This window comes from Thermobia domestica, chromosome 14 (genome assembly GCF_964235325.1).
Source record: "Thermobia domestica chromosome 14, izTheDome1.hap1.1, whole genome shotgun sequence".
Classification (NCBI taxonomy): domain Eukaryota; kingdom Metazoa; phylum Arthropoda; class Insecta; order Zygentoma; family Lepismatidae; genus Thermobia; species Thermobia domestica.
The window spans coordinates 63,384,523-63,456,611 of NC_137467.1; the positions used below are offsets into that span (position 1 = coordinate 63,384,523).

Consider the following 72,089-nt stretch of genomic DNA (forward strand, 5'->3'; position numbering starts at 1 on the left):
CACGAAAAAACGGATTTTCTGTTAAGAAATATCCCCTTTTTTTTTTTTTTTTTTACTTTTTACCCCTCTGTACCGCCTGTGTTTAAAGGCAACAATCTGAAACAAATCTGAAAAATACTAAGGGGTGAAGTGAATGAGTGTCCAAAATTTCAAACTTCTAGATACAAAAGTAAGAACGCGAAAAATAATATCCCCGAATACCCCAAATTTCCGTATAAAACATGATCTCAGGTAACAGTTTACTGAAACATCCCTATTTATCCTAAGATCATGGTTCGTACATCATTCTCTTCGGAACAGAACAGCCTTTCAGATGGTACCATTCATATATCTCCATCTTAGGCGGGTAAATCGCGAAGAAAGCTATTTTTTGTTAAAAATATCCTTTTTATTTATTTATTTATTTTTTTTTACATTTTCGCCCCTCTGGACCCCCCTGTTTTCACGCAGAGATCTGAAATCATCTGAAAAATACTAAGGGTGCACTGAACGAGTGTGCAGAATTTCAGTATTCTGAATGCAAAATGTAGGCCCGCCAAAAAATAATAAAAATAGACACAAAAAAATCTTTTTTTTTTAATTTATGACGTCCTCACATCCTATGTCTCGTCGCAGAGATAAGTGAAAGCATATGTAACGTGCTCTACAATTCCTTCAATCTTGAAAAAACAAAGTAAAAAGCTTTATTGGTACTTTTTTAATCGAATAATAAAGATTTTATCCTATCACCTAAAAATAGGTGATATAATTTAAAAGTTTAAGCGTTAAGGAAAAAGTACAGCAACGCTTATTAAAGTGACACTTTTTTCCTCAAAAGTCACTGATATTTGGCAGGGGCATATTTCAAAGGAAATTGTAACTAGCTTGCGGCACGAAATACATAATTTTTGCTTAAAGTTATAAAGTCTAAACAAAACAAAACAAAAAAAAAAAAAAATCGGAGAGGGATAGGACACTTCTAAATACGCCGTATTATCTGGGAACAAATATATAGACGCACACACAAAAGAATCTTCGTCTTAAATGTCGATGGTGATTTCCCCGTTGGAATAGCTAACGATTTACAATATAAACCCTATGTTACGAAGAGAACAGGATTGCCCTGTTACCCGTTCAAAACGGGATTTTCCCTAATCATCCTCTGCAAGACACTTGTTTTCAAAGCTGTACATACTGTACATTTGAGTCTCATTGTATTATGATTATCATCTTCCATAAAATCGGAATAACAGAACAGAAACGGGACTTTACTTATTTCCACTTTAAATTATTTCGGAATTTGATTTAAATCAACGATTTTTATTTAAAAAATCAAGTGATTTAAATCTTGATTTAAATCAGACTGATTTAAATCAATCCACCCTGATTCAAAGTATACGCTTGTATTTACATACTGCACAAAGAAGCCACCATGAACTCAAGTTATGAAGGCAATGTTTCAGTAAAAGACAACTTCTTAATTGCTTCTTATATGCGAGAATAAACCATTAAAATGTACAGGAGAAATATGTAAATTGTTCTATTTTTCAATATCACTCTTTACTCGCAGTCGCACCTACACTTTGCTGCCTCCTCTACCTTTACCGTTCTGATTCAGACAGCACTAGTGCTTGCTAGTTCCCACATAGCACGGGTCATTTTGAACTGTAGCATGGTGTATATCCGAACTCTACGACACTCGCACAAAGCTAAAGCCTTCCTAGACTGAATCTGCTTCGAGAAATGTAGCTCTTCACTTTGAAAATACTCTCTAAGATAGTAAACAGTGAATTTTCCGATTAAAGAAGTTAACATAAATATTGGCAGTATCTGACCTAAAATAGAATAGCGCAGTATACGTTAATACATTACTGCTGCTGTATTCTGACAACTCATCTCTACTTTGGGTTAGTTTATCCCCCCCCCCAAAAAAAAAAGAAATTTACCAGATCTTTCAGTGTTAAGCAGATTTAGGTAATAGTATACAACAGCTCCTCATCGTGTTCCGTACTCGAGGATAGTTCTTACTCTTGCACCACGTACAGAAATGGTGGTATGTCATGTACAAGTGGTAATAGAACACATAAGAAACCCAGATCATGTTGTGCTCACACTGGAATATGCAGTATGAGTACACCGTGATCGGCGTTTCTTATGTGTGCTATTACAACTTCTACATGAAATACCATCACGTTTGTACGTAATGCCACAGTAAGAACTATCCACGAGCACAAGACATGCAATATACGTTCAAGTCCCTTCTCCCCCCCCCCACACACACAGTGAAATATAAAGTACAAGGGCACTACAGAGGCGCACATAAAGTGCACCGTACTCGAGGATAGTTCAAACTCTTGCACCACGTATAGAAATGGTGGTATGTCATGTACAAGTTTCAGTCGATAAGTAAATGAAAATCGCTTTGTTACCCCATTTTCAAGTTGCTAGGTCCTCAATGAATAATCCGTAAAATACTGAACTTCCTGAGTCCTCGGGAAATGATGAGGACCTGTTGTATACTATATCCCAGATTTATTCTGTACATTACGATTAATTTTATTCTCGCCTTATGTAACTGACCCCGCATTTTATTACCCAAGCCTGGCCCTTACAATCAGGAACCTTAAATTAGAACAGAAAAGACGGTGCAGTTTTACTATACGGATCCACACATTGTAAAATGTACAGAAAAATTTTGGAAAGTGTTTAATTTGCCCATTTTATGTTGAGAACAGAACCCAACGAATCCCTGGGTGGGGGAGCTTCTAACCTTTCTACTGCTACTCCTACTACTGCATACACTATGGATCCGGATAGTAAAACTGCACGGAATAGACTAATCTATAGTTTGCTTTCTCAGACTCATTGCACACTCATTTCAGTTTACAATAACTTTACACTTTATGCTCACAAGATACTTTATCGAAAATATCTCCAACGTCGATATCTACCTTCCTCTGCTGATGGTTCTTCCTTTTTCTTTTTCTGTAATTGTCTTTGGCCATCACTTCCCCTTTCCTTGTATTTAAGAGGTCGAATGTGTCGTCAAAATTTAGCTTTGTGGCTATAGGTCCATTCGGAAAAGTATTTTCAGTATCTACATAGCTTCTGAATCGATCCATTAACTTCCCTATAGATCTCGTATCAGAAGTCAGAGAATACATGATTCCTTCTTTTAGATAACTCTTCGCTTCACACAACTTAACGTGATAGTATTTAAGCTTCATACATTATTTTCCTGTACTTTACTTCGCCGGATAATAATTGGTACAGTATAAATCCTGCATAAAACTCAGAATAAAATTTTTAAAATTTGAAAAAATACACACGCACGAGAAACATACGAAAATTCCAATGATGCCAGGCCGGCAAGGAACATTCCTTTATATTGTATCTCAATCTCCACTAATAATTAAATTCGTATTTCAGGATCAGCCCATGTTTCAACTGAAAATATCACAGCATACATTTTATGTCGTGAACAGAACTATACCAACCTCTGCGTGACTTCTAAGCCGGCCAAATGAAACACTACTTTTGCGTTGCCTTAACGCAAATCGGTATGAAAAGTGGCTCCAAGACTAAACGTCCTATGGAGAGTCAATTTGGAACCTATTTTGTTTTCTATATCATGTATGTAAAACATTTTTAGTATTGCTTCCAAAATATTTTCTCTCTCAACATTAAAAACATATTACATTACATTCAACACAATATTTCTAGTACAATTTGTGAAAATTTTCGCTACATTATTTTCCTGCTATCGTTCTAAAAATGTATTTCCTGTACTTCATAAAATGTTTTCCAAACATTTTTTGAAAATGTTTCTGGTAAATATTTGGAATACTTCTCAGGTATAACAAGGAATATATTTTCTCCAGTAACGAAAGAGTATATTCTGAAAACAATGTAAAAATGTTTCTATAATATATCAGAAAATGTGGTTCACTAAAAACACAATATATTTTCCAAAACATAACGGAAAACATTTTCTATTCATTTTTAATATATTTTCCTTTCCTTGTTTTAAAGTTTATATTCAAAATTCGATAAAATATTCTGGAAATAATACTAAAATATTGGTCGGAAATGTTTCATTTAAGTTATATGAGAAGATTACCAAAATACTTTGTAAAGAATTAAGTAAACCTTTTTAAAACATTTCTTAAAAATATTTCTTATATTACGAAAAAAATAATTAAAATATTCTAAACGTTTTTAAAAATATATATTCAATATGTTTTCTCGTAAAAATAGAAAATATTGCTAATAACGTATTAGAAAATATTTTTTAAATATATGGAATATATTACATTTCATTGTTTTCCGTATCATATATGGAAAACATTTTTAGTATCATTTCGAAAATATTTCCCCTCTCAACAGTGAAAACATATTACATTACATCCAACACAATATTTCTAGTACAATTTGTGTATTTTTTCTTACATTATTTTGCTGCTAATGTTCTAAAAATATACTTTCTGTACTTCATAAAATGTTTTCCAAACATTTTTTAAAAAATATTTCCGGTAAATATTTGGAATACTTCTCAGATATAACAAGGAATATATTTTCTCCAGTAACGAAAGAGTATATTCTGAAAACAATGTAAAAATGTTTCTATAATGTATAGGAAAATGTGGTTCACTAAAAACACAATATATTTTCCAAAACATAACGGAAAACATTTTCTATTCATTTTTAATATGTTTTCCTTTCCCTGTCTTAACGTTTTATATTCAAAATTCGATAAAATATTCTGGAAATAATACTAAAATATTGGTCGGAAATGCTTCATTTAAGTTATATGAGAAGATTACCAAAATACTTTTGTAAAAAATTAAGTAAACCTTTTTAAAATATTTTTAAAAAATATTTCTTATATTACGAAAGAATTTATTTTTAAAATATTCTAAACGTTTTTAAAAATATATATTCAATATGTTTTCTCGTAAAAATAGAAAATATTGTTAATAACGTATTAGAAAACATTTTTTAAATATATGGAATATATTTCATTTCATGGTTTTCCGTATCATATATGGAAAATATTTTTAGTATCATTTCGAAAATATTTCCCCTCTGAACAGTGAAAACATATTACAATACATCCAAAACAATATTTTTAATATATTTTGTGAATATTTTCCTGGATTTACTTTCTGGCAAGCATTCTCAAAATGTACTCTCCGTAATTTCTAAAATGTTTTACAAACATTTGTGAGAAAATATTTTCGGGAAATATTCGGAATACATTAGGGAAACCAGAATGGAAATCTCCAGAGAAGGAAAACCTTTTGCAAATCAAGGAAAATATTTTCTTTTGGTTGAGGAAATATTCCTTGCTGTGTGGGCTTGGGGTTCACCCGTTTACTCCCACTTTCTTCATTCCACCATTTCATTCATTTCTCATCATCGCCGTTTCCTTTAGCCTAGCCGGCATAACCGCAGGACATAAAACTCAAGGATTTGATTTCATTATTACAACTTTCAAGTGCACCACTAAACAGGACGCTAGTTTTAATATAAGTTCTTTTTTCCTACCGAAACAATCAATCCTATTCTTCTTTATTATGAGCAATGTAAATATTTTCTGATTAACGTCTACAAACTTTATAATGTTGTCACTTCAAAGTGTTGTACAAAAAGGAAATGAATTACTTTTTTAACGACATTGCAGAATGAGTTTATGATACGACTCAGAAAATAAACAAGAAAATAAAAGTGGCTTGTTAGAGTTTATAGTTTCTTTGCATATTTGAGACGTGAGCCAACAACTTAACGTCAATGCAAACTTTTAAGCTACAACTGAGCCTCAGACCCTGGTGCCTCGCGCTCGAGACGATAATAATAACATATTGAATGTATAAAACTTTTTTTCTTAACTACGGCATTTTACATTTACAATTGATATGATATTGTTCCCTACTTGACTTTAAAAATAAAAGAAACTAAATTGTTAATATTCTTAATATTCTTAATGTTTGCGTATGTTAGTAACAAAAAAGTAACTTCAGAATTTAAACAGACGAAACAAAGACTAACAATCTATTTACCTAAACAGCTCGATTATATAATACGTTACTTCAAATTCGTATATTACTGTATCATGTGTTTTTTTTTTCACTCAAGGATTTGTTTACAGTCAGTTACGACTGTGTTCAGAGTGAATAATTGGAAATTACATGCCTTGCCATATCTAAACGCATTTCAAACTCAAGTCACAGTTTCCTTTGGGCCGCCATAATACTTGTGATGTAAAACAGGCTGAATCACTACATTGATTGTCACTACTAATAAAGAAACAATATAATTAATATATTAACTATTTACGCAATACAATTTGATGAAGAAAATTAATTAACTCAAATAATGATTTCTCGTCGCAGGGCCTTAGAGACTAATCTAGACTTACATGAAAGAATTTTTCACTTATTACAACTCCTTGCATAAACTCTAGGAACTCTTTAGTGTAGGTGAGTGGTTAATGCATTGGGTTTTCAAACGGGTTTTCGGATTCCAGTAGGTTTAAACTTTTTAACGTGTATCAATTTCAATTCCAATCCATACTCATTGTGGTAAGAAAGTTGATGTTCTCTGGGACAAAAGAGACGTTGAGATGACAAAAATGATGGACATTTGGAATAGGGCAATAAACTTAGACAAAGATTTACAAAGGTATCTCCTTCAATTGATCCAGATATGATAGGTTCAGTTCATTTCAACAATCTCCTAATGTATAATTGATAAGTGTTTCTTTCTTCTTCTAATATACAGTACGTAGTGAAGTAATATATTATACGAAAGACGAATTAATGCCTTTCACGTATATCAGTTATTAGACAACGCACTCTAAACAATAGAGTATAACTCTAAAGTGAGGATTTGTCTTCCTATATCAATTGCACAGCAAAGCCTTGTTTCAGTGATTCACAAGATTATTAACTGTTTGAAAAGTTGTGAGAAAGTTGGAATGCATATCTAGATATTTGTGATACCAGCAAAAGTGCTGGGCTTGACCCAATGGAATTTTAGCAGTCTGAGATCCATATATTTTTGTCGCTGCCTGCACATAATGTTTCTGCGGACAAAAATTGAGTTCCTTATGTAAAACCATATGCATTACATGCATCGATCTGCCACTTTCAAGGGATCCGTTGCGATCTGACTTTTCCACACTGCTGGTAAATCATTCATTGACCTCTTGTCACACATTCCTCTATCGTGATTCGTATAGGTTACCAGTTTTCCTTATATCTTCTACAGACTTTGTGGTCATTAATTTACTTTAACAATACTAAGTTGTTTCTTAAGGATTTGTAGTATTCATCCAATTCACTAGACTTACTAACTACTAGTAATTTGAATTAACTAATAAATTTACAAGTAATTAACTATGATTGTTTACATTGCGTGTGCAGATTTCGACTGTCAACGATTGTAGTAAGTGATGCATACAATAAGAAATCTTAATAATTAATTTACACTATGGTATAGTTTTTAACATGCTATCATTTATAATTTTTGGAGTAATAAAAATACTTAACAGTAGTTAGTTTTCTGTCATTGAATTTTATATATATATATACAGAGAGAGAGAGAAAGTGTAGATGGATAGATAGCTTAGGAAACAAAGAAACAATAGAAAATAGACAAAACGAAATTTTTTACTGGGTACCACAAAGTAGGTAGCACTACGAATATCTTGGAAATGAATTATCCAGGATAGATAGTTAACAAAAGGATTAGAAAGGCAGTAATTCAGCAATGGATCGACAATTGTTGATAATGATATATACTCCTTTCAAATATAAATAATCCTCCCCATAATACTATTTAGATCCCTCTCCTTATTCTTGACATCTGAACATTTGAGATTAAACAATAATTGCTTATATCTTGTTCTGAGAGATCATTTACTTTTAACACTATATCTGTAGGAATGTGCAGAGTAAAAGCAAAGATAAATTAAAATTTAATGTTCCTGGCTATAACTATAAAATACGCTGTAATATCAGAGTATAAGAAACGATTCTGCGAACTCGAAATATTTTAACAACCGGTTCTGGCGAACCGGTGAGAACTGGCTGAATAGCACCACTGTATATACTTCATAGTATACACACGTATAGCTTTACACGTGTATTGCTTCATAGTTAACCACGAATTTTCAATGGATCGCGAAGATGAGTGGTATAGCCTTTACTTCTGGGGCGTGCGGTTTCGGTTCGATCGCAGCTCGAGCCAAGTAGGTTTTGTAGTGTGCAAACACCACAAACGTTGTTTTTTTCGGAGCTCTCCTTTTGTTCATACTTTCTACATTTCATTCATTTGGTATCATCATTGTCGTCTTTATTCCACGCTGCATAACCGTGAGACGTAAAACTAAAAGACTTCATGGAATTTCATTTTCAATATTTTTTAGTATTAAATAACCTTTCTTATAAAGATAACGAAGAAAGTTCTGTCGCTTTTCTGCCCATCACCTTCGAACATCGATATGTGACTTAAAATGCACCTGTAAATAGATAAAAAGGTACTCCTCATCAGTATCGACGATCTTCTGCCAAAGTTTTGGAAGGCCGATGATTACATTGCAGAAGAACTTGGTGGGCCGTGAAGCGAAGAGGGTATCAAGTTCATTTTGCCCCTCTGCTGGGGTTTGAACCGGTGTCCTCTAAGTTGATTGTCGGCGGAATGGAACATGTGATCATCGGACGGTACAATGTTCGGGGAGTGTGGCGCATGCAGTAGTGTTTCCCATCCAAGGCGTAGAATGGTGTTCCAGGTCATCCTAGCCACGTGGAGTTTAGCGTTGTTCTATAAAAGGAGAACCCCTTTCGGATTCAGAAATGCTGGCTCCAGAGTTTCGAGTTTTTCTTAAACACTGCTCAACTGCTCAGAGTACACAGTTGCATTGATGCTTTGACCAGCTGGTAGGAGTTCCAAATGCACGATATCGCGAGCACTCCAGCAACCCTCGAGCAGTTCATCATAGGAGGACCTACTTATCGTGTAGTGCTGGTATCAGCTGTTTTGAAACCGGTTCATGGATGCTGACCAACGATGCGGCACCGCGGAGCTTCGTACAGAATCCACTTCTCATCACATTTCAACACTCTGTCTATAAATGGCTCCATCCTCAGACGAGACAAGAAAGAAACATAGGTGTCTGCTACTGTTTCCATCTAGCCCGGTGTCAAAGCATGTAGGACCCATCGACCCAACTTGTCGTACTTCCCAAGTTGATGGAGGTGCTGCCGAATGGTTTCTCTACTCACACTGTATTGTAGCCCCAGTTCTTCACATGTCTAGCCACTGTTCGCATCAATTACTGCCTGAAGATCTTCATTTTATTTTACATGTGTTGAACTTCCGGCACGTGGTGCATCTTCGAGTGTTTCGCTACCTTCCTTGAACTTGTTAAATTACTGCAGCATTGTTCGCGTAGATACAACACCTTCTCCAACAGACCTGGCATATCTTCTGTCCACTGCAGGGGCGTTTGACCCCAGTTTGAACTCGTACAGATTACACGCCCTTACCATGCTCTGTGGAGGTCCCATTATCACACTGTCCTTAATCAAGGTCACGGTGTAACTGAACTGACACAACCAGATATTAGGTTGATATACCCGCACCAACTGACCTTCGTCTTCATTCGCATTCAACTCGCGGGTTGAGGGCTAATTGAACACAGAACTCTATAAAAAGTGACAGAACTTTCTTGGTTAACTTTATATTTTAACCCGTAACAACACACGCCCGTAACAACACAGGCTCCATGATCACACTGTCCTTAAACAAGGTCACGATGTAACTGAACTCTCACAACCAGGTATAAAGTTGGATATACCCGCACCAACAACTGACCTTCATCTTATCTTCATTCGCATTCAACTCGCGGGTTGAGGGCTTATTGAACACAGACCTCTATAAAAAGTGACAGAATTTTCTTGGTTAACTTTATATTTTAACCCGTAACAACACACGCCCGTCTCCGAGACTGATCAAAGTACCACTAACTTGCTTTTTTCTTTTCTTCTGTTGTAAAATTACATGGCGCTATCACCTAATCGTTCCTTGTGCTGATGCCGTTGCACCCTAACTGTAGTGTGTTTGTAACTCTTATAAGGGTCACATGACTAATTGTTCGTTTTGGCTTGCCGTCTGAGAGACGGGCCTGTGTTGTAACGTAATGGATGTTATTCCTGGTCCTTCGCTTGCTTGGTGAGTTTAAATGGTTCATCGTTTCGGACTGTTGCTACCCAGTGGTTGGATAAAGAAGAAGGAAGTGATGAAAATTTGACAGTTGATGAAAACTTTGCTTTCGAATTGGACCATGATGCAAATACCATGATCGGACCGTGATCGGACCATGAGTGTTCTGTTAAGATTTGCCGCCATTTTACAAAGTAAAAAGTAAAAAGAAACAAAACACCTTGGTATTTTTGTTTTAAGAACATTAATTAATCTTGATCACAATGGAAATGGAAAAGATATTGGTCACTGGTACAGTTTCTAGTGACTCAAATATTGAAATTTATAGCACAGTTTAATTTTCCATTTAAAAACATGACTTTCTAGAAACAATGTATTTTTCTTAAATTTTTTTTATAACTTTGTGTATTTTTCATAAAAAGGATCCTTTATTTCATTGCATGTGGATGATGTAGTTTCTGTGGACTATAGTTAAAGTGCTTTTTTCAATAGTAATATATTACTATCAAAATAGGAAAAAGTTTTCGTTATTGTATTTGGTATTTGTAATAGTTATCATGTAACGAATATTGTAACGGTTATTTGCATTTATTTTGGTAAGTAAGCTTTTACAGAGGATAAAAATAGACAATTTTTATTGTTCAGTACAAACATCGGTTAATAACGAGTGTAAATTCCAGAGGAAGTCTCACAGAAGGGCCTGTATTGTTATGTAAAAATTCTGGCGTGCGCTTTACGGGTTAATCTCTAATTTCGTTCAAGCAAAGGATCCTGCACAATTCTTATCGAATTTGGATTTCCTTTGAATTAATCGAAATCATGATATGTTGTAGATATTGTGATCTTGAGATAAAGTCTCAATGGGCACCAGCATCAATCACTGACCGTTTGCTCACTTCAGTGCCATTTCTTTAAAATATATCCGAGTATAAAGATGTTCTCTATTTCGATGAAAATGAATGAAACTGTGATATGTTGTAGATCTTGTCAGTGTTAGAAAATGTCTTAATGAACATAATCATCATTCATTTACCGTTTGGCCACTACAGGTTGACATTTTTAAAAACAGCCGGGCATAACGATATTTTACATTCCTCTGAAAACGAATGAAAGCTTGATACGTTGTAGATGTCGTAATGCTGAAAAATGTGTTAGTTTGTGGCTACCGAGCAACCTTAGGTCAGTTGATACAGTATTTGTTCACATTCGGGAGGCTCGGCTTAAGCCGGTCATTTTCTGTAGGACTTCGGGGTCTTTCCTTTGTCCGCATGATGAATATCAGGATGTTACCTATGCTTAAATGGTGTTAGCTGCTACTCACCACCTTCCTTTACTAAGTTGTGGTATACGATGACAAAAGCTAAGTATTTTTACTGTTTTATACATAATCACCAGAAACCCAAATTGTCATCAGGTTCTGGTGTGTTTTTTTTAAATGACCTCGTAGTGGCCAAACGGTCAGATATTGGTGGTTATGTCCATTGAGTTTTTCTTTTCTCAGGATCACAATATCTACAACATATCATGGTTTCAAGCGATTCCACCGAAATCCAATTTCCATAAGGATTTTGCGGAGTCCTATAATGCATACAGTAGTCTATTAACAAATCTTAATATGTCTTATATAAGTAAAAAGTTAATTGTCAGAAATCAGATATTTAATTTTGGATTGAATTTAAAAAAATCAGAGATTCTCAAACTCTAACTTCTGTCATAAATTGTTGAAGATAAGCAACTGTATCTTATATCAATTACCTTGGAATAGAAATATCAATGTACAGTTTTAGATAAAAGTTAATAGGTTGAAATCAAACATAAATATGAATATTGATTTCAAAAGTTCATTGTATTTCTCCTTTCTAAATATAAATATATATGAAACTGTGGTATTTTCGTAAATTTTAAGATAACATGAGAGACATATGCGATTGATTCGTAGGTTGAAACTTTAGAACGGAAAGCAGTATCAAGTAAATTCTATTCCCAGAAGGCATTCCTTCCGAGTTTCTACTTATGCAATCAAACTTTATTATGAGATTTATTAGGTTATTGTAACCAATTCAGAATTGTTCTTTTCGATATAATTTAGACTTTTCATCATTTTGAACAATTTAATAGTACAAACTAGATTAGGTGAATGACATAATTGATCAATTGATGCATGACAGCAAATGTACAATAATTTCTATTATATACTAATGAACTCTAAATAATATATTTACTTACCTTCGTCTGTTTCATTATATTACAACTCCTTGTCTCTCCAGTATGGATGTGTAAGTTAGTATTACCCCAACTACCACAATGAGCAATTGAAATACTCGTTATTTGTTGTTTGCATTTTTCGTTCATAAGGCCAAGTCGAATAAAATACATACTATCTTTAATGACGTGTGTACCCTGTGATAACCATAAAAATGGATATATTACAATTTACTTAAGCATTTTCGTTTTAAGGTACAAAGAACCTTTAAATTTTCCGAAAAGTGTCATGTAGTTTTCTAATACGATCCCTGTTCCAGGTACTCCTATAAAAGGAAAACATAAAATGAGTTACATTTTACACACAAGCACACGCACACGTTAATTTCTGCTTAAACTTTAGGCGGATAAACGGAACATTAGTTACATGCATAATACATGCATCCAGTACAGTCTTTGGTTCGATAATTGAATTAGTTCCGGAAAGAATTAATAGATGCACCACTCCGGTAGTGTTCTGTTTAGAGGTTTATAAGTTATAACATGATTCAAGAACGTATACAAAAAATAGCAAATAATTCGACTGTGATGGAAACAATTAGCATTATTATCATACGGAAACACCTCTACACCTTTACATGCATGTACAGTGAACGGCTTCACCGCGGTGACGAGTGGTTAACAGTAATTTGTGGGACTAGTATGTGTGGTTAACAGTATGAGACTAGTAAACTTTTATTGGAATAACATTTGTAATGAAATTATCAAATAGGGAATACACTGTACAAACATGTTCTAGTACAATGAAGTTCAATATAGTCGCCATTTTGATTTTGAACAATATTTAAACGAACATTGTTGTTATTGATTACCCAAGGGTGCATGCTTTCTGTGATTTCACTGCACACTTCAACAGTAAGTTTTCTGAACTCCACCGAAAATTGAAGATGTTCTGGTAAAATAGTATTATTGGGGTCCTTCCACATAAAGTACAGGATGGCACATACCACATGGATGGATTTGAATAATGTATATTTTTCTTCTGTGTGGAAATTCAAGTAATTATTCCTTCTCCATATATCAAGTTGGGAAATGTGAAAACACTAGATGTGGATAAATTATCCACATGCAACCTCACAGTCAGTGATCATTTCCAGTACGTTATCCAACATTTTGCGGAGAATTTCTGGCTGTAATTCACGGCCCTCAATCTGATTATTGATGTTGCATGCTCTATGCTGGCTATATGTTTGATGTATACATGTTCATTGAGATATTCCTTGAGGGAAAAAATTGTGGATTTTACGTCAGTTGCAGGTGATGGCCAGTTGAAATTTGAGTACTGTACTTGGAAATAACGTTCGCCCCAAAGATTGTGTTAGCAATGCCCAGAATTTATGCTGCGTGAGCAGTTGCGTTATATTGCTGAAACCAGCGAGCAGGATTATTAGCTACAGACAACCTTTAAAAAGTCCCTGATTCTTGTGCAATATTGCTCTCCTGCAACTGTAACATTTTTCCTAAGAAATAAATACCGATGATCCGTTCTGAGATCCCGCCACTTCACAGTGTACACATTTGTGAATGCAAATCACGCTGACATCTTAACTTAGGGTTTCCCTGAGCCGAAATTCTGAAACTTTGTTTCTTGACTATTCATTAAGTGAAAATGGACCTCCTCGCTCATTACCAGATTCTGAAGAAAGTCCTGTTGTTCCGTTACCAACTCTCGGAAGCGAAAATCATACTTGAGACGGGTGGTGTGTCTCCGAGAGTTATCTTCTGCATCAGTTGCAATATTTACGGGAACAATTTCAACTTTGTCTTTACAATTCTTTGCAATGACATTCGCGTGGTCCCCAGCTGAGTGCCACGAAGTGGTTTATATTGTCAGATCACTAATGTTTGGGTTGTCATTAATGCTATTCCTCTGTCGTTCAATGTTTCCGAGTGTCTGAGCCGAACGTAATCTAGGTTAACTTTGTTAGTTTGAAGACTAAATGATATTGCCTAAACCGTTCTACCAGACGGATAATTGTAGTGTGGTGAGGGCAGCTGCTCACTTTGAAGTAGTGATTGCAAGCCATCTGATTGTGGATAATGGATCTTTGGTCTACAAAATACAGTTCTACTACATTCGTGGGCTCTATCAATTTTTAGGTGCTAAGCTTAAACAAAAAATTAATTCCGCCACTTTTGTTGAACGATATCTTTTTATTCATACCATCGAAAATACAACCTTTCTTTAAGGAAGGATGAGCACTGCTACTAAGATTTCAAAGATGTTTGATACTTTCCCCATCTAAGACTATGTGATTGTATATCATCAGTAAAACTTTTCAAGCAGAAATAAGCAGTATAGCTGACAGTTCCGTAACACTATCAGTACCAGTAAATAAATTATATGACTTACTGGAGGGATCACTTTGACTCTTCCGTTAACACAGCCCACATTTCGAAACTAAAATGAAATATTGTGTTTATTTGGCGGTAGGTGTATTTGTAATATATTTTTTAAAAAAGTGTTTATTGTCCTATACACATAACGAAAGCAATTGATAGCAATTTTGAGAATATATTTAAGATATGAATAAAGTCAACATCAAAAGTTAACCGTTACACCTCTAACAGTAGTGTTTTCATAAGTTGTTGATCAACTTCTTAAGAAAGAGATGTTTATTGTCCTCTATTGATTTTTCCTCGTATGGAATACTATCTATACTATTTGTTTGGGATTATTTGTGTGTTTAACAGTGTGTGTGCCTTTAGCTGGCAACAGTGTTCAAGTTGCTTAACGCGTTTCTATTGTTTTGGGAACAGTGTGTGAGTGTGGCAGCAAGAACATTCAGTTTGGTGGACCATATATCATGGTCGAAGATCATACAATACAGCACAATCAATAAGCCATCGTATCAAAATCATTTACAACTAAGGACCTTGTGAATATGTTTATTCTTGTGTATTATTTTTGTGTGCAAACTGAAGTTGTACTCATTAAATACAGTGAATTTATATTTGGTTGCATTCATGTGGCATACGAACCAAGCCTTACAGTCCACTAGTATGAACATCGTTTTTAGCATTGTTATTGTACTTCAGTGAAAAAACAAATATATACATTCATATTGTACATTTGGTCCTATCCGGGCCACATGAGTGCGAAGATTTCTGAGAATTGTTCTGTGCTGTTGTGAAGAGAAATGTGTTTGTGTCGACCTATATGTGGTGCTATCACGTACGTTGGACAATAATCACGTTTTTTGTGTAGGCGGACAGCTGTTGTACCAGGGCCAGGCTTCTGGAGTATATTTCATAGGTAAAAAAAAAAGAAAAAAAGAAAAACATCATCATCACGTCAGTAGTTTTTTATTCTTCATATTTCTGCGTAGTATGTAATCATGAGTGAATCACACCAGCGTTTTAAGGCAAAAATCTGCATACAGAGGCCAGTTAACTAGAATAAACACTTTTGTTCAGGCCTTTGATCCAAATGAAGGCAATATAGAAGAAATACGTGCACGCTTAAAACATCTAAATAACGTCTGGTCAAAGTTGCAGGAGGTGCAAGATACTATTGAAATTGATCAAATCGAACCCGAAGCGGAAGCAGTAAACGCTCGTGCAGAAATTGAAAATGTGTATTTTTCTTTAGAGGCTCAAATGCAAGCATTTGTTTTAAAGCATGGAAATAAAGAATCAGCTGTTAATAATAGCACTAGCAGTAGCGCACAAGTTAAATTACCGGTCATACAGTTGCCTGCATTTGACGGGAACTGTAAACATTGGTTATCATATAAGGACACTTTTATATCTCTTATTCACGAGAATAAAGGCATTTCCACAGTACAGAAGTTTCAGTACCCCCGAACTTCTCTTAAGGTTACTGTGCCCACCCCCTTGTCCTAGCACTTCGCCTTTTCGCCACCAGATGCTCACTTTTTCATTTAGCAATCACTGCTGGTACCTCTACTGGGAAGAACTGAAAGATCGTACCGCTCAGTTTAAATGTGTCCAGGATATCCACAATTGAAGTGGGCGGGGAGAGGAATCCAACAGTTTTTTTTCTTCGTGCACCTGCAGTCAGTCAGAGTCTATTTTTACAAGCCGTGTTGTCCAGCCGCAGGGCAAAATCTCAACCATTGACGGGTAACAGAAATCTTTTCTTTTTGCAGGTAGGAATAGAGTTTTTGTACGAAAAACGTGAATTAGGTTGTAGAGAACTTCATTCGCATTGCGTTGACAAATTTTCTTTCGTCCGTTTATCACATGAAGCTCTTTTCTTTTTTTTTTTCGATTATTACCAGAATATGAGATAAAAAACCTAAATGGTTCTTTGTATACAGAAAACAAACAATACCAATATTTTCTTACATATCAGTATTATGATTTTTTTTCCTGAAGTGTATGATGCTTGAAAAATGGACAGAATGAATTTTGACTTTTCTATTTGTCCCTATCCTTCTGAGTAGAGAGAATGCTGCGGCGCAATTAAAGGGCCTGCGGCGCAACATTAAGAGGCCCAGAACAGAAAGAGGCCCATTTCAGTTTCGAAGTTAAACTTTATAATGTTAGGATGTTAAAAATTATGTGATGTTCCAACTATATCTCATTTTTAGCTGTGAAGACGGTAACACCTGAGCGATTATTTAGTAAATGCCAACAAAACTTATGCTGACCAGCGAAAACATTATGACCACTCGCTACTTTTTGAACGAAATCATTGTGCAGAGATAAGAGCTACAAGGCATAACACAACCGCGCGCCAAACGTGACAAGAATCTCACTCGATTAGTCAGTGTGGTGCTTGTGCCTTGAATGGGGAAGGACGACGATATATCAGGGTGAGTAAATGGCTAGGAGCTTCATTTCGGAAACAGCGCGACTTGTCGAGTTTTCGCGATCTGCCGTGCTTATGTATTTCAAAGGTGGGAAAAGGACAGTGAAACCAGCATCGAACCAAACAACAAAAAGTGGGGCGACTACACCTCATTAAAAATGTCGGATGTCGGAGACTCTCGAAGTTGGTACAGCAGAATAGACGAAAACTATAGCACAATATAATAATAATAATAATAATAATAATAATAATAATAATAATAATAATGTGCATTTTTTTTGCATATGAGCAAGTTGCGACTCACTAGATAGAACATAGAAAGTCAAAACTGTTCTCTGTAAATTTTACGTGACTCATGGATGTGGATAGAGGGGGTCCGTTTAACATTTTTGCGGGGAGGCCCATTCGTCCTTACGCTACTAAGAGGTAAGGTAAAATAATAACACCAATATATATATATATATATATATATATATATATATATATATAAACTCCTGGCGCAACAGTCCCTTGTGATCTGAGTCTGCAGCGGGCTTATGTTAGTGGTCAGCACAACTACACCCAACGTATCCGGCTGTCTAGATTGAACTCCGCTATCTTTTAGTTTCCCAACTTTTTTCTCGATGTTTGGTCAACACAGCAATGTTTGAGTGCCACACCGGGAATTAAACCCTGGACGACGCACACCGTATCACTTTCGCTAATCTTTTGGTAAAATTCAGGTTAGGGTGGTACTGAATTATTTTTGGAATATGCCATTTCTCATAAGGTAAAGTTCAAAAGTATTGTGACATAATTAAAAAGCTCATTATCAACCACGTATTCTTGCCTCTAATATCACTAAAAGTTTTCGAGATATGTGTCAAAAATGGTTGAAACACTTGAAGTTAGTTTAGTAACTTGAAGAAGATAGTGGCCTTATACATACATAATTGCTTCAATTTTTATTTTTATTCTTCTTTCTCGTAAAGAAATACAAAATCATAATTTCAACCATCTTGGTACAATTTTCATAATTTGAAGCGCGAACAGCCGGTTTCTTTCCTTACGTTTTGAACTTGGGATTTATATTCTTCTTGTCACTTATCGTGAAAGTCATATAATGGCATGGGTCCCAAAGCTAGAATATATTATGCGACAGAGGTAATGACAATTTCATCTCTCAAGATCTATTAAATTTGACATTTATTGAACGATAGCGGTTTTATAATACGAATAAATTTTTCGCAATAAGGTGCATATAGTGGTCGTAAGAAATGACAAAAGCTACCACTGACCTTTATAGTTTGACTGATGCTTTTTCGATCATGATATTCCCCTTAAATTTTGTAAAGGACAGTATAATTTTAATTATCTTGGCCTAATTTCCTAAAGCCTCTCATTCGTACGCTAAAAGAAAGATTTCTATTTTTTATCTATAAGAATTCAGGGAATGAAAATTTATTCAAAATTCGTTTACAATTAAAGTTGGCTAAACAGATATTCCTTCGAGATTTCTGTATTTTGAAAACAAATTCACGATTTCAGTTCTTTGTCTTTACTTGTTTCCATGTTTTTTTTATATCAATATTGTATGATCAATTCCAAGAATTATTTTAGTTCCCCGGTAAATCCATTTATAACAAGCTCCAAATACTGCTATAATTTTAATGTGGTTTCAGGAGAATCTGCATATCTCATCCTTTTGTTACTCTCTATATATTCATCTACTATGTAAACAAACATCAGTGAAAGAAAGAGGCTGAGAGCTAACACGTGAGGAACGTTGTCATTCCATTTACTGATATATCTAGAGAGTCTAGTGTTGCCACGAGACAAGACGAAACTTCTGGCTGTGTCGTCTCGTCTAGAAAAGTTGTGCCCGTCTCGTCTCGTATCAAATGGTTCTGTCTCGTCTCGTAGCAACACCAGAAAGGTTGAGGCCCACAAAAAGAGCTGTTATACCAAGTGGTTAAAATTACAACTTTTAACCAAGTTTTGTTTGGTAGCACAACACACAACACGACTGCAATCTTCCAGCAACGACTGCTTAGATTCGACTGAACCATAATTACTTCGATAGGAACATTTGTCAATACCGTCAGTACAGTCGAAAGGCAAGATTTCCCCATTTATTCTGATATCCTTTTTTCAGAACCCCTGGCGCCACTTCAACAAATAAGGAGGCCTATGTAACTTTCCCATTTAAAAAATGGTTTAGCTTCGAATAACATCATAAAACAATAAAAAAGATAAATTTTGTTGTCAAATCAGCATCTTTTCAAACCTCAGTATCGAGAAAGGCTGACACGTTTCTGTCTTGGTTCGGAACGAGAAAGACCATGAAACAATAGTTAGTTACTGATAAAATTGCCACTTCTACTTGTACTTCTAAAACAAGATTTTTATACGTAGATATCTCCACCAGCCCCCGGAATAAAATCTTCTAAAACACTGATGAACGCTTTACATTTGTATTTGAATCTGGAGCACTATCACAAAATAATTAAACTTGAATCAATTGAAAAATGGAAGTGAAAGCTGTTTGTAAGAATCATTTTTAAAAAATGCTTTAGGTATTCCCTGTTCTTTGTAGGATTTGAAACATTGAATCATTTCGATCATTTGAAATAATAAAAGATGGTATACATTTCGAAGGCAAATAATTTATTCCGAGTTAATAAATTTTTAAGCAAATTCAGAAACTGTGTTTGTATTTTTCGAGACACGAGACGAGACATTTCACAAAACGTTTCGTATTGTATCGTGTCTCGCTTCAAAGAGTCCTGTCTCGTCTCGTTGGAACACTAAGAGAGTCTTACGCATTCTCTTTCCAAGAAAGTGAAACTTGAAAAGCACATTCAGTCAATTGTTATCATAGAATATACTATGGGCATAGGCACTGATGTGTAGAAGGTGACACAGGCGGAATTTGTTCTTATGGAGCCCTTGGCGAGTTGGAGCCGTGGGTCTCTATTATTTGGATTGGAAACATTGGTTCAAAAATATTTTACATTTAGCATATATATATATATATATATATATATATATATATATATATATATATACGTACATGTGTGTTACATATACTTTAATTAATGTGTGGACCTGCGGACAATGTATAGTTCGCCCGCCCAAAAAGCCGCCTCTGGGGGGTGGGTTCGAAGCGCACTCCTGAAACATAGAATTATGCTAATCGTAATCTTCTGAGATAGACTACCCCCCGAGGAATAAGTAAATAAATAAATAAATAAAAATAGTTTCGTAATGTTTATCTTCCGTATACGAGTAATTAAAAAATTTTAGTGTCTCAACAATGAGAGCTGTATACAGGTGATCCTGCGTTCCTGGCAGAACTTCCCTAGTTCCGGCCCAAAATTTCACACTATACCCTCTTTCGGCTCTCTCCCCCACGGTAGTTTTAAGAATTTTTATCTATTATCTACTCCCTTGGAGTAACTGTTGCTCTGTATTTTCACGGGCTTGCAACCGTCAGAATGAATATCCTGGCTGCTTTCCCAGCTACCCATTCAGCATGCAATAGATACATGCAATAACAATCAAATCCCACACAAACTACTCTACCCATCAAATATTTTAGCATGGAAAGTTCTTTTACGCAATGTATTTCGTTTGTTTAAAATGGAATAGACCTAAATACAACTTTTTTTTAAATGTTCTTCTGGAAATTCGATAGCGAGATCGCTCACATCCAAAAATTGAGATAATTAGTGCTCTGACAATCTGGTAGAAATACAACATGCCATATATAAACATTACTGTGATTACATTGCTATTTATTCAATGATTATTTTGCTTAGAGCTTTCTTATTCTCCAGGGAATTCTTCAAGGGTATATAATTACTCTTCACTTATGTCGCGAAAAAATATTCAGCTTGCAAATTTATTTCGAGAACTTCTCAATTCCCTAATACATGTATATTCTCTGAATTTGTACGTACAGCCGACAAACTTACATAGAATCTCAACAGAGTTCAAATGTGAGGTGTCTGCTGGGAAGCACAGGTCAGTTGTATGGGAGGGGCTTTTAGAGTGCAATTCTAGGAACACTGTGGGCTTTTAGAGTGTAATTCTAGGAACGCTGTAGGGGGCCATCCCGCTCCACCTGAGACAAAAAAAAAATCTGGAGGCACACAACTAGTTCACACTGGTTATAAAACAGGCGCAACAAAGTTCTGAATGAAATGTGTTTATTTTTTTTCACTATTCCATTTTCCGAACAATAACATTTACCGATGACCTGTTAGCCCCTCCACCACAGCCACCATGAAAACAAATTCAATCGGAATTTGTCCAGCTCGTTTGATCACGAATAATTATCGTTTGATCCCAACGCATACTGATGTATTACACACAATTTGGCTAGGGCTTGTTAGCCCTTGATAAGCGACATGTATCATTCCACAGATATTTCAATCGTAAATAGGTAAGTAAAGTTTGCTTAGTTTCTGGTAGCAAGTATGGAAAATAGTTTACTGTATATTTAAAAATAGAGGCCTCCAACAATGAAACTAACAACAATATGAGAAATCGACATGTACCATTCTCTAGATATCTGAATCGCAAATATGTCAAGTTTGGTCAGCTTCTGGTAAAAAGTATGGAAAATAAAGTGAATCGTTTATTTAATAATGGTAGTCTCCAACAACGTAACTAAAACAATATGTGAAATCGACATGAACCATAGGATAGATATTTCAATCTTTCATAGGTACGCAAAGTTTGGTCAGTTTCTGGTAGAAAGTATGACAGATAAAGTTTATTGTTTATTTAACAATGGTGGCCTCTAACAATGAAACTAACAACAACAAGTGAAATCGACAGGTACCATTTCATAGATATCTAAATCGTAAAGAAGTGTGCTAAGTTTGGTTAATCTGTGGTAAAAAGTATGGCAGATAAAGTTGATTGTTTATTTAACAATGGAGAAATCCAACAATTATTTATTGAACAATGGTGGCCTTAAATGATAAAACTAACAATAATATGTGAAATCGACAAGTACCATTCCCAAGATATCTCAGTGGTAATCCGATGGGTGTGCCAAGTTTGGTCAGTTTCTGGTAAAAATATAGCAAATAAAATTGATTCTTTATTTAACAATGGTGGCCTCCAACAATGAAACTAAGAACAACATGTGAAATCAGCACGTACTATTTCCTACATATTTCAATCTTATATGGGTGTGCAAAGTTTGGTTAGTCTGTGGTAGAAAGTATGGCAGATAAAGTTGATCGTTTATTTCACAATGTAGAAATCCAAGGATTGTGTATTTAACAATGGTGGTCTTCAACAATGAAACTAACAACAATACGAGAAATCGACACATATCTTTCCCTAGATATTTCAGTCTTAAATGAGTGTGTAAGGTTTGGTCAGTTTCTGCTAGAAAGTATGGCAGATAAAGTTGATTCTTTATTTAATAATGGTGGCCTCTAACAATGAAATTAACAACAGTAAGTGAAATCGACACGTACCGTTCCATAGATGTCTCAATTGTAAATGAGTGCGCCAAATTTGGTTAGTAGTGGTAGAAAAAGTGTAAGATAAAGTTGATTGTTTAGGTAACAATTTAGAAATTCAACGATTGTTTATTTAACAATGGTGGCCTTCAACAATGAAAGAACAACAATATGTGAAATCGACACATACCATTCCATAGATATCTCAATCGTTCATGAGTGTGCAAAGTTTGCTTAGTTTGTGGTAGAAAGTATGGCAGATAAAGTTGATCGTTTATTTAACAATGGAGAAATCCAACGAATGTTTATTTAACAATGGTGATCTCTACAATGAAACTAACAACAATATGAGAAATCGGCACATATCTTTCCCTAGATATTTCAATATTAAATGTGTGTGCAAGGTTTGACCAATTTCTGGTAGAAAGTATGGCACATATAGTTGATTGTTCATTTAACAATGCTGGCCTCTAACAATGAAAGTAACAACAATAAGTGAAATCGACCCGTACCATTCCATAGATATCTCAATCGTAAATGAGTGTGCCAAGTTTGGTTAGTTTGTGGTTGAAAGTATGGCAGATAAAGTTGATTGTTTATTTAACCATGGAGAAATCCAACGATTGTTTATTTAACAATGGTGGCCATTAATAATGAAACTAACAACAACATGTGAAATCGACTAGTACCATTAAGTAGATATCTCTGTGCAAATCCGATGGGTGTGCCAAATTTGGTCGGTTTGTTTTAGAAAGTATGGCAGATAAAGTTGATGGTTTATTTAAGAATAGTGGCCTTCAACAATGAAACTAACAACAATATGTGGAATCCACACATACCATTCCCTAGATACATACCTGCAATCTTAAATGGGTGTGCAAAGTTTCTTCATTTTCTCGTAGAAAGTACGAAAGATAAACTTGATTGTTTACATAGCAACAGTGGCCTCTAAGAATGAAACTAACAACAATATGTAAAATCGGCACGAACCATGCCATTGATATCTCAATCGTAAATGAGTGTGCCACGTTAGGTTAGTTTGTGGTACAAAATATGGCAGACAAAAGTTGACTGTATACTTAACACTGGAGAAATCCAACGATTCTGTATTTAACAATGGTGGCCATTAATAATGAAACTAGTAACAACATGTAAAATCGACACATAGCATTCCGTAGATATTTCAACTTTCAAGGGGTATGCAAAATTTGGTCAGTTTCTGGTAGAAAGTATGGCAGATATAGTTGATTGTTTATTTAAAAATGATGGTCTCTAACAATAAAACTAATAACAATAAATGAAATCGACACGTACCATTCCATAGATATCTCAATCTTAAATAAGTATGCCACGTTTGGTCAGTTTGTAGTATAAAATATGGCAGATAAAGTTGATTGTTTATTTAATAACGGAAAAATCCAACGATTGTTTTAAAATGGTGGTCTCGAACAGTGAAACTAACATGTGAAATCGATTGGTACCATTCAGTAGATATCTCTGTGGTAATCCGATGGTTGTGCCAAGTTTGATAAGTTTGTGTTAGAAAGTGTGTTAGATAAAGTTGATTCTTTACTTAAAATGGTGTCCTCTAACAATGAAACTAACAACAATATGTGAAATCGGCATGTACCATTCCATAGATATCTCAATCGTAAATGATTGTGCAAGTTTGGTCAGTTTGTGGTAGAAAGTGTGGCAGAAAAGCTTGATTGTTTGTTTAATAATGAAGAAATCCAATGATTATGTATTTAACAATGGTGTCTTACAACAATGAAACTAACAACAATAGGTGAAATCGACAGGTACCATTCCCTAGATATTTCAATCTTAAATGCGTGTGCAAAGTTTGGTCAGTTTCTGGTAGAAAATGTGGCAGATAAAGTTGATTGTTTTTTTTAACAATGGTGGCCTCTAACAATGAAACTAACAACAATATGTGAAATCGGCATGTACCATTCCATAGATATCTCAATCGTAAATGATTGTGCAAGTTTGGTCAGTTTGTGGTAGAAAATATGGCAGATAAAGTTGATTGTTGTTTAATAATGAAGAAATCCAACGATTATGTATTTAACAATGGTGTCTTACAACAATCAAACTAACAACAATATGTGAAATCGACACATAGCATTCCGTAGATATTTCAACTTTAAATGGGTGTGCAAAGTTTGGTCAGTTTCTGGTAGAACGTATGGCCATTAATGTTGATTGTTAGTTTAACAATGGTGGCCTCTAACAATGATACTAACAACAATATGTGAAATCGACACATACCATTCCATAGATATCTTAATCTTAAATGATTCTGAAAATTTTGGCCAGTTTGTGGTAGAAAATGTGGCAGAAAAACTTGATTGTTTATTTAACAATGGTGGTCTTCAACAATGAAACTAACAACAATATGTGAAATCGACACATACCATTCCCTAGATATTTCAATCTTAAATGGGTGTGTAAAGTTTGGTCAGTTTCTGGTAGAAAGTACGGCAGATAAAGTTGATTGTTTACTTAACAATGGTGGCCTCTAACAATGAAACTAACAACAATAAGTGAAATCTGTACGTACCGTTCCATCGACATCTCAATCGTAAATGATTGTGCAAGTTTGGTCAGTTTGAGGTAGAAAGTATGGCAGATAAAGTTGATTTTTTATTTAATAATGGAGAAATCCAACGATTGTTTTAAAATGGTAATCTCGAACAGTGAAACTAACAACATGTGAAATCGATTGGTACCATTCAGTAGATATATCTGTGGTAATCCGATGGGTGTGCCAAGTTTGATAAGTTTGGGTTAGAAAGTGTGTTAGATAAAGTTGATTCTTTACTTAAAATGGTATGTTTTAACAATGAAACTAACAACAACATGTGAAATCGACACATAGCATTCCGTAGATATTTCAACTTTCAAGGGGTATGCAAAATTTGGTCAGTTTCTGGTAGAAAGTATGGCAGATATAGTTGATTGTTTATTTAAAAATGGTGGTCTCTAAGAATAAAACTAATAACAATAAATGAAATCGACACGTACCATTCCGTAGATATCTCAATCGTAAATAAGTATGACACGTTTGGTTAGTTTGTAGTATAAAGTATGGCAGATAAAGTTGATTGTTTATTTAATAATGGAGAAATCCAACGATTGTTTTAAAATGGTGGTCTCGAACAGTGAAACTAACAACATGTGAAATCGATTGGTACCATTCAGTAGATATCTCTGTGGTAATCCGATGGTTGTGCCAAGTTTGATAAGTTTGTGTTAGAAAGTGTGTTAGATAAAGTTGATTCTTTACTTAAAATGGTGTCCTCTAATAATGAAACTAACAACAATATGTGAAATCGGCATGTACCATTCCATAGATATCTCAATCGTAAATGATTGTGCAAGTTTGGTCAGTTTGTGGTAGAAAGTGTGGCAGAAAAGCTTGATTGTTTGTTTAATAATGAAGAAATCCAACGATTATGTGTTTAACTATGGCGTCTTACAACAATGAAACTAACAACAATATGTGAAATCGACAGGTACCATTCCCTAGATATTTCAATCTTAAATGCGTGTGCAAAGTTTGGTCAGTTTTTGGTAGAAAATGTGGCAGACAAAGTTGATTGTTTTTTTTAACAATGGTGGATTCTAAGAATGAAAGTTACAACAATAAGTGAAATCGGCACGTACCATTCCATCGACATCTCAATCGTAAATGATTGTGCAAGTTTGGTCAGTTTGTGGTAGAAAATATGGCAGATAAAGTTGATTGTTGTTTAATAATGAAGAAATCCAACGATTATGTATTTAACAATGGTGTCTTACAACAATGAAACTAACAACAATATGTGAAATCGACACATAGCATTCCGTAGATATTTCAACTTTAAATGGGTGTGCAAAGTTTGGTCAGTTTCTGGTAGAACGTATGGCCATTAATGTTGATTGTTAGTTTAACAATGGTGTCCTCTAACAATGATACTAACAACAATATGTGAAATCGACACATACCATTCCATAGATATCTTAATCTTAAATGATTCTGAAAATTTTGGTCAGTTTGTGGTAGAAAATGTGGCAGAAAAACTTGATTGTTTATTTAACAATGGTGGTCTTCAACAATGAAACTAACAACAATATGTGAAATCGACACGTACCATTCCCTAGATATTTCAATCTTAAATGGGTGTGTAAAGTTTGGTCAGTTTCTGGTAGAAAGTACGGCAGATAAAGTTGATTGTTTACTTAACAATGGTGGCCTCTAAAAATGAAACTAACAACAATAAGTGAAATCTGTACGTACCGTTCCATCGACATCTCAATCGTAAATGATTGTGCAAGTTTGGTCAGTTTGAGGTAGAAAGTATGGCAGATAAAGTTGATTTTTTATTTAATAATGGAGAAATCCAACGATTGTTTTAAAATGGTAATCTCGAACAGTGAAACTAACAACATGTGAAATCGATTGGTACCATTCAGTAGATATATCTGTGGTAATCCGATGGGTGTGCCAAGTTTGATAAGTTTGGGTTAGAAAGTGTGTTAGATAAAGTTGATTCTTTACTTAAAATGGTATGTTTTAACAATGAAACTAACAACAACATGTGAAATCGACACATAGCATTCCGTAGATATTTCAACTTTCAAGGGGTATGCAAAATTTGGTCAGTTTCTGGTAGAAAGTATGGCAGATATAGTTGATTGTTTATTTAAAAATGGTGGTCTCTAAGAATAAAACTAATAACAATAAATGAAATCGACACGTATCATTCCGTAGATATCGCAATCGTAAATAAGTATGACACGTTTGGTTAGTTTGTAGTATAAAGTATGGCAGATAAAGTTGATTGTTTATTTAATAATGGAGAAATCCAACGATTGTTTTAAAATGGTGGTCTCGAACAGTGAAACTAACAACATGTGAAATCGATTGGTACCATTCAGTAGATATCTCTGTGGTAATCCGATGGTTGTGCCAAGTTTGATAAGTTTGTGTTAGAAAGTGTGTTAGATAAAGTTGATTCTTTACTTAAAATGGTGTCCTCTAATAATGAAACTAACAACAATATGTGAAATCGGCATGTACCATTCCATAGATATCTCAATCGTAAATGATTCTGCAAGTTTGGTCAGTTTGTGGTAGAAAGTGTGGCAGAAAAGCTTGATTGTTTGTTTAATAATGAAGAAATCCAACGATTATGTGTTTAACTATGGCGTCTTACAACAATGAAACTAACAACAATATGTGAAATCGACAGGTACCATTCCCTAGATATTTCAATCTTAAATGCGTGTGCAAAGTTTGGTCAGTTTCTGGTAGAAAATGTGGCAGACAAAGTTGATTGTTTTTTTTTTTTTTAACAATGGTGGCCTCTAAGAATGAAAGTTACAATAAGTGAAATCGGCACGTACCATTCCATCGACATCTCAATCGTAAATGATTGTGCAAGTTTGGTCAGTTTGTGGTAGAAAATATGGCAGATAAAGTTGATTGTTGTTTAATAATGAAGAAATCCAACGATTATGTATTTAACAATGGTGTCTTACAACAATGAAACTAACAACAATATGTGAAATCGACACATAGCATTCCGTAGATATTTCAACTTTAAATGGATGTGCAAAGTTTGGTCAGTTTCTGGTAGAACGTATGGCCATTAATGTTGATTGTTTGTTTAACAATGGTGGCCTCTAACAATGATACTAACAACAATATGTGAAATCGACACATACCATTCCATAGATAGCTTAATCTTAAATGATTCTGAAAATTTTGGTCAGTTTGTGGTAGAAAATGTGGCAGAAAAACTTGATTGTTTATTTAACAATGGTGGTCTTCAACAATGAAACTAACAACAATATGTGAAATCGACACGTACCATTCCCTAGATATTTCAATCTTAAATGGGTGTGTAAAGTTTGGTCAGTTTCTGGTAGAAAGTACGGCAGATAAAGTTGATTATTTACTTAACAATGGTGGCCTCTAACAATGAAACTAATAACAATAAGTGAAATCGACACGTACCATTCCCTAGATTTTGTAACGTCCATTAACCAGATTATATCCGTTTTTGCTTAATTTTTGAATTGTTCATTTTATTTTTGATTGTTTTAATTTTATTAGTTGTATATGTTAACATTGGTGACGGTGGCGCCATCTACCGTTTTAGACACAAACTATTTGGACGTAATGAATAACCTTAAGGGCGAAGCATTAAACCTAATTGAAAATTTACCAATTACCGAAACAAATTATTCAGTAGCATGGCAATTACTCGTTGATAGGTATTCAAATAAAAAGCTAATTGCTTCTTCTTACATTCACGAAATACTACAAATCAAGCCAGTGTATAAAGAAAATGTAAGTGAACTTCGCGCTTTTATAAATACAGCTACTAGCAATATAAATGCGCTACAAGCACTTGAGCCAAACGTAAACCTCACAGACGTAATTTTGACCCAACACTTTGTATCAAAATTAGATGCAACTACTAGAAAGTCATGGGAGCTTCAAAATACGAATTCTAATTTTCCTGCTTTATCAGAATTCTTTTCGTTTCTCGAGAAACGTTGACAGGTGCTTGAGAACATGAGAACTAGTATTGATGGTGTGAAGCAGGGTAGTAGCGTACAAAATAAGCAAGCGGAAAGTATTCAGTCATCAAAGACTTATTTATCAACATTTTCAAATGCATGCGAATTTTGTAATAGCCAGCATCCCTTATATTCTTGTTCGTGCTTTGTGAATGCGGGACACAGCCAAAAATTAGAGTGCATTCGTAAAAATAAATTATGCATGAATTGTTTGAAAAGTAATCATTTTTTGAAGAATTGTAAATCGAGAGGTTGTAAAAAGTGTTCCAAAAAGCACAATACATTATTGCATGTAGACGTAACAAAAGACAAATCAGTGCGGTTTCCAAGTGTAAGCAGTGCCGTGGTGCAAGAGCGTAGTAACAACTCAGATTCCAGTGAAAATTTAGGGCAAGTGTCATATTGTGCATTAAAGGCTAGGCCTAACGCAAGAGTGTTGTTATCTACTGCAATAGTAAAAGTAAGGGATAACAAAGGAAATTTGGTTCCTTGTCGCGCGCTTCTAGACAGTGCTAGTCAGACCAATTTCATAACAGAGAATTTGGTGCAACAATTGAACATCAAACGGTATAGACAGTATACTCCAATTCAAGGTATAAATCAAGCAATCTCTAATAGAAAGTACTCTGTAGATATTTGTGTCCTTTCATGTGTTAACACATTTTCATTGAATATAAGTTCTTCAGTTCTCCCTCACATTACAAGTAAACTACGGGAAGAAAGAATTAATTATGACGATTGGAACATTCCCAAGGACACTGTTCTAGCAGATCCTACTTTTAATGCGCCTGGAGACATAGATATTCTTTTAGGTGCGGAAGTATTCTACATAATTATGAAGTCAGGACACAAAACGCGGCCAGGTGATTTTCCAGTGCTTCAGGAGACAGAATTGGGATGGATCGTGGCAGGACGCATTCCTCAAGAACGTGACCCCCATATTCCATTAACAACATGTTTTGTGAAGACAAACATAGATCTACAGCAACACTTTCAAAAATTATGGGAACTAGAAGAAATTACTGTTACACCTAGATCAAGCGAAGAGCTTGCATGTGAGCGACATTTCGTTCAGAATACAACAAGAGATCATACAGGGCGTTTCATTGTACGATTGCCTTTGCTTGAAGACCGTACAGTTTTAGGCGATTCTTATCAGCAGGCATTGGTTAGATTAAAGCAATTGGAGAGAAGATTCGATCAACACCCGAACTTTGAAGCTAAATATACGGAATTCATGCAAGAATATGAAGATCTTGGTCACATGGTAAGGATAGATGAGAGTAAAAAGGAGGACGTCAGCGTTGCATACTATTTGCCACATCATGCAGTTTTTAAGCCCACAAGCTCTACAACGAAGCTCCGTGTAGTGTTTGATGCTTCAGCAAAACCTGACAGCGGAAAAAGCCTCAACGACATTCTTTTAGTTGGTCCTACAATACAGCAAGATTTGTTTTCTATCGTTTTGCGCTTTAGAACTCATTCAGTAGTATTCACTGCAGATATCGCTAAGATGTATCGCATGGGCAATGTTCATCCAGAAGACACGCCATTACAACGTATATTGTGGAGAAGATCTAGAAATGAACCGATTCAAGTTTTTGAGTTGAAAACACTAACGTATGGTACGGTATGTGCTTCATTTGTGACCACAAGATGCTTACAGCAATTAGCAGACGAAGAAGAGCATAATTACCCTGTAGCAGCAGAAATATTACGTCGAGATTTCTATATTGACGATGTTTGTAGTGGCATGAACAACATACAGCAAGCTCTAGAGGTCCAGAAGCAATTGATAGAGTTACTGGGAAAGGGAGGTTTTACACTTAGGAAATGGAGTTCGAATGATCCAAGGTTATTGGAATCCATCTCGCCAGAGCTTCGACAAGTGCAGCGTCCAATCCAGTTCCATGAGGGCCAAGGCGTCAAGGCATTAGGATTGTCATGGCATCCAGACAAGGATATATTTCTCGTTGAAAGCAAGACGTCACCAATGAAGGTTCAAGAGTGCATTACTAAACGCCAGATTGCTTCCACCATTGCCACTATATTCGATCCATTAGGAATAATTTCACCAGTTGTCATTTCATACAAAAAAATTTTGCAAGAATTGTGGCGGCAAAAGGTTCAATGGGACGACAATATACCAATGGAATTAGCAAAGAAATGGACTCAATTGTACAAGCAACTTCCATTAATCAATCAGATTAAATTTGACAGATATGTACTCGTTGAAGGAAACATAGCGGAGATTCAGATCCATGGTTTTTCAGATGCTTCTAAAAGAGCATATGGAGCTTGCATTTATATGCGATCGATCAATCAACAAGGAGAAATATCAGTTAAGTTATTATGTGCTAAATCACGTGTGGCCCCAGTCAAGAAAATCACTCTCCCACGTCTGGAGTTATGCGCAGCAGTTGTTTTGGCAAAATTAGTTCACAAGATTTTACCAATTTTAAAATTGAACATAAGTAGCGTCCATTTATGGACCGACTCCCAAATCGTGTTGGCATGGCTAGCTTCTCCGTGTAATAAATGGAAACCTTTCGTGGCCAACAGAGTAGCTCAAATTCAAGACTTAACTGACATTAGCTGTTGGAAACATGTAACTTCTTCGGACAACCCTGGAGACTTGATTTCAAGAGGAATAGATGCAGTTTCCATAAAGGACAATTCATTATGGTGGCACGGTCCACAATGGCTTTCTAGTTTAGAAACTAATTGGTCAGTGACAAGTAAGGATTCATTGCAACCAGATCAAGTTCCAGAGAGTAAGGGAACCATAACATTGACAGTCACTTTAGACAATTGGTGCAATGAAACCATAACAAGATTCTCAAAATTGTCAAGGTTAGTTAGGACAATAGCATATTGTAGACGTTTTGTTCATAACATGAGAAACAAGAAAAACAAACTAACAGAAGGTCTCTCAGTACAAGAACTCCACACAGCGCTCCATGTTTGCATCAAATGGGCACAAGAAATTGGATTTCACAGCGAATTACAGCATCTTCGTGATGGAAACATTGTTCCGTCAAGAAGTAAATTGAACAATTTACATCCATTTTTAGATAGTGAAGGCATGATCCGAGTTGGAGGAAGATTGGAGAATAGTCAGCTTCCGTTTGACGCCAAACACCAAATAGTTCTGCCTTCAAATCAACACTTAACAAAACTTATAGTTGAAGCAGAACACTTAAGATTACTTCATGCTGGACCCCAATTATTAATATCATCACTACGCCAGAAATATTGGATCATCAGGTGCAAACAGGTAGTAAAACAAATGATCCATCATTGCTTCACGTGTTTCAAGTTAAAGGCCAGTGGTTCAAAACAACTTATGGGACAATTGCCAGCAGCTCGTGTGCAGCAAGTCAGACCATTCCTAAACATAGGCGTGGACTACGCTGGAGCGTTTAACATAAAATCAGGAGCAGATAGAAATAAATCTGTACGTAAGGCTTACGTTGCGTTATTTGTTTGTTTATCCACCAAGGCAATACATCTGGAATTGGTAACAGATCTTAGTGCGCAGTCATTAATAGCAGCTTTACGCAGATTCATAGCCAGACGAGGAAGATGTCTTAATATATACAGCGACAATGGCACAAATTTCGTTGGAGCCAACAACGAATTGAAAGAATTGTATCAGCTGTTTTCATCAGATCCTTTTAGTTCTCAAATTCATGATTTTACATCGACCGAAGGAATTCAGTGGCACTTCATACCACCGAATTCGCCGCATTTTGGAGGCCTATGGGAAGCCGGTATAAAATCAATGAAATACCATCTAGTTCGTATTACAAAGGGTGCAGTGTTAACATATGAAGAGTTTGCAACATTACTCACACAGATTGAGGCCTGTCTCAACTCTCGACCACTTACAGTGCTATCAAGTGAGCCTAACGACATCAGTGTTCTCACACCTGGACATTTTTTAATTGGAGAAGCACTTACAGCTTTACCAGAGCCTAACCTCACCGATCTACCACAAAACCACTTATCTCGTTGGCAGAAGATACAACAACTAAAACAACACATTTGGAAGAGATAGTCCAGAGATTATTTACATGGTCTTCAACAACGCTCTAAGACAACTTCACCGCAACACAATCTCAAGGTCGCAGATGTAGTTTTGCTGATTGAAGACAACGTTCCTGCATTGCAGTGGAAATTGGGCATCATTGAAAAAAGTGTTCCCAGGAAAGGATTTCTTAGTTCGTGCAGTGATGGTTCGTACTACAACTGCAACATATAAACGTTCCATCAACAAACTAGTTGCATTACCATGTAACAAGGATTAGAATTGAGATTTGAGTAATCTAAAAATAAGTACAGTTCCTCAAGTTTTGTGTTTGTTTCGTTTTTTATATGTATCATTTTGTTTTATTTGGTCAGACCTTAGCTGACCAACAGGGGGGAGTATGTTTGGGATTATTTGTGTGTTTAACAGTGTGTGTGCCTTTAGCTGGCAACAGTGTTCAAGTTGCTTAACGCGTTTCTATTGTTTTGGGAACAGTGTGTGAGTGTGGCAGCAAGAACATTCAGTTTGGTGGACCATATATCATGGTCGAAGATCATACAATACAGCACAATCAATAAGCCATCGTATCAAAATCATTTACAACTAAGGACCTTGTGAATATGTTTATTCTTGTGTATTACTTTTGTGTGCAAACTGAAGTTGTACTCATTAAATACAGTGAATTTATATTTGGTTGCATTCATGTGGCATACGAACCAAGCCTTACAGTCCACTAGTATGAACATCGTTTTTAGCATTGTTATTGTACTTTAGTGAAAAAACAAATATATACATTCATATTGTACACTATTTATAAACTGAAAACCTGAACAAACGGCTAGTATACTTAAGTTTGGTTAAAATAAATCCTTTATTAGTTCTAGGTAAACGGACATAATTTTAAAACTAATATTTATAGAGTAAACTCTATTACTACAGTAAATAAAGTTCCATCCGATTAACACTTTATAGTTTATGTTTATATCAAATAGTTTTGATTGTTTTTGAGAGTAACAGTTCACTTATTTAATAGTTCTTATGAATTCCTTTAAAAAATATGCAGTGGGCTTTTTCCTAGAGGAATAGCATAGGACGTAGAGATTGTTTTCCCAGAACGAACATATACCAATAGTGATTCTCCAATGTTATAAGTCTATATAGTTTCGAAATTGAGAAACCAAGCTTGATATCGAACTACTACGATGGAATTTCAGAGTTTCCAACCGTCATATGATATGTTATACAGGGTGTTTCAAAATAATACCGACAACGTTTGCGAGGTGATTCCTGACATCAAAAAAAGGCAAAAGGTATAGAACCAACCTAAGTGTTCAGAAATCCAACATTTCGGAGTTATAGGATGCCGAAAACATACAGAAATCAAATCACTTTCCTGTATGCTAAACTGAGAAGCCTTTTGCAATACTTCGCCAGGAAAGCTTCAATGGCATTTTATGAAAAAATGAATTTTAAAGGACCATACCTCTAATACGATGGGACTCCCTGTAGCCGGGTCAAGGCTTCACTTAGGAACTGGTATCTGCCCTATTCAAATATCCGTGTTCCAGAATCCTGTGGTACTTCCGCAACAAATTTTATACACGTTGTCCGTGAGTACTTCAAATTATATGCTCGTAGCCAAAGTCCCTCCATAAAAATTGTAGTGGGAGTACCGCAGGATTGTGAAACGTATTTTTGGGTAGGGAAAACCGGGGTATTGGCGAACACTGAGGTAATGCCGAGCACACAAGTTTACGCCCAAGAAAGCTTGTTAGGAAACAAGCGATTTTGCTATATACTAGCGGAGAGAGCGAAAAAAGTGTAGCATAAATTTGGTGACCGTCAGTTGAATGAATTGCCAGGAAGAAAAATGTTCTTGTTTTTGTCAATTCATTTATAACGTTGATTCAACTATGTGGGCAAGGTAAGTTGGCTCATATTTATATTGTTACAGATAAAGCTATATATTCCCCTATATTTGAACACTAGTTCTCTGTAATCTTACTAGCCTCCCTTCAGTAAACAATTAGTTTCAACTATAGTAATAAAATGGCGTCTCATGGGGAAATGCCAGACAAAATGTTCGTCTTTATCCTGGAGGTTCGGGATTACCCCATCGTGCGAAAAAAATTCTCAATTTTTTTAAATGGTTTTCTTTATTGAAAAGTAAGTAATAAGTTAACGAAATTGGTTTAGGAAATAGGCCATGTCTTGGTAATAAGTGTTATTAGCTTTATTAATTAGAATAGTTTGTTATATTTATTATTTACTAAATTTATTGGCTATGTCTATAATTCTTACTAAAGATTTAAATATTAAATTACGATGTAATTTTCATGTACTTTAATGCATTTCACTTCTTTCGTAAAGGAAAGTTTGAAGTAAATACTATGTTTGGCATTACCCCGACCACTCGAGCAATATCGAACATAGGCACATTTTTAAAACATCTCACTGATTTGTAGAAAAATGTTACTTTTGACTTTCCTCTGCACTTTAGTAATCTTCAAGCTTTCTATACACAAGAAATTCTAACTTTATCTCCACAAACTAAACAGTTATTTATAATCAAAGCTTAAGTGTTCTTGAATACCCTGGTCTCCCCTAGTGCACTTATTAATTCCTAAGTGAAGTCCTGATCCGACAACAGTAGGTACCATAGTTCTGGGGCTATGGACCTTTAAAATTCATTTTTGCTTGTTTCCGACAGCCTATAACTCCTTGAGAAAGTTTTATGCAAACAGGTTTGTCTATATTTTTCGTCTTTTCGTAGTGTCAGGAATCACCTCCCGAACGTTGTCGCTGTTGTTTTGAAACACCCTGTAGATTTATGGACCAAACCACGTACTGCGACTTTTACAATGTAAATTACCTAGGGTCTGAAATATTTCACCATAGTTCAATAATAAAGATATATATATATATATATATATATATATATATATATATAAAATCTTTATTATTGAAAGTGTCAACAATATCAACATATACGTATAGTAGTTATGTTATCTTCCTTAATCGTTGTTGAGAAACAAGTCCCATATAACTTTGTTGTGTCACAGTGTCTTTTTGATAAAGGCTGACTATGGCAATGTCTGTTGCGGAGAGGTTAGTATACAGAAATGTTTGACCAAGGATATGTATATAGTTCCTTTTATTGAATGATATCAGTGCTAAACACATTCTTTTTAAACTTTCAAAGTGACATAGCATATGCAACTGGTTCTCAAAAGCCGTGTCCTTTTGCAGGTAGTCGAATGGGAATACAATTATTTTTCGATCATATACAGGGTATATGCCAAGACAAGGATTAAATATCAAATGAAGAAGATTGCAGAGAGTTATAAATAATTTCTAATTATTTCACTGTAATAATAATAATAATAATAATAAACAAAAGGTTAGATCGATTCAATTGCTTATTGGTCAGAGTGATTTGCAATACGGTGGAAAAAAATCTCAACTATTTTGGCTCTACTAAATTCCTGTACGAGGCGTTAGCTTCCTAACTAAGTCATCGATCACAAGAGTCTGAAGAATACCGAGGTATTTTTGTGTCATATAGTATATCGTCGAATGGATTCTGGAGATACAATCCTGCATTTTCACGTACTTCTTCCAATTTATTTAGGGGGTTCATGATTACTTATGTAATTTAGAAGAGTTATTTAAATTCTGAAAACTATATTGGGAATGTTTGAGAAAAGTAATTCATTGTCCTATATGGTTATAAAATTAGTGCCTGCGTGAGAAATAAGTTCGTTGTCGTTTGGAAGAGATTATTATTAAGTGTTGTTATTAAATCGAAGAGCTCAATTCCAAAAAGACTAAGTCAAAAACTAAGTTTTTTTTTCAGGAGACGAATATTTTTTGTGTTACCACGATTCTATTTCTGTAAAAGAAAAGTAATCTACATAAAACAAACTTGTAATTGCCTACTTTTTGTAAAATAACTGTGAAATAATCACCTATAGCAAGAGTTTTATAAGTGTTTTTAGGCATGAGTCAGAAAATAACTTCAGAGAGTACCGCAGACTAAGGACATTTTGGTAAACAACTTTGTTCTCTTTTGCCTACAACTAATTTGACTTATCGAGTTTTGGCATGAAACCCTGTTCAATTCGCAGATGCTGAGATAGAACTTAATGGAACCAATATTTCAAAATCGACAAAAATTGACTTAGGCTCTTTTGGAATCCACCTCTGCAATTATTGATTTGTTTTTTCCTGTTAGAGTTTATAGCTTGATGCATTGAAATAATTCTTTTAAAATGAGTATTTGGTAGAATGTCTGTCGTAAAATTTACCTTATTAGTATAAATCTCTAAAATTGATCTTGAAGTTCTGGTTATGACAACCAATGATTGAGATAGTTACATTTAAATTGTTAGGGATATTGTACTATTGATATTTGACGATACCTATAAAAGCGGTTGCGTGAGTTCACTGTTTTTATTTCCATTTCACGTCAACAGATACTTTTGTGATGAAACTAGGATATACAGTAGGTACAATATAATTTATTTTACTTTGGTATAGGATTTTATAAAATCAGATCCTGTTGTTAAGAAGTAATGGCCTAAACATAAAGCTCTTACTTTGGTTAATCTGGAAGCAGTGTACTTAACACCACCGCATATCAAATTTACTCGTATGAAAAATTTTGTAGAAGCTCTTATAAAAAAATATTCTGCATTCATGTATTTAAAATTTCAGGTTCTCAATGATAGGGATAAAAAGAAACTGAAAGCAGGATTATTTATTAGGCCAGAAATCATCATTCTTGGATGACTACCATTTTGCAGAACTGTAGAATCTCCTTGACAACAAAGCGTAGAAAGCTTTTATAGTCATCTGTCTTGGTTTTCCGAAACATATATCAGGCAACTATCGTGAAACAACGAGTGATCTTGTGAATTGGTACCAAGCCTTTGGATGTCGTCATTAAAAATCCAAGTCTTAGATTTTCACATAGATTTCCTTCCTTGAAAATCTTTACAGAGTAAGCGGTGAAAGTGGCTCTATTCTATCAGCAAATTTCTAGAAGGAAAAGATGCGTCTTGGGAAATGTTGTCCCAGGATGCTAAACATTGAAGAGAGACATCGCAGAGACTAAATAGAGCCGAAAATAATCATTTATAACTTCATAGGCAAGTAACAATGAAGTTTGTTTTTTTATTTTTTCTTCATTGTACAGCAAGGACATCATCCTCAAATCGAATTTATATATATACGACATGTGTGTCCCATAAGCTGTCTAAATTTATATAATTATGTCATCCGTTGTTAAGGAGCGGCAAGGGGAGGAGGATTGCCCAATTCAAAATATACAATTTCACAATATTTACTAAATTTCAATGACCCCTTCACTTTTGTATAGAATCAATGACAAAAGATAATATACTACGAGATGTAAAGTTTATTCTGTCTCAATAATCTGACATCTAAGTCATTCTATATTAATAAAGAGCTAATGTCATATTCAATATAATATTTTTCGCGTTCTGTGCACAAATGAATCAAGTTTTGGTTTCTAATACTGATACATTTTATATTAAGATTTCTCTCTAAAATTTCATTCAGAGCTTGGAACATTCACGTGCAGGTATTGCAAATAAGTTTAAAGCTATAAGAAAATAGCGGTATTTTTTCATGAACTCTTCATGAAAGCTAACAGTACAAATTGTATGTCTCTTTCGTTACAACGTTAGTGTTTTGACATAATTCCAATTTGCTTTGAATGTTCTGTTTACTCGACGGTGTTGTAAACTAGTAACGACAGTATCACAACATTAATATGTTCGATGCCTCTAAGGAATAATCATAAGAAATGATAGATAAACTAAGCCAGAGCATCACCACATTATATATAAAAGTTTGATCATATGTATTGATTCGTTCTTGTAACTTTCGAAGTAATAGATACAAATATTAAATTTTGTACCATGAGACTCTGATTTATATACTGCACAACACCACTAAGCTGACAGTGTTGCCATCCAATATAAAAGTTATATTTTCTCCAATGTCATTACTTCACGTTATTACATACTTTAAATTTGGGTCTCAATTGGAAAGGAACAATACGAAACTTATTATTCTTTCTCAAATCAAAGAACGTTACAGAAATAGCAACATCCAAATTTTGGTGACCTCTACAAAAATAAAAGTACAAATGAGACTGACAGGTTGATACATATTCCAAATGAGTTAGTGACTAAACTATGATCGTGATATGAAGAATTTTGAACGAACAGGAGGAAAGTTTCAAGGGATTAAACATTAGATATTTTCAAAAAAAGTCTTTATTTAAAAATAGCATAGGTAAATAGATCATTTAATCGCATAGATATATTTCAATAGCTGTAATAATCGTAATATTGTTTACAGAAATTGAACACCTGAAACTGGTTTGGAAATGTGGTAAACGCTTATGATGTTTGCAACACTGCTTTAAATATGCCATTCCAGGAATGCACCTATTAAAAGTTTTACTGAAATGCTCTATAAACAATTGAAATTAATAATTGCTTTAAAATGCTGTCACAAATACATTGTAAATGTTGTAGGAGCTTTTACCATTTTCCTCAGCATCTCCGGAAGGGTTTAATATATAGAAGATTAATGTATATAGATAGCACTATTGTGAAGATATGTGTATTTGGAAACATGGCAAAGTTTCTTATTTTGAACAATGGGACATTTTATTTTAAAAGAACATTTCAGTCAAAAGAATCATCATTCGTTTCAAGTTAAATTACCTATCGACTTTTTTTTCTAAGTTCATTTGCCTTTGCTGTCTGTCATTTATTTCTTACGTTGTAATTTTTCAATTAATAATGCGGTTACGCTATGAGTTATCTATGATCTACATAGAACGGGACGTACGCAAGAGGTGTCATAGCAATAACCAAAACTTTCTTAATAATCTAGACATCGATAAGTTGTACACCAATAAATTCGTCATTAATCATTTCGGTTGAAATAAAAGAATAGGATCTGTGGGGAATGTTTTTAATGTGTGTAGTTTTGATCAGTAGCGTCTATTTGAAACTTCCCAAGCACTGACTCATGACTAGGCATTGACAAATATTAACAGGTACATACCTTTGTTATTGATGTAGTCTAGATAAGCAATATGATCCACACTAGTGACTAGGTGTTCCTCCTGATGGATTTTCAAAGCTACTACCCCGACTTTGGAAGAGCCCAGTAGTTTTGTTACTCCACTCGAGACGAGGTTATGGAACTTCCTGTACTCGCGGTGGAATACGTAAAGACGTAAACCTCTGAAATTCACTTCTGTCATCATATTTGTCAATGCATAGATCTTACGTGTTGAATTGTGAAAGTTAGCTGACTTCAGTGCTTGGCAATGATTTCAAAGACGGAATTACATAGCAGTTTTACAGATAAAGAATTCATTAATTAAACAGAATTTGATTTTTGAAATATCCATAATTTCCTTTCGCTGTTCGTTGAATGTCCTTTGAAGAACATTGAACTAAAATTACAATCACGGACAAAGTTTAACGATGATATCGATGAGCGTCCGTGACACCCCCCACCAGAAAATCTGGCGTCACTCGTGCGACAGAAAAAAAATTGAAATACAAAGAGACATAATTAAAAGGAATAACATATAGAATGAAATAAATTATAAAAGGAGTAAATATGAAAAATCGAAATAAAATCCCATTATATAGGGAAATAAATATAAAATTATTTGCAATGTTCGCTCATCAATTCCGGTAATCGACGAGATGAAAACAGAAGGCAGCGTCTGGTCGCAACCAAACAAAGTCCACAGAACGCAAACAGACTGATGCTGAGTTCGTAGTTGACTTGAAGAGAGCGGTTACGTAACATACATTCATGTATCACAGTGTTTCCATCTGCCATTCTGAAGAATGTTGGGATAAGAATAATGACCACTACACAATAACACAAAAGAAAGCACAAAATCCATAATTCACCATCACCATACGTCAAAAGATAATGAAATATTATATATAAATAAATAACATATATGCCGCACTAAAGCACTAAAAAATAAAAAAAACATCACCAAAATAAAATCACTGACACCACTTGTAAATTTAAAAATAATGGAAGCACTGGAAATATCATCTGTAGCAAGGTAACTCGGCTACACAAATCAAATTTCTGCGGTGCTCAGCAGGGCGCAGAGGAGAAGACGAACGTTCCAATGGATGATGTTCCGAAACATTCTCATCCTGAGAACTATGTTGCTTATAGTTGAAACTGTCCGTCAAAGGTCCTTGTAACTTAGAAAAGTCGTGCTGTGACAAATCCCCAAAAGATGGATACTGAAGAGCACAACGTGGTTGTTGTAGGACAACATCGGCGGATGGGACATACCTGTTACCATTTGAACAACGACCAATAGTCTGGAGGTCAGTACTTGGGTTACGTGGGGGTGTGCGTGTAACAGTGGCGTATACAGGGGTTGTTAGTGGGTCAATGGTTCGAATATCAGAGTGGGAGGAAATGCTCGAATTAATTGCGTCGGTTGACAGATCCAAAGGTTTATCATCTGTGTCGTCTTTCCGTAATTCATTTAATGAAATACTCTCCTTTGTAACAGTATCGGCGAAGCGGTATTTGCGGCAAATACAATAATAATAAATAAGGAGTGAGAATATAAGGATGCTGAGGAGAGTAAGTGAAATAATAACCAAAGACGGGCCCAACTCAATTCTGAAAAGAAATGGAGAAAGACGTATAAGAACGTAGAATAACATAAAGGAACACTAGTTTATTAGCAAAATTAGGCCTACCTATAGTCGCTTTTGAAGTGACTTTATGCAAAGAAAATAGCCTTATGAACCAAATTTGATAAGGATAACCATTTCAATTCTTTGAATCGATTCATTTATCCATATCTGCTTGAAATTTCCAACTGTATGTGGCAATCCATATGCTGATTCTTTGAATCACAGTGTTCGTACCACATGAAATGTGAACTGGTCTCGAATGTAGATCGAAAGAAGGAATCGAGAAGCGAGTTAAAGGTAACGAATTTATATAAATACTCGCCACTCCCCCTATTTATATCATTATTACTTGTATGAAAGTGAATAGTGCACTATAAAAGAAATGAATCGTATCGCGACGATTTCTTACACAAACCGATAAACGTACATTGATGTTGGTTGAATATAGAAGTTCGAACAGAAAGATGATGATACAGACGAGTTAAAATTATTAAATTCATTGTTAGATGAAAAGGACGTGGTATCATTGTGGAGGATTTAAAAAAAAAAAAAACAAGAGTGACAATATACTGAAGCGATCAATATATGCTACCGAAATCGCGGTCATTTTGGCATTATATTTTTCAGGGTACCTAAAAGGAAGGCATTTCCTCCTTCCTTAGAAGTCTTTGGTTGTTAACCTGCGGACTTGCTCGCAGTTCAAAATATAATACCAGAATGAATAAAAAAAAATATATCGAATTCGCTCAGATAAAACAGTTTTTTTTTTTGTCATTCTCCACTCAAAAGCATTTCCGTCCTAGTTTTCGTGTCGAACCTTGTATTTATTTAATAATTTTACTACCTTGACATACGTAAGAATAGAACCCACTATAATAAGTATTAGTAAGATTAGAATGGCAACAATAGTAAACGTAATATTCGAATTTGAGGTTTGTAATGCCGTGAGTGTGGAGTTAATCTGAAGATTTAACAAATCATCAGCTAAGTTATCCAATAAATAAGTAGAATTCGTCAAATTCAAGTGGAAAAGTGTCCAGTTTCCCACTAAATCTATTTTGTCATGTTGCACTTACTTCCCCGTCTGCATTCCTATCATCACCTTACCTTGGTTAATCTACAAGCATGCACTTTCTTCATCGAGAAGCGAATCAGAGTGAATATCCCAGGACATGAACCCGGAAAGAAGGCCATACAAAATCAATTGAAAGACTACTGGAAGGGACAGTCGACATGGAGCGAGAGACGAGTTAGAATGTAGACCGCTAGCTTCTTTTGAAATTTACGATTGATAGCCTTGCTCTGTCTTAGAGAGCACCTTTGATTCAACGACGATGTATTGCTTTTTAAGAAGAAGTTTTAAGTTTATCTAAAATTGCGGTCTTCACAAAGTTGATTTCTCAGTCCGGGTTTCGCCGACCCTTAACCTTGGTTATTTGGATGAACGGCCAGCCAAGCAGAGAGATGGATGGACATCAGCCCACTGGAGGAGTCGTCGAGAAGGCAACCGTCAAACCCACAAGTAAGTGCAAGTACATTAACCTATCCCGAAAGTAACTCCCTTCTTACCCCTTTTCCATCCCCTTTTATATCACAGTCTGTTTCTTTTGTACGTATTGGATTTCATTTAAATGCAACCCAGGTTGGATCCCGTACCTCACATTTATTTAAGTTTAACGTATACAAAATCCTGGGCGCAACTTGTCGGTTCTAACATCCCCTATTACGTTATTTATGAGTGTTTTATCTGAGCCTCCAGACCGACAAGGGACGACTGCACATGGCGGAGATGTTGTTTTGTGTGGATGCACACATATCTGCGACCCTCGATTTATTTTGCATTAGTTTGTTTGCCGCCCACCGTTAGAATTTGATGAAATTCTATTTGTTTTACCACCCTCCCTCCACCCTCTCAATTTGTTGTGTTATTTTGTTTTATGTGCATTTTAGTTATTTTATTTAGAGATAATTAGTGATAGTGGTGACTACTAACATTATGGCACAAGCTCGTCTTACGTCTCTAGATTCTATTGTGCGCCCCACATTTTTTCACGGCAAGTATGGGGAAGACGTTATTCGTTTTTTTGAGTATTTCGAATCTTACTGAGTCATTTATGAGTTCAATGCAGTAAAGAAGCGTCATTTGCTTCCATATTTATTACGGGACGGAGCCTTGGCGTGGTTTTTAGCTTTAACTAGGACAGACGAATTTGTGAAATTGTCATATGTAGATATAAAGAGACGAATGATCACATTATTTGGTGGTTTTGTAGTTAAGAAGGTAACGGAACACACCATTCGTTCCAGAGATCAAAACGAGGGGGAACCTTTATGAAATACATTTATGAGAAGCTAGATCTCATACTTAGTTTCGATAAAGCCATGCCTATTCAACAACAAATTAATTCCCTTATTGCAGGGTTATTGCCTCAGTATTTTAAGCTTACATGCAACAAATCGTTTCCATCCGTTGATGCGGTATGTGAGTTTTTATTACAAGAACAGTCAGCTGAGCTAATAGTGAATTATAAGACGCTCATTAAAGCCAATTCGAAAGAACGAGTCTTGCAGTTTAGTACACCGGAATTTATCGCTAAGATAGCTGATGTTTCATTGCGCGATAATTCTCATGTTTCATTTCCTCTCGAAGAACAACGGAAAAAAAAAGAAATGCTTGCACGTTTGCATTATGATATCTTATCCGCTGAGAAAGAATGCGGTGATCAACAGTCTGTAGATTCTATTCCGTCTCATCAACAGAAGGGTAACTCTTTTTCTTCTTTTTGTTCCTCTGAATGTAAGAGTGCCAAGAATAATAATAATATGCATGATAGAATGAGCTCTGCGACGAATACCTCTGTTATGGTTAAGAACGAACAGAACAAGCGCAAACAGAATCATAGTACGTCTCACGTGAATAATAAAATACACTGTCCGGCCAAAGCATTGGTGTGCAACATGGCACAATTCAAGGGAAGTAATAATGCTAATGTTTTCCATAGCGGAAATAGTTCAGGGAATAGTGAAAGACCTGCTTTTAAGACTCACACGACAACTACGCCTATTGTTAGGGATATGATTCTGCCTTGCATCAAAATTACTATTGGAAATAAAGAGTATAAAGCATTGTTGGACTCTGGGAGTCAAATTTCAATTTGCACTAGGGAACTCCTTCCTCCGAACACTAGACTTGTTAAAAGACGTACTATTATCCGTGGCATCTCGGGTAAAGGACTTGAAACTAACACGTTAGCTGTACTGAAGTTCAAAATAGACGGTTATTCATTTACGCATACCTTTAGAGTTGTAGACAAATTTGCATCTTCTGTTTTGTTGGGGAACGATTGGTTACTCTCTCAACATGTCACTATTAACCAGGATATTCACGTAGTTCATATAGTTAGGTTTGGGAAACCTACTGATCACGCGCTACCTGAAAGTCATGCTATAGGCACAATTTCTGAACAAACAGCGAACCTTATGCAAGCGTATTTCATAACGGCGAAATCTGTTACTTTGCCACCAAATTCCAGTGTTTCAGTACCTGTTCGTAAAATTAATGATTTAGTGGGACTTAAAAATGTTTTGCAACCCAATGAGAAAATCTGTTATAAAGCCCAAATCTTTGTCAATGAGTCTAGAGTGGATCCTGTTAATTCTGTCATTAGAGTAGTCAGCCCAAACAACAAAAAGTTGTGTTTAGAGAAAAATCTTCATTTAGGTGAAGCTATTGACATTAGGCCGGGTGCACATTATCCAAATGATACAGATAGTGTTCAAAATCATGGTTTAGCCAGTAAACAAGACAACAATAACTTTCGTGCTGGTTTTGATGTCAAGCGTAAGGACATTGACCCTCAACTTTCGGACGATCAGAAGCAAATGTTTTATTCTGTTATAGAGGAGTATAAGGATTGTTTTTCTTGGTCAGAGGATGATTTTGGAGTGGCCAAGGGTTACGTACATAAAATCAAAATGCTAGATAACGTCCCAGTTCACACCAATCAGTTTCCTATCCCCTTCCACTTAAGAGAAGAAGTTAAAAAACAGATTGATACTTTGCTTAAACAAAAGGTTATTAGGAGGTGTATCTCGAGTTATAACTCGCCTATTCTTCTCGTGAAAAAGAAGTCCGGATCTTATAGATTTTGTTTGGATTGTAGAGTGATCAATTTACACATTGCACCAGACAGTTTTCCTGTACCGTCGATAGAAGACATTCTTTCGCGTCTTAGTAAGTGTCGCTACCTGTGCTGCTCGGACTTGCACAGTGGTTTTTTTCAAGTGAAAATCGCGGAAGAATACCAACACGTCACTGCCTTTTCAATCCCAGGAGCGGGTTCATTTTGTTTTACAGCACTCCCTCAAGGCTTTATCACTAGTTCCGCTGGTTTAAACAGATTAGTGAAAATGACATTGGAAGGATTAGAATCTGAACAAATTTTCGGGTACCTTGATGATTTTTTTGGGGTGGGAACACTTTTGAGGATGTTATCAATCTCACCAAGAAGTTATTTCAACGAATTAGAGAACGTGGTCTTAAACTTGCACCAGAAAAAACGAAATTGGCTTATTTTTCATTAACAGTTTTGGGACACGATATTTCGTACGATGGCTTGCGAATTTCCGAGAAAATAACTGACTCCATTAGTAATTATGAACGTCCGAAGACGAAAAAGCATGTGAAAAGTTTTCTAGGATTAGCTAGTTTTGTAAGACGATTCTTACCTAATTTTTCTGAAATTGCGGAACCTTTGAACTCACTTCTCAGAAAGGATGTACCGTTCAAGTGGACACAAAAACAACAAGATGCTTTTGAGAAAATTAAAGACCTTATCATAAAATCGCCATATTTGATGCATTATAATCCGAAACACCCTGTATACTTGTTCTGTGATGCATCAACTCGCGGTCTGGCTGCCGTGCTCAAACAACCCATATGCTCTCCAGATGACCCAGAGTTAGCACCTATTGCTTATTGTAGCCGTAGCTTAAGTAAAAGTGAGAAGTCTAGACATCCCTATGAACTTGAACTTTTGAGTATTATATATGCCTTTAGATCCTTTCGTTACTTTTTGCTAGGACATCACTTTTTTTTGAAAACCGATTGTAAGAGTCTTTTGTTTTTGAAGCAGACGAAAAATGTAGGTAAATTTGCTAGGTGGCTTAGTATTATTGAACAGTATAACTTTACTGTGACACACATATCTGGGGTATCTAACATAGAAGCCGATGCACTCACGTTTTTCTCGAGCCCCCAGGGACATTTCTGATGAGCAACAAAATGAGGAAGACCCTCGAGTATTTTCTTCCACTGTTACAGAGTGTAACAATATGCTAAGTGACGAGCCTTCTCTCAGAGATTAACAAATGAAGGACCCGTTTTATAAGGATATTTTTAATTGGTTAGAAAACAAGGAAAAGAAAAATCCCAAAATTGAAAGACAGGCATTTTATTTCACGCTTAAAGGAATTTTGTATAGAAAACAAAAAAACATCTAGTGGTATGAAATTTTTAGTTGATGTACCTGTTTCATTACGCTATAAAGTTTTTGATGCGGCTCATACTTCTGCCATTGGTTCAAGTCACGGAGGCTTTTCTAAGACATATGATCTTTTAGTGAAATCTGTGTATTTCCCTAATATGAAACAATATATCCATCAGAAATGCAGAGAATGTTTAATTTGCCAGTCCAGCAAAAATAAACCTGGTTCTGCTTATGGTACATTGCAAACGTATCCTCAAGTGCCGCCCTTCTATCGCATTTTCGTAGACATTGGAGGGGTGTACTTCTCGAGTAATATTTTGAGACACAAGTATTTGATTGTCGTAGTCGATGCAGCTACTCGGTATACTATTTGTGGTTCATTAGCAGATATAACAGCGTCTTCTGTAAGTAGTTTTCTCTATGAAAATGTAATTTTGATATACGGTATTTTCAAAGAATTAGTCACAGACAAAGGTCCATGTTTTACAAGTAACCTATTCAAGGAGTTGTGTGCAATGATTGGAGCTAAAATTCAATTTGTAAATTTTCAAGCTCATTACGCTAACGAGACTGCTGAGATAGCTATCCGAAACATTGAACAGAGACTGAAATCTCCGTTATGTGATAAAGATCAAGGAAAATTGGTCGAACTGCTGCCATCTGTTGTGTTAGCCCACAATTTAACTGTCAATTTATCCTCTGGATACAGCCCCTTTGAACTTTTGCATGGATTCAGATGTAGGATGCTACATGAAGCAATTTTGGACCTCCCTTGTCAATTTCAGGACAATGCTGAACGTTTACAGCAACTTGGAGAAATACGAGACAAAGCCCATGATAATTGGTTCCAGAGACATAAGACGGCAACGAAATTTTATGACAAACGTCATTCGAAACCTCATTTTAAAGTCGGAGACAAGGTATGGATTTTGGACAGTACCATGAAGACAGGATCCATCAGAGCTTTCAGTGGACGTTATTTTGGTCCAGGAATCATTCAGGATATTGACCACCCAAATTCCTATTTTGTTAAGTTCAAGACTGCGCGAGGAAGATTTAAGGTTGATTCGATTGCAGTACAAAGATTGAAGAAGTACTACCAAGAGACAGGAGAAGGAAAACGAGGGAGAGGAAGAAGAAGATGATGTTGACTTGGATATACAAGACGTTGTCGAGGATGCTACTGCGAATGCCTGCTGTGCCAAAGAACAGGAAGGAAGAAATAAGAGAGAGAAAGAAAAAGAAGAACACTATGAGATAATTTTTAATCCTGCGGTGAACATGATTGAAAAAGAAGAAAATATTCCATCTGTGAATCTTCGTGATGTTGTGATTGCCAACCAATTACCCACTTGGGCTGAAACAGGGAAGAATTGTTCCGGTTTGAAACCGAAGTTTGGTGCCAATTCTGCAATCAAAAAGAAAATCAGTGTTTTTCGTGGAGATATCGCTATGGTTAAAGCTGACGCCGTTGTCAATCCCACGAATGAATTACTTATTCCATTAGGAGGAGCAGATAGAAGTATCCAAGAAGCTGCAGGAGAAGAATGTCGTAAAGATTGTGAGAAAATACGTTCTTTAAAACCAGGACAAGTGAAGATTGCTCCAGGCTATAATCTCCCCGCTGATCATGTATTATTGACGTGTGGTTCCACAGATGCGAACAAGAAGACTTTGGAGAATTGTTATAACAATTGTTTTGATTTTGTGTTGAAAAATCAGTTTTCAACTGTGGCTTTTCCTTGCATCGCTGCTGGTGCATTTCATATCCCTAAGGAACCTGCTGCGAGAATTGCATTGCTGAGTACACGAAAATTTTTAGAGGATCATGTGGACAACGTAGATCGTATTGTATTGTGTATTTTCGACAAGGAGAATTGGGATCTCTATCAGCGCCTTTTACCTGTGTATTTTCCCTTGGAAGAAGGAAAAGAAGCGGAAGCTGTTTCTCTGCAATGAAGTTTTTTTTTAAAAAAAAGAGAAAAAAAAGAAGACGGTTCTCAAAGGAAGATTTGATGGATTAGGAACATCTGTGCAGTTGGTAACGAATTTTGTTTTGACACTGGCCATGTTATTATGGAATTTGTTTTGGTTTGTTGTATTTCTAAGTCTTGCCGGCAATAACAATTACAACGAAAATAAGGAGAAAAAGGAGTACTCATATAGACATCATTGTTTTTTCAGTTACTTAGAACTGTTGGTTAACTTTGTAGAACACGTTCTTTTTCTTGGTCATCTAATCAACATCTTATTGATACATTTTGTTTTGTAGAAGAAAACTAGGGAGATAGACGCAACTGTGAATTGATGTGTATATGCTATCTATGTTATGATAGTGATGAAGAAGGAATTCTTACGTTTTTTGCATTTTTCAAGATGCATTTTATGATATAAATGTGGGTGTAAAGAAGAATGCAGTTTTTCTTTCCCTGGATTTTTGATTTGATCCTACGATTTGTTATTAGTTTTTGGGAATATACTCAGTCTATGTATTCTTTTCAAAGGAATATACACTGTTATAACCTCTTGTGTGATTTTAGTGATCTTTTGGAATGATCAATTTTTCATCGCCTGCAGTGTATATAATAAACTTGCGTATTTCTTCATGAAGATGACTTGGGATTTATGTATAATGAAGATTTGTGCTTATTTGATATATACTTTTGTATATTTGAAGATTTGACTTGATTCCACATTTTCCTGTGGGCATACGTACTTTTACTTTCATATAAGAAGAAAGAAGTTTTTTTCTTTTATCGCATATTTAGTTAGGGATTTAGGAAAATGTTTGGTGATAGTCTGTCATGTTGATTTCTTTTAAGGTTTTAATAGCCAGTGCAGAGGGCTATAACTCTGCCAATACGTCGGTCATTGTGGAACTAAATTCTACACAATTCGTTTTTCTAAAACCTGAAATCAACATTCTTTTGTGTTGTTTTATCTGTTCTTTCTATGGGTAGCTAGATTAATTTTTCTTCTACCGCGTAATGATTATTTTGATTATAGAGTTACAATTTTATTGGAATTGGAGTTTTTATTTACTATATATAGATATATACGTATGGATTATGGTTTAGTTATTACTTTTGCATTTTCCCCCTGATTTTCGTCAATTTTATTCATTCCATTATTTTATCCAATTATTGTCCCTATTTTCGTATATTACGTGTTTCGGGCAGTCATTGACTGTATCCCCTAAATTTTGTGATGTCACTACTACATACCTGTCTACCCTACTCCTATGATCTACTTGTACTGAATGAACTTTCCAGTTATGTGATGTGTAAGGACATTGTACCTGTGATTTCCAGACCTACATTTGTGCTTAGTGATGCTGTGTTTACAACATTGACGTTGCTGTGCTTACGTCATTTGGCATTGACTGTTCTGCTATCAACTGTGTTAGTGTGTGAAAAATTCTGCTGTACTCATCATTTCTTCTCATATGATTCTTTCCAGACTATATTTGTTGCTGTGCTTTTATCATGAAGACTGAATGGAACTACGAAGATGTTTATGTTTTTTTTAAACAGAAATTCTAAAAAGTTTTTTTTGTCTCCGAAATGTTTTCATTCGGGACTTTGATTTCAGGGGGATGTGAAGATATGTGTATTTGGAAACATGGCAAAGTTTCTTATTTTGAACAATGGGACATTTTATTTTAAAAGAACATTTCAGTCAAAAGAATCATCATTCGTTTCAACTTAAATTACCTATCGACTTTTTTTTCTAAGTTCATTTGCCTTTGCTGTCTGTCATTCATTTCTTACGTTGTAATTTTTCAATTAATAAAATAACAGATTGCTTCCCCGTCTGCATTCCTATCACCACCTTACCTTGTGGTATCTACAAGCATGCACTTTCTTCATCGAGACGCGAATCAGAGTGAATATCCCAGGACACGACTATTGAAAGACTATTGGAAGGGACAGTCGACATGGAGCGAGAGACGAGTTAGAATGTAGAGCGCTAGCTTCTTTTGAAATTTACGATTGATAGCCTTGCTCTGTCTTAGAGAGCACCTTTGATTCAACGACGATGTATTGCTTTTTAAGAAGAAGTTTTAAGTTTATCTAAAATTGCGGTCTTCGCAAAGTTGATTTCTCAGTCCGGGTTTTGCCGACCCTTAACCTTGGTTACTTGGATGAACGGCCAGCCAAGCAGAGAGATGGATGGACATCAGCCCACTGGAGGAGTCGTCGAGAAGGCAACCGTCAAACCCGCAAGTAAGTGCAAGTGCATTAACCTATCCCGAAAGTAACTCCCTTCTTACCCCTTTTCCATCCCCTTTTACATCACAGTCTGTTTCTTTTGTACGTATTGGATTTCATTTAAATGCAACCCAGGTTGGATCCCGTACCTCACATTTATTTAACTTTAACGTATACAAAATCCTGGGCGCAACTTGTCGGTTCTAACATCCCCTATTACGTTATTTATGAGTGTTTTGTCTGAGCCTTCAGACCGACAAGGGGCGGCTGCACACTATGATGCTTACGTTTATAAAAATCATCTACGTAACGGCGTAACATCTAAGTAAGTGTTTTTCGAAATAAAGCTCCTTGATACAAATCAATATTCAATACTTTACAACTTTATTTCTGTTCGATCTAAATATGTCACATAATGACTGTAGTATCCCACTCTTCTGTACTATAGACATACATTACTTCATCCGTCTCACTTGGGTTATTATTCTTGCATAAGAAACAATTGCTAAAAGCAGAATTAAAAGTAGATCTGAAAAGGTAGGTAACATCACTAAGTCCCATGTTCCTATTTTGGCCAATTTAAATATTTTTAGGAAGTAGAGGGATGCCATTGGTAATATCTGGAAGTGGGGTAACGGCGTCCTCCCTCGTTGCTCTCACGCTTACCTTTAGCTAAAAGTAAGTAATCATTGTTGGTAATAATTATGGTAATTTGTAAATACTCGAAATTTTTACTGGATTCAATTGCTAGATCCTAATTAAAGATTTGTTCAAATTCGTGCTCCAAAGTTTCATGAACGATGTATTCTGTAAATATGCAATTTTTGGGGTGCGTTTATAACGGAATTCCGTCGTGGCTTCAGGATTGCCATTGATGGGTTGATTAGTAATGTTACAAACGAAATAGCAGTAGAAAAATATTCATCATGTTAATAGATGCGCTCTTTTGACGTCTTGGGACCTTGATAGAACCCTTCAATAAAGAACCTTTTTGATAAGCTGCATGTAAAATTGTTTGCCTTCCGTTTTCTCAATGTTGACCAATCATCGAATTTTGCCAATCGATTGGGTACTCCTCCATCGGTAATAATTTGAACGTAGAATTCCAATCGTGTTCGGGTTGAGAAAATTACGACGCAATTCTAAGGCTTCAAAGTGTTAGTCTCCAAGAATGGACATATTTTTGTTACTGCTTCAAATGTCGTCATAAAGGATACACATACGTACTTGACGAAGTACATTGACACCATCAATACAATTGCTGGGAATTTCCTTTTGGAAATGAATTCGTATCGTTATAATGTGTTGTACCACAGCACGAATTTGTTCTTGTCTTCGGTGGATATTTTGTTTGCGTCATGAAACCTTTCAGGAAGTTGTCCAACATACGTTTGATTTTCCACGGTGTTAAAGAAATGCTGAGATTGTATTTGGTTGTAGATATATTAATTGCTTTCACAACTGATGCGAAGCTGGATCAATCTTCTTACACACGTTACAATACGTTTCATTATAATCATGACTTCGTTGCCCAGTATTATCAATATCCAGTTTAACACGCCATCCAAAGGAAACAATATCATTAACTGGTTACATAATAGTTTTCAAGTTATGATGGATGACTTATTGGAAAATGTTAGTGATGAGGACATGGCAGACTTGTCAGTGATTTCTCCACGTAATACGAATAAACCGTTACGGGTAAGTTTTCGTCGTGGCCAGAACTTGACATTAGAGACGATGTGGCATCGTTTGAAAGAGTACATCAGAGCAACGATTCATTTTTATCTTCACGAACAATTTACCATTCATTTTCATCGATTAGATATTCCACGTGGCTATGGCGGTGGTCTCCGCCAAGGAATACTTCAGAACGAGGAACTGCTGAGAATCAAGTGAGCGACTGTACGTGTAAAAATACCAAGATTCAAGATGCCTATCTTAGTCCATTGTAATTTCCATTGTATTAAAGAAATACAAGAATCTAGACATAAAACGACATATTGTGACATCAAACAAAACATATCATCAAACAAAACCTCAAACAAAACATATTTAGACAAAGAAGTGGTGCTTTATATATTGATGCTGAAATCAATTTGGACCACGGTGTCAGTGCGAATGAAATTCCTCAGTTAAAGTCTCATCTCAAGCAGTACAAAATAACCAATTATGCCAGTTTTTCCCAACAAGAGTGATTTACGAGGGACCCAATGAAGGAATCGCACTTCCATAAATTTAATTAATTTAGCTGGGCATTTTGATATTGTTCAAAGTTTGACCACTTGCTTTGTCTCAAGTTTCTAGTGTGAAGCGTGCACAGAAAATACAGTGAGCGTGCCCTGTAACAAGTTCTAAATGCTTATAAAACCTTTAATCCACAAGAGTGAAACTTTGATGTTATGTAATGACTGTAATCATCAATTTTACGGCAAAATAAAATGTTTCCACAATTATCGGAATGCACCATATGATAAAGGAGGACCTGTATGTAATTTGGTGAAACAGTGTACCAAATGTTTCACACTATACTCTTTTTGTATATAGTAGGCAACGAATTCATGATTATAATGAAATGTATTGTAATGTGTGTAAGAATATTGTTCCAGCATCGCACTAATTGCAAAAAGCAATTAATACATCTGCAACCAAATGCTATTTCAACATTTCTTTAACACAATGGAAAATCAAACGTATATTGGACAACTTCCTAAAAGGGGGTTTCATGACGCAAATAAAATGTCCGCCGTATTTGCTGAGGCCTTCAGCCAATCCCGTAAGTCTTCTTGTTCACTTTTCAACTAATCACGTTCCGCCATTTCCGGTTCTTATAAGAGTCCTTTTTGTTTTCTTCTTGTCTATGCTATCCAAAGTTCCTTGCCATAATTCATTAATGAGTAAGCCTCCTGTCCAGTTCATCAGTTTATTTCTTCCTACCGCTGAGCACTCTTTCTGGCACCAACTCGTAACTAGCCCTTCTCCTTGTTTTATTATGGTCATGTCTAAAAAGATTATTTTTCCATTTTCTTCCAACTCCATATCCAATCTTATCCTTTTTCTTTATCTTCCACACTATCTTTGAAGTTCTCTAATTGTCTCTTAACCCCTTTCCACAAGCCTAGACAGTCATCCACACACTTAAAAAACACGATCAAGTTCTTACCCCCTTCTTCTTACCCCTTTGGAAGATGGAGCAAAGAATGATGATAACGAAGTGAAAACAAGCAGATTGGATAAACAAGGTAGGAAGAGATAAACAGATGAACTGGACAGGAGGCTTACTTATTAATGAATTATGGCAAGGAAGTTTGGATCGCATAGACAAGAAGAAAATAAAAAGACCCTTATACGAACCAAAAATGGCGAAATGTGATTAGTTGGAAAGTGAACAAGAAGACTTTCGGAATTGGCTGAAGGCCTCAGCAAATAGAACGCAGAAAAAGTATAACAATAACTATATATATATATATCTGTTAAACAATTTAAACTTTTTGATAACAATGACTGTATATATGACTGTTTAAGAATTTAAACTTCGTCATAAGAATGACTATATATATATATATATATGTCTGTATTTTAATTTATTTTCGATATTATCTGAAGAAAGATATGTTAGATATCCGATACCATTTAATATAAAATATAGTGTGTTTTAAGTTTTGGTCAGTGTTTCTTTTGTTAAAATAATCAATCCAAAACTATGGATAATCTTACTATCTGAATATTGCTAGACTATACCCATATATCAACAAAGGTACACGGTATCCCATAGGGCAAACACGAATTTGCTTTCAAAGTGATGAGAATATGCCACTTATAAATGAACTAAATGATCTGATAAAAATGACGATCCTACCATGTGAAAATTTTTATCATGTAGAACTGTATCAAGTCAATGAGATTAAAGGGGAAAAGTAAGATACGTAGATTTTGTTATTTTATATAAGTAAATGATCAAGCGTAATAAATATAATTTTTCTCACCCAAGAATTTATGCTCAAGAGGATGAAAATATAAATGAAGTGAAGTAAATGGTCAGATATAAATGATGAACCTCCCACGTCAAAATCTCTTTCAAGGGGTTCTACCATATAGATGAAACAAAAAATTAGTTTCCATTCTGAGGTGCTTGTATTGAAGAAATGAATGCCACTTCTACAGCAACGTGGACCCACAACGATCATGATCAGTGTTCCACAGAAACACAGGTGTCATACGAGATAGAAAAAGCTACCGAACTGGGATATGTCTGTGGAAATCTTTGAAATTTGGGATTATGACATTGAGCAATATAATCCAATCACTAAAGAAGGTAGCGAGCTTCTGGTTGGCCAAGTACGTGGGACAATGAAGATAAAACCAAATTTATACAAACCATCCTAGAGTGTGAAGGCATTGCTTTGAACGCTGCCAAAATTGAAAATAATCCTGTTTGACGAAGTTTATTAAACCTGAACTTGAATTTCCAATACGGGAAAATTGTACAAGCTTCGAACTTTAGTCAAAGCAGTATTATTGGTCAGCCAGAAGAATTTTATGAGAAAGTAACTTCATTCGATATTCAAGTCTATCAAATTGTTCCAATCAATAATACAATGTTATAGGGGTTTGGGAATATAGTGAACGTGTCCCTATTCAAAATCGATATACCAATCTTGTTCTTGGAGCGTTTACAACATGTCAAACACGTCTGACGATGAAGAAGTTCCTGAAAATGTGCAGATACGAATGGTGCACGATGGTCATTTCTAAAGTCTTGCACACAGCGTATTTGTGAGTCAGAGCTTGATCTTGTCGGCTATGTCTGTTTTTGCTGCTTCGGGTGGCTGTGTTGTGAAAAATGCAGTGTTAAAATGGAAGGTGAAGCCGTCTAAGGAAGGATTACACATAGTGACCAGGGTTCCAACATAAAAATAGAAACTCAACGTGGAAGAATCAAACTGAAATTTAAAATGTTTCGAGAGAGGTTTGTGGAAATGGTGTAGTGGATAATAGCACCGCATCACAGTAGTCAGCTCATTTCCTTGAAGGTCGTATAAGCACCGCGGACTACCCAATACGTGGAATACTATCAAGTGCTACAGACTACACCTCTGAGATTATTGTGAATGACATTTTGATAGAGGATCGACGAAAAACATGAGAAAATTGCATACGAGGCCATAATATCTGTTACTGTTGTTTACACAATCATTACTTTGAAGTTTGGGATGAGGAAAATCGCTGCCAGAGAGGTTCCACATGATTTGAAAGAAGAGCAGAAAGCAAGTAGCAAAGGAATCGCAGAATAATTGCTTCAACGTTACCGAACAGAACATCAGTTACAACGAACGATTGTTGAAATTGGTGAAACATGGTTACGAGGTTTTGAATCAGAACTCAAGTCTCAGTCGTCAGAATAGAAATGTTAGGACTCTCCACGCTCGAAGAAATTCCGCAGCCAATAATCAAAGGTTAAACTGATGATGATCTTGTGTGACATGAATGTAGTGAGAGATACAAATAAAGTACCGCAGGGAACGTCTGTATATTACAAACTGTTTCTGCAAAACGTTTTACATCCGATAATTCGTCAAAGAAGGCCTGACATGCTTGCAGCTGATGTCCTCATTTTGCACGATAATGCAAGACCACATACTGCCCTACAAGAGAGGGAAATACTCGATAATTATGGATGGAAAATACTTCTACACCCACTGTACTGTCCTGAGTTGAGACAACCAGACTTTGGAAAACGTTTCGATACGTTTGACGAAGGTTCCAGTGAGGTAGCCATATATATCAGACAGCTCAACAATCACGGTGCCTTATCCGGAAGATAAAATTTACCAAAACGTTGAGAAACTGTCATAAGCAAGAATGGGGAATATATTGAATGCCTGTAAGGATTATTAAATTCCATATCTTTTAGTGTGCAGAACTTTTGAAATGACCCTCGTACTTTGACATGGATTCTGTAATATTCACTGAAAAGCCTGGAGAGCCAACCATTGAACTTTCAACCTATTTAGGCTGTATGTCAGATGAAATCCTTTTGTATAGACATACATCAGGACCTATGTTAGTGGAGGACCAAAAAACTGAGCTTTACAAGTATTTAATCCTGACACAAACGATACCAGCTATACGTACAAGATTTGTAGGATTTACGAATAACGATCAAGCTGCACACCATCAAATTTCAAGAATTTAAAAGAAATGGTTTCCAATCAATGACATGGACAAGCAACAATCACGATTCAACACACAATATGACGCATGATAGATCATAGCATCATTACTCGCAAAGAAAAAAAAAGATCTACAGCATCAAGTTTTCCAAGCGGTGTACAGAGATACGAACTCCTATGATACCGTTCCGTATGAATACGTCAAAAACCAAACAAATCAAGGTGAAAAACTTTAAATACCCGTCGAGACCCTTTTCCATGTCACCTTAACATACGGGAAGCAGCAACAGAAGGACATGAATGAAGCCATCTTGAATATTCAAACTCAGAGGAGGGATATACGGATGCAGCAAGAACTTAACAGATATTGCTATACATCTTTCTTCTATGGGTAAATTTTTCATCATTTCGTTTCTCTTTTTAGTGTGATAAGACCGATGATTGGTTGCTTTTCTTCTTTCAGGAAAACAAGTTCGTGATCACTATGTAAAGTAAGATTTTGCTTCTCTTCTTACAGAGGAACGTCTCCAAGACTGAAAAAATGATACATCTAGTTTATTGTTCTTCAAGATTCCGGATTAATCATCTTTAGAAATTTACGAATTATGTTACATAACAAATACTTTTCGTTATAATACCTGTATTTGAATCAAAACAATATCTTGTACTATTTCTCAAAACCCATTTCCCGACCACTGATTACTTTTTCTTTCGTTTGAATTATTATTTTTTTGAAAATTTAGAGTTCGAAAGTTTTTAGTTCTAAAACTTGATATGAAAACTGTAGTTAGAAAGTTTTAAGTTTGGAAACTTAATCTTTTTCAAAATTCAGTATAAAGATTTTGAGTTCGAATATTTCAATTAGAGAATTTCTAGATTTCCAAAATTTAGTTTGTTTTTAGTTCAAACATTTTGGATTGAATACTTTTAGTACGAATAAATAAGATCCAAAAAGTTTTAGTTATAAATTTTAAATTTGAAAATATTTAGTTTTTCAAACTTCGTTTGAAAATTTTGATTAAGGATTTTTTGTTTCTCAAAATTTGGTTTAAATATTTTACTTCAAAAATTTCGGTTTGAAGATTCTTAGTTCTAACATGTTTGGTTTGAAAATTTTAGTTAGAAAATTTTCAGTTTGAAAATGTTGATTTTGAAAAATTTGATTTGGAAATTTTTTAGACCGAAAACTTTCTTTCAAAATTTCAATTTAAAAATTTTAATATAAAAAATAGATCGAATAGTTTTATTGAAAATTTTAGTTCGGAAGTTTTGATTCGAAAATTTCGAGTTCGAAAATTTTGTTCTGAAATTTTTAGTCGAAAATTTCCGTTTTCTAAAATTTGGTTTAGCATTTTTAGCAGTTTAGATAAATAATCTAACAACATTATTTTCATCGTCTAAGTACTTATTGATTGAACTGAGCAACAAAACGGAAAGCGTTTTTTTTTAAGAAAAAATGCTCAAACCAATAACATTATTTTGTACTCATTGCTGTCTCGTTAGGTGACTTGTTATAATGAATCGATCTGATTTAAGAAGAGTAAAGGTGACGTCATTTTAATTTTTATTCACAAATAGAAACGTTATGGATTGATGTAATTATTTATCAAGGTCCTAGACTCCTGTAGTTAACACGTCTCAGAGAATGAATATGGGTGAAACCACATTTGACAATATTTAAACATTATGGCTCGAAACCCACCAATCAAATCTAAACCTTGACCCCGAAAGCTAGAATAAGTTCTCACTTTTTCGTAATTGTATAATCATCCAAACGGGTCAAAATTAGACCTGGATCAAACCAAACATTGAGCTTGACCTTCGGAGGGTTTGTTCATGTATCCTTGTTGCACGAAAGAGAATTAACACATTTTACCTCCAAACGATATTCATGTACTACTGTACCCAATCACATAAGAATATAAGGCAATGAAGACAGCATCAAAGAGAATGAAAACATCCAAAATTTCTATCTATAAAAAGAGAACAAAAATATTAAGCTGTGCATATACATATCTCATACAGTTAACATTCCTGTACTTCTGTACTCAATATAACAATATAAAGTAAGAAAGAGTCAATCAAAGAGCCATAATTAAATTTTATGCCCGTAAAAGGAAATGAAATAGATCTCCATAGCCCCTAATTCAAAACTCCTGATGATAAAAGAGGGTGAGGGACTAATTTTTAATTACTCGCGAGGATGTGAGCTAAAACCATTGACCTAGGGGCGGAGATAATTTTGAATTTCCCGCGGGGTGGAACATAAGGTCACGTGATTCTTATCAGCCATTCGATAGTAGGCACCAGTACTACTAAGGCGTACGTGCAATCATTTGATGCTTCTCACGCACGTTAACAGTTGCGGTGTATCGTTAATCTAACGATCACTGCGATTTGCTGTAGAGTGCTCTCTGGAAAAACAATACAGTATAAGTTCACGCGTCATTTTAGGGAGAAATGGGAATTTGTAGATGCGACGGACTATTCTGAATTGAGTGTAGAATTTCCGAGCCACTGCTTCAGCCAAGACAAAGAAATCACCAGGTTACCAATGTTTTGTGCGTACAGAGGCAAATGTAGAAAGGATAAAAGAGGAAGCAATACGAGGTACCAGCATTCTGAGCGTCGCCATTCCATATTATTAGGTATGTGAGACAGAAGTGCGTGAAGGATGTTACATCAAAACTTAAACCTCAATCCATACAAAATTCTATTGGTCTACCAGTTACATAATCAAGATTACAATGCACATATTAAATTTTGCCGGAGATTGATAGGACTAATTTTATGAGGCTCCAAACCTTGTCCATAAATTAAGTATATCTGACGAGGCTCACTTTTGCATCAATAGGTGTGTGATTAAGAACAATTTTCGTTACTGGGTACCTGAAAACCAAAAGTTGATTAATGATGTCCCCCGTCTTAGCACAAAATTAACGGCCTGATTTCTGCTTTAATGGAATATATTATTCGATATATTGTTTCAAGGTGAAAATTAAAACACTGATTTGCACGTTCGTACTCGATATGTGTCCATGCTGGAAAATTTTGTCAAAACTAAGAAGGTATCATCTTAAGCAAGTTAGGATAGAAGAGAATGAAACTACATCGCACACACAACTAATGTAATCATGAGGACTCTTTGAAGAATGTTAATAGGAAGTATTATCTCTTTATGGTGGTATTGCATGGCCTATACGTTCGTCAGATTCATCGACGTGTGATTTTTTGTAGGCATATTTAAAGCGAGAAGTCTATGTGACACGACCTGCAAGCTTGCATGTTATGTAGAACTCTATTCAACATGAAATTCAACTTATCCTGCTGTACCAGGTGCAAAGAATGATGAATGGCGTGCGGTAAGATGCACAGATGTGTTAGGAACTTAATGCTGGACATCTCAGTGACATTACTTTAAAGATATAACCACCATACCTTTTGATTTTGTATATACGTCTCTGAAATGTAACGGCTTTTGCCATAGAAGTCACATGAGAAACATTTTGCATATAAATATCGTCTAACTACCTCTTCCACACTCTTTACGTATATTAGCGTTTCAAACATTTTGGTTGAACTGGTTATTCGACATATAAAGATGTCTTTACATTAAAATAAAGAACTGTCTAAGAACATTTAGGAGGTAATGTTTGGTAGACAAAGTTCGAAAATCAAGTTTATTGTATAGTATAAAGACAGTTTTAAAGAAAACTAAAGATTTTTTTATACATAAAAAATGATAGAATGAAAGAACGTTATGAGATATGTGCATAACTATACACAATCGCTTTTAAGATACAATTTGCTTAGTTGTGGAACTTTGAGTAGAATGATTTTCAAATTGCGATCCGACACGAAAAGATCACAATCTCCTTGCCTTAACCTTGATGAGGTGAATATCATAACCAGTCCAATGCCTCCCATTCTGCCTCATCCCGAACAGGAGCATCAAAATAAAAACCAAAGATCTATTGTAATCGTTAATAGTAGTGGTTTTCATTTCGCAAAATATGTTCATCAAAAATGATAATACAGCAATTCTTTGCCACGTTTGATAACAGGATGAAATGTATTTTTTTAGAATAAGCTAAAAAATTAGAATTGAAGTATTTTTTAGGTACGGATTATTGGTATTTATAGATAGAATGCAGTTGCAAAACATCCCTTTAAGGACGACATAAAGACATGTTTTAAGAACGAAGTAAATGTATTGTTTTGCCTGAATATAGAACAGGATACGGAAGTAAAGTGAAACATATAAAGCTACATATATCAAAGACTAAGCTATGTTGAATGCGAAACATACATATGTGGCATGTTAATTCGTCTTCACAAAGGAGCACCAATCTTAACTGAAACACAAATTATTTCCATTTTAACAAATGAATTGAGATCCAATTTTTTGTATCCCGTAGGAGTACAGTAGATAGAAACATTGGGCAAACTTATTCAGTTATTAACTGAGCTTAAAACTAATTGATATAGGTTAATAAGAAAACAACATGAAAGTCATCCGAGATTGAATTCTTCAAATTGAAAAAGAATTACGTTAAGTTGTGTAAAATTATAGAGATATGAAAAATTAGACTTTGAATCATAGTCTGTGTTAAGTGATTAAGGTTCATCATATTATCAAAGAAGAAAGTAGCTTCTCGACATAACCACAAGGGTACAGTGTTCAAAAATGATAATGCGGGATGAAACGCAAAATGACAGGGAAATTACTGAGCCAGAACAAATTGATCAAGAGCCGGCAACGAAAGACATAGCAATGGAAAGAAGTGCAGAAAAAATAACATTAAAATAGAAGTGCTGAAAAGAGTATATCCACATGCATATTACTTGCTCTTAAACAATATATAGCTGTATTCGGAGTAAAGTTCCAAACTATTTTATGGATTATTGTCGGTTTCACCATAGTATATACAGAGAAACGTAGCATAATCTTGGATACAGTAAGCGCAAAATTGTGTGGAGGAGAGAAAACATATCAGATCACTGTTTTCCAATCTGTGGTCTGAGGACTGCAGATATGCAGGATATTTTATTTTCATTAAATTTTATTTTATGACATTGGGTATTTGAATTATATATGGAACATTTGTAACGTACGCTACCTAGGTTTCAACCAACTGAGAATAGAATACAAAAAGAGAAAAGAAGAAATATCAAAATTATCAACTAACAGAGAAAGAAATACGAAACGTATGTAAATATAAATAATTAAAGCTATCAACATGGAAATATTATCTGGTCCAACATATCATTCGGATGAACAAACTAGACTAGTTTCATAGAGTATGACTTGCAAATTAAAAACAGTTTTTGATTATAATTATATTAGTGCTCGTTCTTATGACAGTCTGGTATTTTTCTCTCTTTGTAATAGAATTGGAAGTGATGAAGAACAATTAATATTACATTCAGATAATCCTTCACTGTGAAGGTAACGGTACCACGATCGTCTTCACGAAGTTTTTTTTTGGCTACTCTAATCTTTCATATATTTCATTGCACAGTCGGAACAATTCTTTCTTATCCTTGTCTCCCACATTCTTTATGACTTCCATTGATATATTACCAATTCCGGTTGCCTTTCCATTTCTAATCTCGGATATAGCTTTTGCACCTCATTTTCTAGTTCAATATCTCAGCCATATGGCCTATTACTACTCTCATATAGGCCCTCAACATATTCTTTCAATCTTGGTAAAAATTCACTTATCTCGCAGACTACCTCCCATTTTTATTTTCTACTGCCATCGTAAAATTCCCTTGTTCCCTCCAAAGTTTCATAGATTTCGCTTCGTATATTTCTCATATTTCCCAAATATTTCTAATTTTTCTACGCTCTTGCATTTTCTTTGTAAAACTCAACCCTTACTATGTCTCTTTTCCTTCGCAACTTATTGTTTAAATTCCTGTATATCTTTCAGCCCTCTTCCATATCAACATGTTTCAACCTCTTCTTTTCTCTCATTTACTGCAACATCTTTTCTGTAAACCAAGGCTTCCTAGCAGTAAGTGTTCGCGTTAACCTACTTCCTTTTCTGCAGAATACTGTATGAAAAGATTAATATGTCTCCACTGTCTGTTACTACCTTTCCTTGTCTGAGTATTTTTCTTCGAATTTCTCAACGAGAAGATTTCTTACTTCCTCGTTTCCGAACTTTTCACTATTCAACACCTTCTTACATACTTTTCTTTTGCCTACAGTTTTCAGTTAAATATCGACTTTGGCCAGCACAAGGTTGTGATTAGAAATAAAATCAGTCTCGAGAATGGTCTTCGCTTTTCTCAAGCTATTCCAATATCTGTCCTGAATCATAACATAGTCTGTCTGATATCTTCGCCGTAGTAGTAGTATGGGCCTCACCCAATCTAAATTTTGATTATCGAATTTGGGGCCACCATGGACCATAGTGAATGAATCAGGGATGCTTTGGCCCGAGATTGCGTCACCTATTGAAATTTTGCTTATGCTTATCCAGGGGCCATGTATACCTTGGCCCGACTATGACGTCATTGAATTGGGAGTTTTGTATTAGAGGTTATGATGATTCTTTAAAATTACTAAAAATATGGTCTTGATGATTCATTACGTTATGAAATAGTACAGGTTTACGAATGCTTTTTTATTTTTCGTTCTCTTTTATGGATATAAAATTACTAAAACAAGGTTTGATCTCTTTCTTGATGATCTATTACATTATGAATTAGTAGACCCAGTAATAGTATAAATTAGTATTAGGATTAATATGAAACTCGAAAACTTTGGAGTTCCTCCGTGGCTAACAGGTTAGCGTATGCGCCTTTAACGTGGAAGACCAGGCTTCGATTCCCGGAAGGAGCTCATGCGGTTTGGATTTCACGTTAATTTGTAGGTTCTATCCCCGCTGCTGAACGGGACGTTAAACTCAAAATCAACTTAACTCGAAAACTTTGGGAAGAATACTTGATTTTGGTTAAGGTTTAGTTTTCATTCATGGAACTTATGGGACTCGAACCAAGATATTCAATTGTCAAAAAGTGTGTCCAGGAAAGCATACATTTATTTGAAATGCATAAAAGAGGGGGAGGGGCAATCCCGGACTTAGTTAACAATAACAATTTATATTGTATTCGTTTGTGGATTAAATATAACTATTGTAAAGATTTAAAAAGCTTCTTTCTGCATTAACTTATTATCGTATGTTGAAGAGGAAACGTCAACTATATCACGTTACATATGCTTACGTATTCGTTGTCACAGTATCGTTGGCATTGTTTGCTCGAACAAGTACGGTGTTTGTCAAATAGTGTGTAATGGTTTATTTTGGAAAAGTGTATTCATTCTTTGAGAAGGAGAAAAGGGATGAGATGAGGTTATTTTGGACCTAGTTAGTACCTCTTGTTTTCGTCTGTGACGCCACATTTACCTTTTGCTTAAAACTGATTGGTTCATTGTAATAACGATTAATCATACTTATGTAAGGAGATAACATTGAGGAGTTATTTCTTACGAAAAGCAAGAACATTTATATGTAATGGTTTACTTTGAAAGAATACATTCATGCCTAGAGAAGGTAAAAGAGGGAAGAGATGAGCTGAACCTAGTTACTACCTTTCGTTTCCGTTCGTTGATAAATAATAATGACGTCATGAGTATAGGCTTTTATAGGGCATGGGTACATGAACGAACACTAAAATTTCATGATTGTTGGGTTAATTTGGCAGAACCAAAGTCATGGTCTCCAGAACTAATTTTAGTATTTGATCACCTAAAATTGATAAAGATACAATTGGGGAAGGTTTCTAATCTCATGTATTTTCTTTATTACGTTATACGCATGCACAGGCTAGATTAATTTCCGAAGGTCATGAGTTTGATTCTCGATGATGGCTTACATGAGTGATATTAACAATTTTTTGTGCTGTTTTGGATTTATGCTCTACATAGACGTTGTGTGAGCTCTTCAAAGTAGAGTTTACTGTCACTTTATTTACATATAATGAGGATATGTGTACCTTAATGCACTCCTTTTAAGCTTTTTGATAAGAGAGAACCACGATACTTTAAGGTTACCTTCTTGGTCTTGGTGTTAATTCGTGTAATTTATATCTAAAATAACATTGACAGTTTAGTTAAAATCATCATCTCAAAATATTGTAGCAAAATATTTTCAGTGAGTGCAAAGAGGGAATTGTTTCACGGTTAACCGTCAAACATTAACCGGTTTTAACTATTCGATTAACAAATAAACGGTTTTTAACTATTCGATTAACAAATAAACGGTTTTTAACTATTCGTGTGCTACATGTGCTTACGTATTCGTTTTCAGTATCATTGCATTCTTTTGTTATTGCATATTAAATATATACAGTGTTTAATTGTCAAATAATGTGTAATGGTTTACTTTGATAGGATATATTTATTCTTTGAGAAGGATAAATGGGATGGGATGATCGTGGATTAAATAAAAAGATGACTCTTTTCTTAAATCTGATTAGTTCATTGTTCGAGCGATTTTTTAAACGCTCCGCGTTTGTTGATCAGTAAGCACTTCATTGATAGAAACAATGTTGCCGGATTTTGAAAATCTAAACTGCTCCGATTCTTTTTCGAAACGGTTCCCCTGAGTGCAAGAATTTTCAAAACTAAAAATTTAGAGAAACCAGAAATTTTCAAACTAAAAAAATTAAACTTTTCAAAACAAAAAAATTTCGAACTAAAATTTTCAAATAAAAAAAATTAAACAAAAAATGTCAAACAAAAATTTTGAAACTAAAATATTTCAAATAAAATTTTGAAACAAATTTTGAAAATCTATACACTTTAAAACTAAAAAATAAAACCAAACTTTCTGGAACGAAACGTTTTAAACTTAAAATTTTCGAACTTAATATTTCAAAACGAATTTGAGAACTAAAAACTTTTCAAACCAAATTTTCAAACAATTTTTTTCGAACTCAGAAAGTTTCAAACTTAAAACTTGCAAATCAAAATTTCAACCTAAAAATTTTCGATCTAAAATTTTGAATTAAAAAAATCGAACTTAAAGTTCAAACTAAAAATTTTCGAACTCAGAAAGTTTAAAATCAAAATTTGAAACTCAAGTTTCGAATTAAAAATATTTTCGAACTACAATTATCAAACTCAAACTTTTTGAAAATCTTAACAGAGATTGAGAGTGATCACCTAAACAGATTACATCGTAGATTGTGAATTGTTGCTAAAGTTGAAAGTGTAGTCAGTTTAACGACTTTTAGTTTACTGATTTGAATTTAAATTATCTTGGAGAAGTATTCAGGATTAAATTTGATATATGATGATGAACCGTTTGGCTTGTCACTGCTAGTCATTTATTTCGTAACGGAACATTGAAATGAAGTCTCAAGCTCATCTCATAAGACAAACTATCTAGTCAGCCCTAACTCACAAATTGTTTCGCTAACCAAAGACCGTTGGTAAGCCGTAACTTTTAGTAATGTAACATAGTTTACGGTCTAAGATTTATATTGTCTTGAGAACGATTGAGTTCGTTTATGTAATGAATCCGTTGGCCAGCCATAGCCTGATTTCACATCGTAGCTCACGAAAGCAATCTTGTTGTAGTTGTTTAGCCGTGACCATTTTTTCTGGGCATAGCCTATGAATTGACTCCAATAAGGGTAAAAATCCCTTAAAAAGTTATTCGTGAAATCCGTTGTCTATAAGCATTGTTTTAAAGTTGTAGATGTAAAATGTACAATATGTTCTACTAATGTCTTTGTAAACAGGGCGAAACCAATCCTTGAATTCAGGGATAATTTCACATTGTTTCGGGTAATTTGTTCATAATTTGGAATCAAGTTAGTTTCGAAATAATTAACAATACAGTAGTGACGGTTTGCATTTTTTAAAAGAGAAAGTGCAGAATAATTAAGAGATCCCAAAGGACAAATATAGCAAATACCCACTTCAATTTTATTCAAGCGTCTATAGCTAATCTCGTTGCTATCGGTAAATCTGTATTGCTTGTTTCTCTCAACGGAAGCTCTGTAAACTAAAGAACATCAAGTTTGTAATTGTTCTGCGTTAGAGGGCAAGGGTAACAGATAACAATGCAGGATTGTGGAGAGTGGGCACGCTGTATTCCCAAAGTCTTCATCACCTGTGCTGAGTAAAACAAACAAAAAGAAAGAATAGAACTTAAAAACTGTTTTGAACTAATGCTTTTCTACAGATTAGCAAGTTGTTTGCAGCAAAAAGTCGCTAAATTTACGAGTAAGTAACTAAATCGTCATTTTAAAATAACCAAAAACAAAGTCGCCAATCGCAAAAATGATTTTTTTGTCGCTATCGTGGAGGTCGAATCACCCAGATTTAACGACTTTTCCGCCAAATTGGAAACACTGAACCCCACAGAACAACACCTCCCCTTTAGCCTAGCCGGCATAAACGTGGGACGTAAGACTTAAAGATTTCATTTTATTTCGAACAACACTCCCAGAAACCTACTGTTATACTATTCCCAAAACACACGTTTGTTCAGTTCTCCATACTCGAAAAGTCCTGTAAATAGAAAGTCTTACTACAAAACACAACTGAAATAAGCTATCGTTGTCCTACGTACTCTGATATAAAAATCTACTTCCCTTTGACATGTTACTATTACAAAAAAAAACTTAAATTTATCAAATTTACATAGTAAAAAGTTTATACTAAGCAGTCACTGCCTTGTTGCTTTTTTAATATCAATTCTTATTATTCGCCACAATCTGCCTGTTGTCTTGTATACGATCTTGTATCAAATGTTTTTGTGTGCTGCCAGCTGCCACCGAAACAACTCTTTCTTTTAATTTTGTCCGCAAGTGAAGTATGATTACTTGCAACAAGTAAAGAAGCTTTAAAGGAATATATCAATTTATTTCAAGATAGGAAACTGCACAATATTTAGGATTTAGATTTCTGGGCTTTCGGCATCTATGGACATTTAGCCCGTCACGTATGAGGAATGACGTCCCTTGGCGAGCACACAATCAGTGGAAAGGAAAGGAGGGAAGCTACCTGGGATCTACATGTTAGATACCGCCACAGCATTTGTCTGGTGTGAATGAGGAAAACCCAGGAAAACCTCATTCAGGATGGTTGGCCTGAAAAAGATTTTTACACTTTTTGGACCGAGTATCCTCACAGTGAATCGAACCCGGGACTGCTCACACTGAAGGTGAGAGCTTTAGCGATTATGTAACGCGGGCCACTACAAAAAATTTATGCCAAGTCTATAAAAGTTACCTAAGCAAATGTTAAGCTATGTAAGTCAATTGAACAAAACAGCGTTTTTGAAATTGCCAACTAGGTGTTTTAGTTTGCCAACTTGTCAAAAAAATTAGTAACTTTGGGGTGGAGGTTCTTCCTTACTCCCTTAACAACGCCCCTGCTTTCTTGATCATTGTGGTGCCCTAAACTGAAAATACATATCTTGAAATTCATGCTCAATTTCATTCAAGTCTATCTATTTGTGGTCAAGCAATCCATGGGTCTGTCAACTTCACCTATATCTTTTTTGAAAATGGAAATTTGCTTAGAGAATAGAAGTTTGAAGGTAATGGTAAGGCATTCGAAGAATGGTAAAGCTCTTAGCCTGTGGTGTGTTGAAAGATCGATCCAGGGTCATGCAAGGTTGGTGTTTAGTAGTCCTGGAGCGATGCTGTTGAAAGTGGACTGTAAATCACTACTCGGATTTTCATCCGAGGATTGATATCTCACATAGCCCTATCCACTGGTTTAGTTAGTATTGCGCGTGCATATATACACTTGATGCCAGCTGTGATTCTCGCTGACAGAGTATACATACGACGGTAGTTCGATTTATATCAAAACCGTAGGGTCAGTTTCGTGTAGCCTCAGTACGGAAGAATACACTAAACTTCAACGAATATTCTTTTTTCAGCAAGGCATTCTGTTAAATTGAAAACAACGAACTACATGTTTCCGACTTCATTATTGATGCAATTACTTTACAAAGGTTGTATCAAAAGCGCCTGTCATCTTTTCTGAAAACTACAGCGATGTAGTTTCATTGAATGCGAGGTGAGAGATACACAGTGGGCAAAGAGGAATACTTTCGGAGTATATCACGTGGACTATCGCCATCGTAGATTCGAATTTTTAATTACGGACGATAAGTTATTAGTGATATATGGCCATGCACTAGAATTTTCTCAGAATGTCAAATATTCAATCAGATGTCATGTAACGTAATCTGGTGAAATGTTATTGGCAGTGGTCGAAGTGAGACGATATGTTGTGGTGTGCCATACCGCCTCTGTTTTTTTTTCAGTGATGATGGCATACAGCATCTGGTTTTTCATTGATCACGACATACCGTTACGGAAGGGTAAGTGCTAAATACCTTTAACACATCCATTTTTATAGGTATTGACAAATAGCTTTGCACATAACAAGATTTTATTTCTTATGGAGAACTAATTTCTAAGTTGACAATATCGACATTTTTACCTTTTTTCTACCTTATGTTTTTAAGATGAGGTGTATGAAAGAAGTTCATCTAGTCTATATTTTGCTGTGCCATATTGAATTGTTTTTTTCGTTACATCTGTGTCGTCTTATTTTAATTCTTATAAGCGTCGTGTTTTGAGCATGGGCGGATTTAGGAGTTGTCTGTTGTGGGGCGGATCTTACCGGAGTTTGAAATACTTCTCATTCGAGTGGGTGTCCGGGAGTTTTCGCACTGAAAATTGTTAATAAAAAAGTAGGTTTTTGAGCATTTTCGTGTATAATTTCCTATAATATAACGTAAGGGGCTATTTTTTAAAAAACAAAATTCCAGAAAGTTGTTCATGTCTCTCCCTGTTCTCCTCCCCGTAACTAAAAGAAGCTTTCCAGTGGTTTTCAGTCATTACGTAAATAAAAATGCAATCTTTTAAGCTACACATCTCACTGCATTTAAACATTTAAATAGCCGGTATCTGGAGTCAAAATAGTAAAAAAATATACCGCCTCTGATTTTTCCCACTTTGAACACATTTGCCTGTTAAGAGTATGTTCCACATGTTTGTATTGAGTAATGCACATTTGCAAAAGCTTCTTCCAATTGCTGTGGATACAAAATAGAGTATAGGGTCAAATTTGTGCACGGACGGTAGCAATACGTTGTTATAGATTTTGTAAATAATGAAGTTTTACTGCACAAACCATAGCTCTAACATGTTCACAAAGCTAGAAATAAAATAACGTTAAGTATGATGATTGGGCAGGCCATTCAGGTGCCTCTCATCGATCAATCCATCTTCTAGGGAATTGTTCAAGTAGTGACGCACCACGAATCCATAATGAAGAAAGCGCCATTGTGTTGAGAAAACTGAGGGAATGTACCATCCTCGGGTATTGCAGCTCGCAGTATCTATTCCTGTAAAGGTTATGGAATGAAAAAATGGTCGATTATTCCTGTTCCTCATATGCCTACCAACATCATAATTTTCTTTGCGCTGGCCGCGTTGGAGGGATCTTTCCACGCTGGGTTGTTAGGTGATCAATAGAGCATGTTCTGCCTATTAGCCTCTCCATTTACGTAGAGGTCAGCTTCATCTGAAAAGAGTATCTGCATAAAAATGTTAGAGTTTAACCGTAATTACTCGATAACTCAGACACAAAATTACACTTGGCGATCAAGATCGTTCTTGCCAAGATATTACTTCACTTGCAATAGCTTGCAATAGCAACATCTTACAATAGCTTTCAAACGAAGTGCCCCATATCCCCACTTGTCATTTGAAAATTTTGAGTTGGATCCCGTCTGGGACCCTGCAGGGGACCCTGGGGCAAACTTTTGTATCCCAAAAGGTTTGTCCTTGAAAATAATCGGGTACGTGTTGGCCGACTTTACCATTTACCCAACTGCTTCTGAACAAATGACTCGGTTCAAAGTACGTACTCTGCCAGGAAATTTTTGAAGCTTTTCCATTGCAAAATATGTTGTAACTCACGATATTCTGCCCGGTGGCACGTATAACTTTGGGATTCGTCTAGTTATAACATATCAAAAGCAAACACAATTGTCTCGTTCGGATCTCAACGGAGCAACTGCGTGACCCTTCCTTGTGAGTCTTTGTCTTCTATCAGTATCACACCGACTGAAGTACTCTTTCTTCCCTGGTCATTGCCCTAACATCGCGCCTTA

The 72,089-nt window shown here is 35.2% G+C and overlaps 2 protein-coding genes across 2 annotated transcripts in view; one reads left to right on the top strand and one right to left on the bottom strand.

The window, feature by feature from the left end:
• The window catches only part of LOC145669703 (uncharacterized), a 16,601-nt gene extending 13,156 nt beyond the window's left edge, over positions 1 to 3,445 (bottom strand). Inside the window, exon 1 of the mRNA XM_081737998.1 lies at positions 2,891 to 3,445. Coding sequence (XP_081594124.1) covers positions 2,891 to 3,206 — 316 coding nt within the window. The 5' untranslated portion in view covers positions 3,207 to 3,445. The remainder of the gene's footprint in view (positions 1 to 2,890) is intronic.
• Positions 3,446 to 17,400: 13,955 nt separating this feature from the next.
• Positions 17,401 to 33,340, top strand: LOC145669848 (uncharacterized). The gene is made up of 2 exons (XM_081738195.1): positions 17,401 to 17,425; positions 29,577 to 33,340. The coding sequence occupies exons 1-2, from the start codon at positions 17,401 to 17,403 to the stop codon at positions 33,338 to 33,340; spliced, it is 3,789 nt and encodes a 1,262-aa protein (XP_081594321.1).
• The last annotated feature ends 38,749 nt before the right edge of the window (positions 33,341 to 72,089 follow it).

Coding starts and splice junctions, on each gene's coding strand:
- LOC145669848 (XM_081738195.1), top strand. CDS start 17,401: ATGTCGGATGTCGGAGACTCTCGAA. Junction 17,426..29,576: donor GGATGTCGGAGACTCTCGAA/GTTGGTACAGCA, acceptor TATTGCATGTAG/ACGTAACAAAAGACAAATCA.